This window comes from Amblyomma mixtum, chromosome 1 (genome assembly GCF_055824585.1).
Source record: "Amblyomma mixtum isolate Tamu chromosome 1, ASM5582458v1, whole genome shotgun sequence".
NCBI lineage: Eukaryota > Metazoa > Arthropoda > Arachnida > Ixodida > Ixodidae > Amblyomma > Amblyomma mixtum.
Window position 1 is genome coordinate 188,931,975 of NC_143012.1, and position 70,935 is coordinate 189,002,909.

General features: G+C 47.7%; 2 protein-coding genes and 3 pseudogenes across 4 annotated transcripts; 2 read left to right on the forward strand and 3 right to left on the reverse strand.

Annotated features, from left to right (window-relative positions):
* The first annotated feature begins 478 nt into the window (after positions 1–478).
* Positions 479–2,815, forward strand: LOC149370278 (uncharacterized; annotated as a pseudogene).
* Positions 2,816–22,214: 19,399 nt separating this feature from the next.
* LOC149370279 (ionotropic receptor 93a-like) lies at positions 22,215–34,338 on the forward strand. The gene is made up of 5 exons (XM_089577447.1): positions 22,215–22,367; positions 24,949–25,102; positions 26,100–26,317; positions 31,405–31,697; positions 34,125–34,338. Exons 1-5 carry the CDS (start codon positions 22,230–22,232, stop codon positions 34,336–34,338), a joined length of 1,017 nt encoding a protein of 338 aa, XP_089433573.1. The 5' UTR covers positions 22,215–22,229.
* An 8,092-nt stretch (positions 34,339–42,430) lies between these two features.
* Positions 42,431–43,840, reverse strand: LOC149370281 (uncharacterized). Its single transcript, XM_089561090.1, has 2 exons — positions 43,695–43,840; positions 42,431–43,032 (listed from the first exon to the last, which is right to left on the reverse strand). Exons 1-2 carry the CDS (start codon positions 43,838–43,840, stop codon positions 42,735–42,737), a joined length of 444 nt encoding a protein of 147 aa, XP_089417216.1. The 3' UTR covers positions 42,431–42,734.
* LOC149370280 (uncharacterized) lies at positions 42,431–48,503 on the reverse strand (annotated as a pseudogene). The gene is made up of 2 exons (XR_016285690.1): positions 47,827–48,503; positions 42,431–44,568 (listed from the first exon to the last, which is right to left on the reverse strand). The product of XR_016285690.1 is annotated as an uncharacterized LOC149370280 (transcript).
* Positions 48,504–61,994: 13,491 nt separating this feature from the next.
* Positions 61,995–65,332, reverse strand: LOC149370282 (uncharacterized; annotated as a pseudogene). Its single transcript, XR_016291121.1, has 2 exons — positions 63,912–65,332; positions 61,995–63,717 (listed from the first exon to the last, which is right to left on the reverse strand). The product of XR_016291121.1 is annotated as an uncharacterized LOC149370282 (transcript).
* Positions 65,333–70,935: the final 5,603 nt, after the last annotated feature.

Below are 70,935 nucleotides of genomic sequence, written 5' to 3' on the forward strand. Positions count from 1 at the left end.
GCGAGGGGCCTGTTGGAGCGTCGAACAAGGCGGCACTGCCTTCCTAGCGTTTCGAATCTACCAAAATTGCATACGGGATACGGACACCGCTCACCGTTACCTTATATGGGCCCCCTGCTCATCAGGGGTTGGCAGGAAACGAGATATCAGACGCAGCCGCCCGCGCGCTCTCTCACCGGGCTGTTTTGTCGTCCCCACCCGATCAGAAACCCGATCGTAATCCGATCTATACCTTCAAAGATGTTACAACCTACTATCAAGAGTCATCGCGTTTCTCCAAGCGTTTCTCTAAAACGTCATCCATAGTATCACGCGGACACTCCACTTTTTCTCGACTCAACGAGTCAACATGCTGCATCTGTGTACCCGGCCGATGCTTTATTGCTTAGTAAAATTCCTGGATGAGGTCATACTAGCGAGCCTTGCGAACTGAGCGGCAGTTGTGAGACGCAAACGACGCGAAGAGCAAAGACGAAATTCCGACCAGGGGAGTCTCAGCTGATGGCGACAACGAAAGTGGTGCGACTGCCGTTGATCTGCGTGATCCTCTTTCGGCAATGAGTGCCGACCAGTGTGATGGTATTTCTGTGCGCGAACTGTTGAATGTTCTCATGGAATAGGACCGTACCGTGACGACGCTACTGGAACGCTTCACTCAGACAGCGACGCCGCAGCCCGTGTCAGCAGGGACGCCGGGTGGCATTCCTGCGTTCCAGGTAATGCGCGACCTCAGTAACAACATAACGACCTTTGACGGCTGCGAGGACGCACCCTCAGCAAACGACTGGATTGAAAATCTTCGTACAACGGCGACGCTACACAGTTGGCCTGAGTCTTTCATGCTTGAGACCGCGAAGTCCCGTTTGACCGGACCTGCGAGAGATTGGCTGCGTTCGAGGAGATCCGAAATCGAAACTTGGAAGGATTTTGAAGAGCGTTTTCGGCGAACCTTCGTGAGCCAAGCACGTGCGGCTGAACGCTGGCGGAAAATGCAAGAGCGTGTGCAACAGCGCAGCGAAGGCTCAGTGGATTATTTTCACGCCAAGGTGCGATTGTGCAGAGAGGCGAACTTGGACTTCTGGGACACTCGTGAACAGGTGATCACAGGACTACGCTCGAAACAACTCAGCACGATGCTGCTCGGAAAAAGTCATGAAGAGGACGATGATATCCTGCACGACATACAAGAATTCGAGAGGATTGAGCGTGAGAGGCAAGAGTTTTTCGGTTCAGCGCGTGAGCGTAGACCCATGAGCGACGAAGCACGTGCTCAGAACGCTAGTGCGTTGCATGCAAGGAAATCAGTCGACGAGGGAAGTACCAAGGATCGGAGGCCCCTTCTGTCAAATGAAAAAGGAAAGCGAAAGTGCTATAACTGTAGCCAGTTCGGTCATATGGCGAGAGACTGTCCGCAACCAAAACGACCAATGAAGTGTTTTCGCTGCAACGGAACGGATCACACACAGCGTCACTGCAAGGAAGTATCGCAGCGAAATGAAGCAAATGCGGTGAGTGAGCCAGTATGGCAGGCCAAGAGCGCAAGCGTATTACTGAAAGAAGTTACACTAAATGGAAGGTTCACCCTCATTGGACTCATTGACAGAGGCAGCTCTAGCTGTCTCCTGCGTGCATCTCCAGCAGCACGATGTTGCTCAGAAATTGACCCTGAGGCAACGGCCCTGTACAGTTTCGGAAGTAGCTCTGTGCCCGCGACAAAGAGCATTGGAAAATGCAAGGCGGATTTAGTCATCGACGGCGTTTTGGCAAGGGACATACCCATACTTGTAGTCCCAGATGAAGCCCAGTCCGTGGATCTGTTAGTCGGAAGGACATTCACTGAATTGCCTTATGTCACATATGCAAGAATAGGAGGTTGTTTGAGATTTTGGCACCGCTATGACTGTCCGTTCACCCACCTGGAGCACGATGAAGTCCACCAAAGACTTCGGCTGAAGGCTAGGGAGGAGTCTGTTTTACAGAAAGACACTGTGAACTGGATTACGCTGACTGCTGAGCAAAGGCTCACAACCCCCGTGGTGTACAGGCATTGTGGACAAGATGTTCTACTTGACATGAAGCTGGGCGAGGTCACGGTTCCCATGCAGCCTATAGGTGATCGTGAAGCTGTCATACTGAAAGGTCAGCCACTTGGGAGAGCAACACCATTCGAGGTACTGGAAGTTTTTGCTGGAGGCCCGAGCGTGGATTACGCAGAGAAGCGAAATAGCATGAGCAAGGAAGTGTGCATGCTTCCTGAGCAACAGCCGATACGGCGCTGTGAGGTGTGCGTGGGACCCTCTGTGACGGAGTCACATCATTCAGATCTGGTGGATGTTTTGAACGAAGTCCGACTATGTTTCGCAATGAATGCGGCAGAATTGGGTTGCACGACGGCGTTGGACATGGACATTGTTGAGGTCCCGGGTAGCACCCCTGTTGCATTGCGACCACATCGAACAAACGCCGAAGGGCGAGACACATTAGAAAAATCTTTAAAGAGTGGAAGGACCTTGGTCTGGTGACCGAGACAAACTCTGATTATGCAAGCCCTGCGCTTGTTGTAGACAAGAAGAACGGTGAAAAGCACTTGGTTGTTGACTATCGCAGACTGAATGCTCAGACTGTGAAGGAGAAGTATCCCCTTCCAAATATTGATGATCAATTCGAAGGTCTTGCAGGAGCAACCTTCTACAGCGTCCTAGACCTGGCTCAGGGCTACCTGCAAGTACCCCTGACAGGAGACGCCAAGAAGAAAACAGCGTTAATCACTCCAGACAAGACTGGTCAATTTGAACGAATGATTTTCGGCCTTACAAATGCGGCTGCAGTGTTCCAACGGCTTATGAACCGAGTACTTGGACCACTAAGGGCCGGAATCGTCAAGTGTTATTTGGATGACACAAAACGCTGAATCGAGTTTACACGAGACGTGAAACGTATGACACTGTCCGGAACATTCTGCGAGAAATTTTACGGAGTCTCCTTTTATTTCAGACACGCGGTGCCGACTACTATACTACGCCGGCGGCTTTTCGACCGAACGAGCTGTATACGCTGCAGGTTATGGTTTATGGATGTTTACCGTCCCAAGGCAACTCAGGCTGTGAGGAACGCCGTAGTGAAGGGCTCCGGAAATTTCGACCAACTGGGGTTCTGTAACCTGCGCTGACATCGCACAGTACACGGCCTCTTCGCCTGCATCGAAATTCGACCACCGCGGCCGGAAACGCACGCGCGTCTTTCGGGCCAGCAGCTGAGCGCCGTAGGAAGAACGAACGGCGCAAGGCCGAGCCAGACGCTGATACGCCGGAGAAGAGAGAGGAGCGCCTGGCCAAGAGACGGAGTCGGGACGCGGAGCGGCTGGCCTGGCCTGTCTGGAACGCGATGTGGCGATGGAGGACGAATGAAGGCCCGCCGTCTTTAATGTAGCCACAATTAGACGTAACAGGAAGGGGTTGACGGAAGCTAAACAGTACACGTAACCGGAGGGACAAACCAAAGCTAAACGACAAGGTGTGACCAGGTTAAACCTGTACCTCTGGCTACATATAACCTGGCATAGCTGAGCTAATCCAATGCCAATTTTTTCTTTAGTTTTTCTTTAGAGCTGTCGGCCACTGAGCCGGAGTACTCCGCGTTCGAAGCCGACTGCGGCGGCCCAGTTTCGAAGGAGTCAAAACGCAAAAAATTTCTGGCGGTGGCGAAAAACATTTATTATCTAACAAATTATTACTTAGAGGTGATTGGCATAGGGCCCTATTGACCATTTCCTCTCACAGTACTAGGCTGTGCCCCTATTCCGGGGCCACATTGACAAGCAACGCCGCCCGGGTTCGTTGAACCAAGGCCTTTTGGGTCTTCAGGTCTTCACAGCCGAGCAGGGCCGCCTCCCTATCTTCTCTGGCCGCCCTATCTTCTCTGGTGGGGTTGGGGTTGGAGGGGGGTGGTGAAAACATTTATTAAAAAGTTGGAGGCTTATAAAGGTTAATCCCCAGTGGATGCGAAGCAGCCTTCGTTTTGCATTCTTATTATTAACGTCCTTAGCGTTTCGAGGCATCTTGACCGCATACACGCCCGGCGCAAAGACGCTGGCGCGGTTGCGGGCACAGAGACTGACGCGACGGCGGGCGCGCGCCGCCTCATCCCTGGCGTGACGTCACATATCACGTGGTGCAGCGATGGTGGCGCCGCCGCCGCGTCGCGCGCGACGGCGCGAACCGAAGCGTGGAGGCCCGGGCGACGTCCGACGGCGCGATATGAGGCCCCATTTGCAGCCGGTGTGACGTCATCACGTGACGTCACATCATGTGATCTCACTTCAAGGTCAATGGTGGCCACCGCCGGGCGCCGCGCGAAGGCCCGAAACCTACGTTAATATGCTTCGTATAAAAGGGACAGGAGGATGTTTGGATCAGCCCTTAAGGGACTGATCCTTACAAACACTAGGTGGCGGTCCCTAGTACGGGATCCCAGTGGCGGTGACCGCCGCCCTGGCGCGCCCGACTAAGGGTTGTTGGGCCTGCAAATCGTAGCAGCCGAGCAGGGTCGCCTCCCAGTCCTCCCAGGTTGGGTTGGGGATGGGGGGAATAGCGGGGTTTGAGGGGCAGGCCCACACCATATGATAGGTGTCAGAAGACACCGCACTACAGTGCGGGCAGCTGCCGCTAAAGGAGGGGTCAAAATATTTTAGTGCTGCGGGGCAAAGAAATGTATTGGTGACTACCTCTGCTGTGGGTTGAGCTGCTTTGAGTTACGCGCTGACAACTGATTTTTTTTTTGTTTTTTGAGGAAAGGAAATGGCGCAGTATCTGTCTGGCGCGCGCCATGAAAGGATGTTTTGAAATTACGGAGTGCTAGTAATTGCGAGGCGCTCGTCAGCGCGATCTAGACCCATACAAGGGGGCGAGTAGCGCCGGTGCTCCTTCTTGTAATAATCGAAGATATGTTTGAATGTAAGTGCCAGATTGCATCACTCGGAGTAGACTTTAAAGGACAGGGGGATAGCCCAGGAAGAGAGTGCGCGGGTGGCCTGATCGGCCTGTTGCCTGGAGTCCCTGGTGACCGGGGGCCGAAATCAGGTTACCTGCAGTTGGATTTTGCAGTTGCAATGTTCAAGAAACGCTTCGGAGAGAAGAAACGTGTGGTGGTAGTGGTTGAAACATTTATTAGGAAGGGACAGGAGGTATGTTTGAATCAGCCCGTAAGGGACCGATCTTTACAAGCACTAGGTGGAGGTCCCTAGTATGGGACCCCAGTGGCGGTGGCCGCCGCAAGGGCGCGCCCGACTAAGGCTTCCTGGGCCTGTAAGCCATGGCAGTCGAGCAGGGTTGCCTCCCAGTCCTCCCGGGTTGGGTTGGCGATGGGGGGAATGGCCGCGTTGGAGGGGCTGGCCCATACCATGTGATAGGTTTCCGAAGACACCTCACTACAGTGTGGGAAGGTGCCGCTAAAGGAGTGGTCGAAACGTTTTACTGCTGCCGGACACAGCAATATATTGGTGAGAAGGCGATGAAGGAGCCGCTCATCCGCCTTCTTCAGGGCTTTAAATGGGTGAGGGTAAAGGCGGTATAGAGGTCTTACATAGAGGGCGCATCTCCATAGCTCTGGAATGTGAAACCTGTCTTCCATGGGAGTGGTGGTTGGATTGGAATCGAGCAAGAAGGCGGCGACCCGACTCCGTTTGCGACAAGCCGTTTGGAACAGGAGTATTTCTTGAGGCTTCGCGTGATGCCACCCATTGGTTCACCGATTGAGACGACGGGACTCCGTAAGCTCGAAGACGAGACACATACCAACATCAGAGTGCTAGAGCTTATGGGTGTGCGAAAAACATTATTGTCTTCGAGCACGGCCTCCCACTGTGCGGAAGTTAGGAGCTGAGCTAGGTTTGTTGTAGGTGGATCCTCCGGACATTTCCACAGGATGTGGTCTGTGTGGCTCTGTCGCCGTACTTCTTACAATGAGGGGAGTATTTCCCAGTTTACATGAGCAAATGTACCGCTGGGTTGGGTTGGAAAGGGGCTTGCAAGTGACGCCTGGTGGTATCCTGGGTCTTTGTGAGTGATTATTGCGGTGGATGGAAGGTGCGTCTCTGGAGGCGAAAGTGCCCGTTCTGCGGAAAATTCCGCGTCCCTTCAGCGCATCCGGCGAGGTTTTGTCACGAAACTCCAGATTGGTAGAAAAGTCTTGGAGCCGCAAATGGTGTGGCGGAATGATAACTTCATCAAATCATTTCATAAATCGTGATTACAAGGTCGCGACGTGAGTACAACGTCAATACGACATGTATTCGAGTATATGAATTGCGCTGAAATTTATATTTCGATAAATATGGGTAATCAATCCCCGTGCTATTAGATTGCGTGTCTACAAACGAATCCACATGCCACACTGGTACGTTCGTACAGCCTTGGCTAAAGCTGGGTTTTATTTGCATACCGTGCGGTTTTTTAGCATAATGCGGTAATTTGCGACTGTATAGTGACTATGTATGTGATTAGGAAGGGACTAAGTTAGAGAAAAGTGATTAAGCTATTAGCAAAGTAGATGTCGTTGAGGGGTGCGTGTACGCGAACTACTGTATGCTTGTGTGACGTGGCATCGCTGTGTCATGTGACATGGTAGCATTAGTAAAGGACTTCATCAGGTAATACGAGGGGGTACCCAAAAGAAACCGGACTTATTTTTGTTTGAACTTATTTGTTCACATTTTAAGCACAGACCTTCAATCTCCTTCAAAGTATTCCCCACTTGCAATGATACGCTTGTCGAATCTTCCATTCCATTTTTCAAAACATTGTTTAAATTAATCTTTTGTGATGCTTGACAGTGCCTCCGTCGTTTTTTTCTTCCCCTCAGCAACATCAGCGAAACGCTTTCAAATCACCTATTTTTTCATTCTAGGAAACAAAGAAAGTAGCACGGTGCAAGGTCGGGAGAGTATGAGGGTTGAGGAATAGGGGTCATGCCATTTTTGGTCCAAAATTGTCGTAGAGAGAGCGCTGTGTGAGCAGGGGCATTGCCATGATGGAAAAACCAGTAACCCGACCGCCACAAATCTGGCCGCTTCCCCCGCACACTGTTGCCCAATCTTTTCAAAACATCCAAGTAGAAAGCCTGGCGAACTGTCCGATCCTGCGGAACAAATTCTCAATGAACGACTCCTCTCAGGACGAAAAAACAAATCAGCAATGTTTTGAGGTTTGGTTTCACCTGACGAGCTTTCTTGAGACCAGGTGAATTTGAAGTTCTGCATTGGCATGATTTTTGCCTTGATTCAGGATTCGATTCAGGAACCCTTGAGTTGTCCCCATAGCGTCGTCCTTGTACGTCTTTCTTAATTTTTCAAGACTTTCCATTCAACTTTTTCCGAGCAAAAATCAGAATTTCACCGGCGCACGCTGTTCAGGAAAATCAGCCATTGCAAAAACGACATTCACACAAAACAGTCGTCACTCTAAAACTCTGCCTAAACTAGTCAGACCACCTTCAGCGACGGCACTCGGCTTACTGACTCTGGAATGTTCTTTCTATGCGCTCCTGGTGGCAAAACGCGGTACCACAGAAACTTTGCCGACCAAAAAATTTAGTCCGGTTTCTTTTGGGTACCCGCTCGTATGTTAAGGAAATCGCGAGGAGTCGCTGACAGCACCCATGAACGCTGTCGCGTCTCCACCGTGCTAGGTGGGGCTCAAGTGTTCCCAAATTTTTTGGATAATGACCGCACAAAAAACGCGCAGTAACAACGTGATTTTTTTGAAGAGAGACTTGAGCGCTCTTGAGAAAAGACCCCTAAATCCACAAAACCTATTACGCCCGTGGTCGAAGTGTGCACTGGAAAAGCGAGCTCTTGTGGCGCTGACATCATTCCTTGAGGAGAGCGACGTCCCTTGGAAATACCATTTTAGCAGAACTGAATTACTCGGTGTTAGAGCTGTTACCTCTTCCAGAGTGAGTCTTCAGGCGCGGGTCCGATTCCGGCAGCGGCGTTCGAATTTGGATGGAGGCGAAATCCTAGAAGCCCGAGTACTGTGCAGTGCACTTTAAAGAACCTCAGGCGGGCGAAATTTCGAGAGCCCTTTATTGCCGTGTCCCTCATAGCCTGAGTCGCTTTAGGGCGTTAAACCCCATGAAACCATAAACCAGCTTCAAAATCTTTGTAATTTGCTTTTCCTGCGTGCGCTGCAAATATGCTTTTTTTTTGCTGTTCTCTTCGTGTTCATATCTCTGATGTATATTGTGTTGTGTACTATCTGTTAACAATCCCAGCGTTTTTGTTCGCTCATTGCTATTACTTCTCTTGACGCTCGCACTTTGTTTTGTACATTGTGTGCTGTTTGTTGCTGTGTTATGTTGGTCTGTATATCGTAAGACCAACTGATTTCTATGAACTGGTGAAAATGAGTAGTCGGAGGCGCTACGCGGCACGAACGTCTCCTTCCTTGTTTATGTAAAAAAATATAGTTAAACACGAGTTGAGCTCTCCGTGTGAAGTATTAACGCAGTTTATTGTAAACTCGTGCTTACTTCTACAGAAATAAAACAATATTTGAAGTCAGACAGCAGGTGCATACATTGGCAGGATCAGCATAAATATCTTATTTTTCTTGTTTGATCTTTAAAACTGATAAACGCGGGAGCAAAACCTTCTTTCCCCACGGCTTCTTGAGCAAGCAGTAGTTTTTTATTTCTTCTTCAAAATAAATGCTCCCATAATTACGTTTCTAGTTAAAGAAACGGGTTGCGACGGTCGATGCTTTACTCATCAGGTTCACAGCAGAAATACCGTTTCAGGATCCTTAATGGGGCCCAACTCTTCTTTACATACGTTTATCTATCCTGCCTATACGGTACCGAAGTGTTTGGTAAATGTTCTTTTGGAATCAAAGTTACTTTTTCTTTCGGTGAACGTGGAGAGATGGGTTGCTTGCTGGCTTGGTCCTGGCTTAGCCTCAACTTGTCGCATAAGCATTCCAACTTTAGACGTTCATTTTGCACGTTTCGAAGGCGCGTTGGGAAGCTCCTTTGTATAATTATGGCTGTCAGACAAAGAAGAATACACAGCTGTCGTGCTTTTAAGTAATGTTCGGCAGGAATCAGGAAGGGTGACTTTTCTATGTTTTCCGCCTTAGAATGAAAAAGTCGTGGCGAGCTGCACGGTAAATGATGGCTTGGCGTCATCAGCAAGTTCGAGCGTAGGGTACTTAGCAGTGCTTACTGGATTTTTACAAGCCCGTCTCCGCGGATCTGGTTCCCGCTAATGGCGAGCAGCACTGCCTACAGCGGGGAGCGAATGAAATAACTGATACAATATCTAAATCGAGGGAAGTTCGGCGAGTCGGTGACAGTATTACGCAGCTACAGCGCGAAAAACGGGATACAGTTGAAAGAACACAACATATCTTTTCTGCTGTGTTTCGTCAGTCGCACCGTAGTTAAGTAATTATTTGCCTCTTACTCTTCTTATCTTGCCAGTGGGCCAAAGTAAACATTCTTTCATACTTTCATCCTTTTTCATACCATAGTTATAGATTTTGTCGTTCCCCAGTGTATTAATGAGGACCATTCTCTTTCGCTGGTCATAAATAAACCTTCAATAAACTATCTGCACTCATCCAATCACAAGCTAGAGGCTCTGTGCTCAACAGCAATATTGACTGCATAATTATAATTGCGCCCGCTTTTCCCGCAAAGCAGGAATAACGGTTGTATCGCTTTATCGCCCATCATTAAGCGGTTCCGACGTGGTGCCGTAATTCTCGATTGATCAACGTTTTCGTTACTCCCAAATGATGACTCAATGCAGAGCCGAGGGTGAGGGCGCAAAGGGAAGGCTGAGTAGTGATTTTGTACGCAAGAGAATCTAATAGCCATTCTGCACACCAGCGCTCGTCTATGTCTGGCTGTGGAGTCCAACCTTCTTGAGAAATCGCTCCGAATGGTTATTACGTCGCTGTTTCAGACCAGCACTGAGCGACGAGAAGGAGCTTTGCGCTCGTAGATTTGCTCCTTTTTGAAGAATGGGATTTTTGCCATTGCCAACGGCTCAGTAATCGTAACTGAAAGCTTCTTCCTCTTGTCAAAATAACTTGAAATTTAGAGGGCCTGATCCCTGAGGGGCCTGTGACCAGGGAGTTGTAACGCTTGAGTGCCAGCCATCTGTGATCGCACTTTCCAGCTGGGTCTCGGAGTTTGTACACCCCATGGCTACGCAAGACGATATACAGGTGCAGTCACAAGTAAATGGAAGGCAATATAACAAAAAAATTTCATTTCCCGCCAAATTCATGCACCCTTGAATGCATATGTGCAGCCTAATTGTGATTATGCGAATTTCAGTGTGCACCAACAAACATGGACCATTATGCTTTAGATTTAAAGAAATCAAATTTTTTTGACAAAGTCAACTTCCATTTACTTTTGACGGCTAGAGTAATTTACAGCTTAAGATCTGACTTCTTCACTCCGGAAGGTGATTAAAACATCGAAGGCTGTTTTGTTTCTCACAGACATTCAAGTGCGTGGTGCCATTCTACTATGACAGGAATAGGCCTTATGTAGAAAGTTAACTTAATACACACAGGATTTATCGAGCGAGCCACACTCTCTAAACTTTTTCTTCAAAGCCCAGGCTATGTACATTTCGGGCTGAAATCTGAGGCAATTCTAGAACCGAAGTAACACTGAAACGTTTTACTGCCAGTGACAAGACGACGACGAAGTAAGCAGTGGTGCAGTACAGAGCTCTCACGCTTGGCACACCGGCCATTAAAAACGTATTTCATTTGTCAAGTTGGCCCGTTGTTTGGCCTGACACCGAGTAACATAATGTTTGAATGCGAAAGAATTTTTAGTGTAGGTTCGCGGGGTCGTGCCACCAAAAAGTGTCCGCAGAACGTGTCCGCAAAACGTGTCCGCACCAGTTGTGACGTTCTCACAAGAAGCATCAAACGAGTGGTTGTAATCGTAACAGGATGATGTGAGGACGTTGCACAAAAGTTTGTGTCAATACGACGATTAGTTAGTTAATTAGAGCCAGAAATGTCATAAAAACGTTGAACTAGCGTGGACGTCAATATAGTGAGTGGACGGGAAGAGCCATAGACGGCAAAATAGAGCAAAAAATGGCAAGTGATTGATAGTAAAGTTTGAATTGAAATGTATTTGAATGATAATCAATCGAAGAAAAAAGTTTCATTGAGATAGAAAAATTAGGTAATTAATTATCAGCAAACATCACTGGACGGTTGAATAGGTTAGATGGGGATATAATAAGTGGCAGTTTGTCAATATCCCTCAAGAGAAAAGTCTACAACAGCTGTATCTTACCGGTGCTCACCTATGCGGCAGAACCGCGGAGGCTAACAAAGAGGGTTCAGCTTAAGTTGAGGACAACGCAGCGAGCTATTAAAAGAAAAATGATAGGTGCAACGTTGAGAGATCGCAAGCGGGGGAGCGGGTGAGAGAACAAACGCAGGTTAATGACATCCTAGTTGAAAGGAAGAGGAAGAAACGGCCTTGGGCAGGACATGTAATGCGAAGGCAAGATAACCGGTGGTCCTTAAGGGTAACGGAGCGGATTCCAAGAGAAGGCAAACATAGCAGGAGGCGGAAGAAAGTTAGGTGGGCGGATGAGATTAAGAAGTTTGCGGGAATACGGTGGCTGCAACTGGCGAAGGACAGGATTAACTGGAGAGACAGGGGAGAGGCCTTTGCCCAGCAGTGGGCGTAGTCAGGCTGATGTTGATAATAAGTGGATGGTGAAGCGACCACGATACCAAATATAAAAAAAAACAGAATGGTTGATTGCGATAAAAGAAGGCACAATCGGAGTAAATAAAATGATATTTAACTAACACATAATTACGCTAATTATGTGTTAGTTAAATTAACAAAGAAAAAGAAAATGACAAAGCGAGGCAAAGAGAGGCGAGGAGTACCATGGAGGCGTCAATGCTTTCGTATTCTCCCAATGCGGGTCGTTGCAGTGATGTATAAATTTTCCTTAATGTACTGTGTAACATAATAACGATGTTTCTTTTGTTTTTTGTCAAAGTTTATGTTAATTTTTTGTTGAGGAGCTGCTGTGAAATTGTACAAAGAGACGTCCAGGCTAACATTTTCCAGTCATTACAACGCATCTGCGTTGCAAATAAAGAAGTCGTATTATGCAGCTTTCGATAAAGTGGTGAGGTTACCCAGGACTAATTGGAAAGGTAATTGTGCGAGCTCCAATATTTAGCCAGCACAGTGTAAGAGAGAATGCAGCGGCATGGGGTATGTACTAAAGTAGGCCCATTTAATTCATAGAACTCATTTGTTAACCTCGAAACCGGTACATGTAGCTCACACCGATATGCATAGGCATGAAGGAAATCCCTTAAGTGTAAGTGGTGATATGCACTAACTAAAGTTTTGTATTGAAATTTTGATGCCAAGTATGTCCTTGATGGGAGGAACAATGAAAAAAATTTGTGATCGATGGGGGACAGAATTGTCCAAGCAGGAGAAAAACTCATGGGCATGTTGTTAGGCTGACTGGCCTATATTTCGCTGCACATTTGAGAGGATAGCGGCTCAGAGACTGTGGCTTAAAATATAACCATTTTCTCTTGCTATTACCCTTGAGAACACATCTATTAGTCGAAACCGCGGAAGAAATATATTCCGCCCACGACGAACAACCGCTTTTCCTCTTCTCAGAGTGCGTTCTGTGTTGTACCCTGAATTAATTCTGATATTAGCCTTCTGCTTTGCCTTAGGGCATAATGATCTTCTAGATTGATTAGTTGGCGCACCTATTAGTGCAACTTAAGATTAGTAAACTGGTATACGCTGCTTGCAATGCACGAGCCAATGTTTGGGACAAAAATGACCAAAAAGTCAGCTGCTCGAGGAGGCTAACAATTTTTTCGGTAAACGCGTAAATACGCCAGTTTATTGGAATAGCGAGGGCACAGGCAACGTTTGATTGCTTTTATACAATTGCGGTACCGTTTCTATATCGCTAGAAGGAATTTTCAGAATGCCTTTCTGATCTGGAACAACAAAGAAAGTAGCTCTTACAATGAAATAAATAAATCAGATGAAGCGGCGTGTCGCGCTGCCGATGAGGGTTGTAAATAACACAGCTAAATTTTCCACGACCACTATCACATGCATGTGGTATATGAAGTTACAGCTGAAGCATTTTATTAACGGAGACAAAATAATGTAGGGCGCGGGAGTGGTGATCTGGGTGTGTACCAGAGATATGCACCGAAGATCGTCTGAATTTGCCGGCTCATATTAAAAAAGGCAAGTCCGGCTTTCGATTCAACACAGGCCTTTCGGTAGCCGCTCTCGTATCGTGGAGATTTTTGTCTCCGATAGGACATAGCCAGGACGAAATATCCCCTTGCAATATTCCTGTTCTAGAGGCATTTAGTCTGCCAGCATTGCTTTAAATCACCTGATTATGCGTTATTGCATTTTCAGCAAGAAGCGCGCCTGTATTTTTATTAGTCAGCTTGCGGAGGGCACTGTACACAGCATTATACTAGCACCTAGGAGTAAAGCATAGCAGTAAAGATTTCTGTCGTAGACCGGCGGCTACAAAATAGGCGCTTGCGTGACCGGCTCGCGTTATTCAGTAATAAATCGAATGCCATTTGCGTCACGTTTTCATGAGTGCACAACCTCGGCCATCCGCCCATACCATTTGAGCCAAAAGACGACTTCTATTATCATAATCAACCCGAACTCTCGCATCACGCTTCCATTATTTTTTTCCCGAACGATATTACCGCTAACGCATACAGAGTGGAAATGCGGGGATATAGCTTCATCAAAGACTCCTTTCTTTGAAGAGGCATGAAAATCGCTGCTGGAAGCCTTGAGATTCGACTCCAATTTCACTAAGTAGGTAATGCAAGAAATCGTCTTTATTCTGGCTCTTAATGCTAATAAGAGATACATCGGGCATAAATGAACCCACATTTCACATTTACCAAACGAGTGTGGCAGGCTTTCAGGTAAGGACTAGTGAACGGGGCACAATAACTGTGCCATAAGGAGGTCAAAAAGCTAATGCTATTCTATTAGTGCTGCTTGAGAACAGTGATGCAGGCAGCAGAAGTCGCATTAGAACCGTCGGACGTATTTGCGGCACCATGGGCCAAATCACACAAAATTAACCGAAAGCCGTTGCTTTCATCGTTTTGTGGAATGAAATTCGACGCAGTCAATGCCTGTTTCTTCATGCTGGGTTCACAAATGGAAGGAGGTCACGCTTCTGCACGGTGATCAAGAAATATCTTATGCAATAAATACAGGTGTTCTTAAACGCAAAGCAGTAACTGGACATAGCCAGTGCCGACAGGAATCAGCCAGTTTGTTAGAGGAGCTCCTGCGAAAAGTCAAACTAAGTGAGGCAGAGCATTGGGGTCCGGAACACTGAAGACTTTCAACAGCAACAGCAAAAGTTCGGCATGAATCATACAGGTCAGCTGACTTACGTTCAATCACTAGTGTAATTTACGGATGCAAATAAGCTTATTTACCTTTAGTCATAGGTCGCCTGGTGAATCTCAACAAATGGATGCAATAGTTAAATGTGCAAATTTATCCATTGTGGCGAACTAAACTGAGGCAGTTCTGATGGGATAAAATGCTGCAGTTTTCTTGAGTTCATGGACAGCGTTTTAGTCTTGTAGTTTCGAAAATAAAAATGCTGGCTTTGATTGCAAATATTTATGTCAATTAGTTCTTGAAAAGAAGCAGACGTGACTGATGACGTAGTGTATAAATGTTCGGATATGAGTCAGCGTAAACTGAGTAAATCAAATCCACTGATAAAGTCGTCAGGGAAAAGAAAAATAACAGAACCTTTATGCTCTTTTTGCCAAAACTATCAGCACGGAGCTCCACACGCGCGTGAAAAACGGTGGAGGCTTTCTTGAGGTCATTTTAACGTATAGTTGGAATTGCTAAATCAGGTAATACAGATTATTCTTTTCGATATTTAGTCTGCTAATTCTTTAACGGCGAGCTCTGTGCTTTTTTTGGTGAACGAGAAAGAGCGCTTATTCGAAACTTAAGCAACTGAAGGGAAGTCAATAAATGAAAGCAAGGTTGATGAACCGACACAATGGAAATGATTGAAAAAATACAGAATGAAATCATTTTAAAATATATGTGCCGCTCAGTGGATGGGAAACAGCCTCTAAGTTGCTATCGAGCGCAAACTGACGCAGAAATGCCTTGGGGGCTCTAAGACACCTCGCTGCTGTACTACAACTGGGTTATTTTAATCATTTCGCCGTTTTTCGTGTCCCTTTGCGGTTAGCCCAATTCTTCGCGCCTATGCGTCGCTTGCAGATATTAAACGCCATGTACTGGATACATACCACTTTGGGCTCAGGGTGGATTCTGTGCTACAGGACAGGTTATGTGAAAGAAGTGGGCGCTTCATTTCGAACAAGTTGTTTTCTTGCGCCACAGAGAAGAACAGTCCGCTCAGCTGCGTTCAGAGGCAAAAGGGATAAGACGCAGCATGGAGTTGTTTGCCTTCCTAAAGATTACGGGCCTGGCATGTTGGTGGGGTAGCGATGTAAAGAGTGGTGCTAATCTTGCAATAATATGTTCGGAAATTACTCTAGCCTTTAGTAAAACAATGTGCTGCTCTAGGACACTTTGCCTTCTATCGCTCTTGCAGCTCCACAGGGTGGACTACTTTGAAATGGCTTCAGTTGCAAATTCTGCGCTGGCTTTACGAATGGGCTTCAGCAGTACCGAAAAAAGATGGGAAGCTCTCTGTTGCAAGAAATTGAATTGCGACCCAGCGGTCCTGCAGAACCACTTAATACGTATTATTTTATGAAAATAGAACAGAAATACAACCGAAAATGTTGCAGGTTGTTCACATTTTTCGATACAGACATTTCATCAGCTTGGGCTGTATAGGCTAACAATGTTCCTTTTTTAAAGGGAAACCGTTCTACGGAACACACATCCGGGTTTCCGCAATTGACGTAAGTGTGAATGTTTCATTATTTATTAGCATATTTTTGGCTATCCTATCGTTATTATTATGTCACATGATATAAAGTTGAACACAATTATTTCCTCTTCAAAGAGATAGCAATTTAGAGGGAGCGACAAATGAATGACACCTTCTATAAGTCGGGGCATTGGAATGGAAATGAAAACATCTAGCTTCATATAGATGGAATGCAGGAGAACATAATAAGCGTTGAAAGGAACTGTACTGTATTCTGGCACAGACATCGCAAGAAACTCGGTGAAATGATGTTTTGAGGAAAGCCTTCGACGCCAGCGATGCGCCTATCAAGATAATTCAAGTATTATAGTGGGCAACTGAGCTTTTGTTAAATTTACAGTGTTTGCTTCTGCTGTGTACTGTTATTGTGTATTTTGACCGGGTTAAAAAACGTTTGCTACATTTTTTTAGTAGTTTCCAAACTTTTAACAGCCTGTTTTCGACAACCTAAAGCTTGACTGAAAAAGAAAGGTAGTCTTGACTCCGTGGAGCGAAGTCAGAGAGCAGCGGGGTCCTCATATTGGGCGATGCGCAAAAATTGCATTTTGAGCATTGATAACTAGAAAGCAGGTCAGATTCTTCTGCGATGGCATACAAGGAGTGGTACACCGGTGAATAAAGTGGGCCGCCGCCGGCCTGAAATTAACCCACTTCAATACCTTTGGACATCAAAAAAGATTAAGTCCTCGAAGGCAAGTCGCATTAAAAAACCGTCATATCAGCGTATGCTATGAGTGCAGGACAAAATTAAGAGGATTGCCAGAATAAATTTATGGGTCGATATCAGTATTCGTATATTTGCATGTTTTTTATGCGGACTCAAAAGAAACGCTTTAGGTGAAGTCGAAATTTATGCGGGCGGTGCGTGGTGTCACACACACATCATATGGAAATCCAGGACGATGCGGATTCATGCTGGAAACTTATGGAAAGCGTGCGGACATACGTATACATCGTAGGCGCACTGTATCACCAAAATTTGTTGAACGTATGGGCACAAACATTGATGTCAGGGTACGTTAAAGAACCCCAGGTGGTCGAAATTTCCGGAGACCTTCACTGCGGCGTCTCTCATAGCCTGAGTCGCTTTGGGACGTTAAACCTCATAAACCAAACCAAACATATCGTCATGTACATTGTGGATGTCCAGAAGTACACGCATTTGCGATAACACCGCACAATGCAGTAAAATAGAAGCGTCATGCAAAGAAGGATGATCATTCACATTGAACTAAGGGGACATGACGAGCAACGGGGACTGAAGATATCTATTATCTTGTACGGCTGTATTCATTCTGAAACCTCTGCGAGGCAAAAGGGATGCTACTGTTATTTTTGAACACCAGTTTTTCGCGCTTTGGCAGTGGGCGCCGTGGGCCATCCTGGACTTCTCTGGCGGAAAGGGACGTCTTAGCATGTCAGGCATAATGGCGAAGCTCATCGACGTGCTCTCCGATGAAGCTGGATTCACGTGAGTGTTTGAGAACCCTGAAAAGATGTTGCAGAAGTGACATCACCAGAATAATTCTAGAAGGTAGAGTGGTTTAGTCAGAGTCATGGACCGCTGGTGGAATTTCCTGTCACCGGCGAAGGGGCGAACCGACTTCCTAGGGGGAGGTGGTTTAAAATTTGTGAGGTTACAGGCAGTAAGGTGGAACGTGCGCTAATTCCACATGAAAGGGGTCGGTTACAGCTTTGGTGAGGAAACTTGCAGCCCGGCTTTGTTGCCTATAGTGTGCTCTTTAATAAGTAACATTTGTTTTGGAAGCATCAAATGAAATCCTTTCAGCAGTTCGCCTCTGCAACAGTGGCAAGAAATGTTCGAAATGGACGTGCTTTTGTAGAGAAAGCGAAATTTGATGTTGGTAGACTCCATGTAAGGCAGCGCCCAATGGTTAGATCTTTCATGCATGCCACTGTTGTCCCACATATGATAACGTACAGCTGTTCCTCAAGGGAGCTCGAACGGTGTTACATGACCCTCAGTTGCAATCACTACAACACCACAAGTTCTCAGTTCATTTTGCCCTTAGGGTCCAGGTTCACCCGTGAGTGTGCCGCCGCTGACACGCTGACTCTTGCTGTGAGAGATAAGAAGGAGTAGCAGTAACTTGGCATAAATATTGCGCACAAGCAGCAGCTGCGAAGGGAGACTTAAGTGCGGGAAAAAAATGCATACAACTGAATTACATTTTTATTTTTGCATATTTCTGCCATTTTCTTCAAAATGACTCGCAATGCAGCGCTGAAATTAGCAATGCGGCTAGCTGCGCTTACCCTACTGAGTGGGATGTAGAGTTACTAGAAAACAGAAAAGCAGCCTTTCAAAGAGCATTTTTTTGTTCTTAATTACTGAATGAACTAGTCAAGATTACGCTTCACCCAAGCTAGTTACGTGGTTCTTGGAGTGATGTTCCTCCCGCCGGCGTGCGCGTGGTGTGCGCATCGCTCGCTCGTCATTGCTAGGCCTAACTTTGTTGGCATCGAAGCTGCAGCTGACGGTACTCTGGGACTATCCATTTCTTAAGAAGACCGTAATTAGAAAAATCTCTCTAAAAGGACGCTAGGCGAAGGCCTCAGCTACGCGTCAGATAGTTAAGCTGGCTTCCCCGCAATACATCTAGGTTGCATAAAAAATGAAATAGACGGAAGGCCGTCCTGAAGCTCACCCCACGTTCACTTGGTCGTGTGGTTGAACAGCGCAATCGCTGCTAGCAAGTACGCAACGCAGCGCAGCCGATTTGTCTCTGCGCGCAAAAAGACATCCAAAGCACCGTTAGGAGGAGCTCCATTTGGAGTGGCGTAGCAAATTCTTCGTTATATATCGAACGAGCGGAGAAACTGGTGTTGAAATTACTACGAGCCTTTGCTATATTTTTCCACAGGATTTTCAAAGGAAAAATTTGTGTGCTTGATAGCTACAGCAATTTGAAATATCGAGGTTCGATTTATCCGGGCCCGACTGTTCCATTTCCACGCGAGACAAACGTGGCTTTCCCAACTGCTAATTTCAGAGTTATGTTACGAGCCATTTTGAGAAAGAAATAAACACCTGTAAGAGTAAAATAGAAATTTTGCTTTTTTCCAGGTTTGTATCTACTGGCAATGTATATTCTTTGTGCCAAGTTTAATGTACGTAACTTTTAACCGCCGCGGTGGCTCAGTGGGTGTGGCTCTCGGCTGCTGACCCGAAAGATTTGGGTTCGATCCCGGCCTCGGTGGTCGAATTGCGATGGAGGCGAAATGTTAGAGGCCCGTGTTAAAGAATGTTAAAGCGCACGTTAATGAAGTCCAGGTGGTCGAAATTTTCGTAGCCCTTCACTACGGCATCCCTCATAGCCTGAGTTGCTTTGGGATGTTAAACCACAATAAACAAATTTACATCAGTTTGATTATATGAATGTTAACGAATATTTTTTTACTGGTTTGAAAGCCTCACCAGACCGTTAGAAGAATGACTTCGAGTGACACACGACGGTGGCGGTAACACCAACGTTGTTTATCCTTTGAGCTGATGATCTCTGTAAAAATGTGGCAGAAATATTCCTTCCACGTTGTGAAATTAAAAATGTAACATATAGCTCGGATTCCAGTCAACCTCTTTAGAGCTTTCTCTCTAGGCACCCCCTGCACCTTTTTCGGTGAGAATAACAGCATATTTGCTCCAGGCTGTCAGAAGTCGCGGAGGGTTGTGCATAATTCGTCAGGTTTCGAATTTTTACTGTTTTACATTTTGTATAGCATTTTGTCAAGGTGAGTGCTACTCGTCCATAGGTGTGTTGAGCTACTTTCCTACTGAGACATAGGCTCAATTTCTTGAGGAAAGAGGATGGGGCCGGTGTTGTACAGACGAGAGCACGCAGAGGCGCAATATCTCGATGATCCAGAAACAGTTTCTAAGCATGCAAAAAGGGTAATTAAAGCCAGCGTTTTAAGTATGAGGGCCAAGTATCATGACAATGATTTCAGTTTGAAGATTAGTACATATCGTAGCATGCATAAAGCGTGAGGACATGACGAAGGATGTTCTACACCGAATGCTGAACAAGTGGAGTTGGACAGATGCATTTAGTATACCTCTCCGAGAGGCGAACTCCCGCGTAAGACATGATTTCAGAGCGTTGATATGGACGGCTCGCTATCATTCAGTCTTTTCGTCGCTTCAGTGTTTTACTAAAAGGAAACATTTCTTTTTCTTTCATCGGCACTAACTTCGCCTGTAATGCCTCAGCTACGATGTGTCTGCGCCAGACGACGGTGGTACGGGCGTGCTACTCGCGAACGGGAGCTGGACTGGCATGATTGGAGAAGTGCACAGAAACGTGAGTTGCTTGCTCATTGGCAGCCATTGTCATCGTGAGACACTTATCATTTATAAGAAACCACATGAAGGAAATCTTTGAGATTGGAACTCCTTCTCTGAGGTTTGTCGTGTGTACTTTCTCGTTAGTAGGAAACACGCATGGACGTTCTCGTTCCTTTATCATTCGATTTCTTTGGGGCTAAATAGATGCGCCGTTTGAGTAAAAAGAAAACAGCAGCGCAGCAGCAAGATGGGGGCAAAAAGAAGGTATTGGTTTTATTTTCTATGCTCCCGTGCTGTTGAGTTTTTTTTTATTAACATGCCGTTATGAATTACCAACAATCGCTATCAGTCACTTATGAAAGTCTATGTTTCCTCGTCAACTTATTCAGGGCCGGTGTGTTTCATAGTAGTACCCTACAGATGTGCCAGTAGGGAAACACAGCTGGCGAGCGGAGCAAATTTGCCTGCGGGGCACTCTACCAGTGTGGGCGGAGCACACAGTGAAGGTAGACGGCAGCTATCTGGCTGAGAAGCGGTACACTTTAATGGTCTCTTCATCAGCGATCTGAGAGAAGGAGCGCTATTTTGTCACAACTCACGTGCTCCGTCTCACTTCTGGCGCATCTGCAGGTCAGCCTTTTATACAAATAGCCCTATATTGCTGCATTCTTCAAAGAGGTGATAAATACTGTACATCGAATCATCCTATGGCAGCTGTCTTCTGTCTGTTCTGTAAATTTAAGGCTACAGAGCATCGGAAGATATTGGAGAAAATTGAGTAGGTTTCATAGCCATTATGGAACGGTGCTGGGAGTATTAGTGTTTCCTGAAGAAATTCTGGCTGGCTGGTAAGAGACCCGCCCGAGAATAGAAAAACCACTCCAGGTAATCACAGTCTTGAGGGAGCGAATATAGTGAACCGGCCATTTTGCAGCTGTGGTTTTTACCTAGAAATATATGTAGTGGTATATTGAAGTGGGGTTTTAAGCCTGTCACAGAAGGGAGGAAGAACCACCACTCCACGGTGGATGCAGATTTGTTGTGGAGCAGCTGAAAAAAGCATATGGAATATACCGCCTCACTGCACAGGCAGCACGCTCTCTTCTTGTGTTCTGCGTGGCATCAACGTGCCGTGGGAGCTCTCTAACATCGGCGTATGCACAATCGCATGGCAATTGGCTACCAATGAAAGAACACTGTGTTTCTTTCTAACAAATTTAAATAAGGATTGCATGAACCTGAACGGATGTACTGCATTCATCGTGATTCCTCTGCCCGCGAGTAACCAGCGTACAGAACACTTCGTGGAAAGCGCAAGTGATGTCAATTGATGCCTAAAAAAAGGCACCATGGCGAAGATGGACGCAAACTGGATATGGAGGTTAACTAACGCGCACAATATACTGATGCGAGTATCGGAAAGCAGACCCGCTCGCTAAGCGAATGTGAAATTGGGGTTTTTGTGGCTAAACCTTCGGGAAAACAAGGTGAAACCAGCACCATGATTGAGTTCTCGGATGCCTTTTTGCTACTTAATGTCGCATGTTCTTTATTTTTATTGTGTATTATGCAGCGTTTCATACATCATCAGCGCTCAGTACTAGCTGCTAGATCCAGTTAACAATCTACACTCGCAGTTTGCAGCTCAGGATATCTGCCGTTGCGAGCTAAACAAGAAAATCAAATAAACTTCATCGGCCCCGTTGCGACTTAACTTGATAGCCATGGCTGCTAATGGTGTTTTATTATGCAAGTTACAGGTATCAGATGCTGGTTTAGAAAACTAATGAATAATGCCTGTAGAGATAAGAGTGCACCTGATCGCACTGATTTTTATACATTTTTGAATTTTGTTTGAAGAGAGCAGACCTTGCTCTGGGCCCCATGGGAGTGACGTATGACCGTGCCAGGGCTACCACCTTCACTACAACAGTCTTCACAGAGTACATGACCATCTTGGCTGGCTTTCCTGACCTCATCGAAGTCAGCGCTTTCGGAACACTCATGGCCTTCGAGTGGACGGTGAGCGGGAATCTTGCTGCTGAGCGCGCCTCCTCCAAACGCCGAACTCGGAACCCCCAAGTGGCTTCCGACACAAGACAGAACAAGTCTTATTTTCGTCACTGAAGACGTTTACTATAGAGCTGTCAATTAATTATTACAACAAATTAGCTTAAGAACGTCAACAGCCTCTCGTAATGCAGACTGTGAGACCTTGCACATATGGCAGAAACGGAGTGCTTGTGTTAAGCACATAACCCTAGCTGCAGAGGGGTGGGTACTTGTGGTTTACTTCAGCATACATAAGTGTTGAAAAGAATGCCTTACGTGAATGAGTTGTAATGAGAGGGCTTTGCTGGCTGAATATAAGGAAATATTTTGGTGGTTTTTGTTAAAAGTTACTTGGCATAACGCTTCAAATGCGTGAATGGCATTATGTTTTTAGATGACGGAAGCGAACAATCACAGAAACCCAGGAGCATAGGGGATGTCTTGTTTTTTCAGTTATTATCAGTGGGAGATTAATAACAGCAAAATAAAAAACTACCACCTGCCGCAGATGGGATCCAACCCTACGACCTATGAATTTCGCGTCCATTTGGAGGTAGTGGGTTCCGATCTCCCCGTGGCATGTCTTCTTTTCTTCTGCTTTTATTAATCTTCCATTGATAATAACTGCAACAAAAGACATCCCCTATGCTCCTTGGGTTCAGTGACACCTGGCTTTCGTCATGTATGTCATAAAAGAGCACCACTTTTTATTCAATTGTCTGCTGAACTCTCTTCCTATGATATTCACACCGCCCTGCAAAGTATTTATGTGCCACATTCCTAGCACAAGGCCAGCTCTTTCGACAAGCTGCAACTAGCTGTCGGCAGCGTTTGACCACTGCAAGCAAGGGAGAGCGGGAGAGCGCCAATAATGCTGTCTTCTTCTTCCTTGCTTTCGAATATTCATAAAACAGCACAACTCTTTGAATTAAGGTTCCTTAAAGAAAAAAAGACAGAAGATAAGAATTGCAAGCGAGAACTACCTCGAGTACGCTGCCTCTTTAGTGACATATTGCACTCAGGGGCATTTAGCGCAGAACAATGAAATTGCAGCACTTATGAAATTTCACTTATCGACACAAACCTCCTTCTGAGGGGCAGATAAAAGTCCCATTACGTGCGCCAGCTATAATAGTGCAGGATCGCGCTTTGATATTGGCATGATTAACACTGGAACTTAAGTGTAAGTAGGAGTTCAATACTCCAGCATGGAAAATTGTGCTTGGAGGCAAATAGGCTAAAGATTTACATAAATCATGAGACTAACTCGCGGTGCGGTGGTATTGCGTGTGGCTCCGTATAATCGCCATCTCAGAGTACAAACGCTTTCTCTGCAGTTGCACACGGGTGGGCAGCTCACCTTGCTTCAAGAAGGCTGGGCAGTCAGTAATTGTAGCGGCTATGATCAAGGGAATTTGAGCACGTCATCTAACTATGCCAAGCGCTATGTGACAGCTCATGGAGTCTGTTAGGTTGAGATATTAGATAGATGATGGTTGTTCTGTCGATTAGCGCAAAGCGTTCGTCAAAGGAAGGACCCTAGTGGGCTTCCTTCTGGATTATGCTGTTTGTCTTATTAAGCATCGACAGCATGGCAATGCCCCTGGATGGTGAGAGGAACTTTTGCCCTAACCTTCCGAAGCTTGGAACTTGCACGGGAGCTGCAGGGGCCCTATTACTTGGCGCAGAAGCAAACCCTTGGGGCCCTTTAATTTTGACAAAGGCTGTACGTTGACGATCGTGTTTTTTCGCTCAAAGCTCTTAAAATTTTATACAATGTTCTTATTTTATTGACGTTTCTTCCGTGCTGCTCTCTTTTCCTTAATCTTGTCATGTTTCTGTCTCTCTTCATCTTGTCTGTGTTCTTGGTGTGGTTTTCGTGGGATTGCACTCTCGGAAGTTATGTTTCCAAGAATGTTTGCATCTTCCGATCACTGAAGTCAAATGCAAACTTACCCAGGTTTGCTTTGTAACCGCCACGCAGGAGGACATGCAGGAGTTCTAACAGCGGGGTATTCTTAATCTAATTCTAATCAGCTGAACAAGGGAAAGAAGGTTTTGAATATTGCTCTAGTCAGAAGAAATAAATAAATAACACAAACAGAAAAAGGTAATTAACATCCCTGCGCAAAAGGATTAAAATAAAATCTTCTGGATAATTTCTTAACATGCGAATACGAACCTTTTTGACTACGCATCGGTTAGACGGGCAAAAACAGCAGTCGTGGAATCTAATTCCGAAGTGACTGAGGGGAGTAATCATAAGCATTTCTCTAGGAGTACTCGGAAAGATTTCGCCAGAAATTTAAAAGCAGAACTACTCATAAATATACGTCCCTCAGCCGATTGTTGTTTCAGTAACGGTCTGTCGGCAAGGCGTCAGAACCGTCGCTATTATCGTCTCAAGACTTTTAATGTGTTGAGTGTGTGACTCAAGAAGAAACTTGATAATAGAACCAATGGTGCTTTCCGCTATCTATACTTACAGGGTGGCGCCATGCCAGTGCTCGGAGCTTGATGCGTTGAAGCAAACATGTCTTCCATTGCGCAGGTTTGGATTGGGCTCCTGCTTTCCCTCGTAGTCTGTGTGATGTCCAATGTTTTGGTGGACGTCGTTCTCGGTGCCGCCAAGTGGTCAAAAGCTGGCCTGCGACGCACCCTCGAAGACAACTGGTGGATTTACTTCTCCGCGATGTTCTTGGAGTGTGAGTAGCAGCGTGTGGCTATGACCCACAGTGTAGCTTACATGTTGCAGGCAAGAAGAATTACTAAATAAGTTTTATCGTTGATAAATTGACGTCAACATTTTTCTGGCACTTCTTCAAATGAATGTGTACTGTAACATACTAGTACCGCGTGGACTGCCCCACGACAGCGCCCCGTGAAAGCGTTAGCACTAGGGAACAAAAGTCCCCAGGGCATGTCAGTGGCAACAGATGATGTCTCTCATGCTAGACAATTACTCGAGACCACACTTGTGGAGGTGCCTGGAGTGACAGTGAGATGAATCGGTGGCATATATGGCACTAATGCGCCTAGATCGCTTTTTGTGTTTCCTGGGAAATTTTATGGCGAATAAGACTCCTGCGTTACTAATGTTTGCTTTGCATAAAACTGAAATAATTGAATTTCTTCTACATGAGCCATTCGCTTTCACTGATAAGAAATTGAAGATCACTGTTAATGAAAAATGAATCTAATAAAGGAGTATTTACTGTAATAAATGTCTTGTGGCAAATTATAAGTGCTCAGAAGTATCCGCCTCTCATATTATTTTGCTTGTAAAGACCTTTTCCCGCGGATATTATAAATTGCTTGCATCAGTCCCTTAGTTTTCCTAATGACTCGCCTATTTTTGCTTTTACTAGACTAATTTAGAAACTGCATAAATTGAAGGAATAAAGCTTTTTGTATATTCAGATTTAATTTAGCACGCTTAAGCAAAATGTTTGATTTAATTTTATGCTTTGTTTGCAGCGGCAACAAATAATTTGTGGAAATTTCTGTTCCGTACTTATCTGGCTAAATTTATGTCAAACATCCGGGTAGCGAAACAACACTCGCCGTTAAATTCTTACAGGCTGATCAGCTCCACATTCTGAGGCCCCATTGGGAGCATATCTTGCGCTTTATGTTTCGCTAAAGATGCTTTTTTTCTGGGCACGGAACGTAACATGACGTTGGTTGTTTTTTTTTTCGCAGCGTCTACGCGAACGCCCCACACAACACCTGGAAGACTGGTGCTCGCTGCCTGGTGGCTAACGGTGGTGGTGCTGATGAACGCCTTCACGGGACACATGAAAGCCACCATGATGCTCATACCAGAGCCCGAGCGAATCGACAGCGTAAAGGACGTGTCACGCCGTCCGGACGTGAGGCCATTCGTTTGGAAAGGGGGCGCCTACGAGGACCTTCTCAAAGTGAGCACCGATGAGAGATGTCATACACTGGAGAGTGTGCAAGAATGCGCAAAGTTTATATTACAGGCTGCAGGAGGAAAGCTGCATATTATTTGGTTTGAGATGCTTTTTGTTAACTTAAGCGGCCAGAAAGTTTGGTTCAAATTAACGAATGAGACTCAAGAATTTAGTGTGAGTGACCAATATTTTCTCTTTAGGAGCAGGGAATCAAAAATAATGTGGCAAAATTTATATCGGTTTCATTCATGAAGAAACCATTCAATTTTCCTTCCCTCCCTGTGCGTTATATCTCTGCGAAAATGCGAAGGCTTACACAGGATATAGACGAGAATGATTGTGAGCACTAAGCGCATGCTTTTTGATGCTCACCCACACATCTACTTTTTACACAATCACTGAATCACTCACTCCTGTGTGTGATATATCTCTCTCTCTCTCTTACAAACGCACGCACGCACACACACAAACACACACACACACACACACATACACGCGCGCGCGTGCGCGCGCACACAAACACACACACACACACACGCACACACACACACACACGCGTACGCACGCACGCACGCGCACGCAAGCACCCACTCGCGCACACACACACACACACAAATGGGGTTGAAAGAAGAGGGATCATAAACAGTTTTCCACAGAATTTTCGCAAGGGGCGGGAAAGTTAGCGGAATGTATCCATCTGAAGGTATTCTTGGCTAAGTATAAAAATAACGGCCAAGGTAAGCCGCAGATCCAGCTGCATGCGGAGATACAGGTTACAAGAGAGCAACTTCGATCCCGGCCGCGGCGGCTAGAAGTTCTTTGGAGGAGAAATTCTAGAGGCCCGTGTACTGTGCGATGTCAGTGCACGTTAAAGAACCCCAGGTGGTCGAAATCTCCGGAGCCCTCTACTACGGCGTCTCTCATAGCCTCAGTCGCTTTGGGACATTAAAACCCCATAAACCAAACTAAACCAAAGAGAGCAACTGATGGCAAAGCTGGAAAGCTTTGCTAAGGACGCCTTCCTCCATGGTAATATTACGACTATTGGTACCAGTACTACAGCGCAGATTTCCAATGCGCCCCCGCTGATTTCTGAAAACCGCTACAACAAAGATTCCAAGATAAGCCTGATAGGATAATCAGCACTGCTTTCGAATTACTGCGTTTCGAATTACTGTGCACACTACTCAATCGTGTACACAATGGTGACGCAGACTGTACGAAATCGACGACGTCGAAGACGTTTGAGCTGTTTCCTGAACAATGATAAAACGAAAAAAAGTGGGTAAGTCTGGCGTTTTCTCTAGCGGTCCCCTATATATTGCGCAAATATAGCGACGCCTCCGGTAACGCCCTTCTGATGGCGTCATTACATAGCGATATGCGATACACTTCTCAACAGTATGCTGAGCTCATGCTTTTGTTGGGCGACTTTTACGTCACTCAAATCCAAATTTACTCTATTTTATACTTCCCGGCATATACACACGTGTATTAATTGAGCAGTTTTGTAGTTGCAGCTGTAGTCATGCCGAGCAGTCACTAGCCTAAGTTCTAGAAGTCCCGTATGGGGTACGAGTCTGTGCTTATCATTTACATGTTTCCTTCGCTTCGCCTTTGAAGTGATTTCAGCATCTCGTGGTGACAGCGGCCAACACCGCTTGTACGTTAACCTTACCCCACGAAACGAGCCTATTTTTGTGGATGGCAGGCACAAGGGCACTGTGGAAGGACTATCGCTTCAGTCGGCAGAAAAAAGGAAAGCTGCCTGTCTGCAAGGGCCCAGGATAACAAATTTTTTGCATGGATATAAAGCAGACATTCCAAATATTAACACTACGGCAACACAGACCCGCAGCAATGATCGAGATAAGAGTGCTTGAGCGCTAATTCTGTGATCTCTTTTTCTCATCACTGATAACTTTTGGCAGTGTGGATCACGAGTGACCTACGAAAAACCACTAGTTACATGAAATAGAAAAATACAATATAAAAGTAGTAGGCTTACTGTATCATTCAAGTAAACATTTTCCAAGTTGTTTTGGTTTAGTTTGGTTTATTGGGGTTTAACGTCCCAAAGCGACTGAGGCTATGAGAGACGCCGTAATGAAGGGCTCCGGAAATTTCGACCACCTGGGGTTCTTTAACATGCACTGACATCGCAATTTTCCAAGTTATGTTTAAACACTCGAAGTGTTACGAATACAGGAGATGACGTTGGCACTTGCCTGAACTTCCTTGTGCATAAATTTGTTCCAGCATTTACTGAATCGTGGTGCACTGGTTCATTTGATGTCCAGCTTGAAAAATACTTTTTGTTTAGAGATAACAAAAAAGTTGAAGTATCCCTTTGTATTTTGATGATAGGATCTCATATTCTTTCCTTGAGGCAATTTCTATTGTTTATAGTTATTACGCGGTATGTGTTGCTGACTCTTGCGGTGTTATATTTTTGTTTACCAGCCTCCATTCGGTAATGTCCAAAATTTTTCTTACATCGACAGTGTGCTTATCTCATTCACAGGACATTGCAATTGCATTTTCATGCAAGGGAATTTCAATACATGTATTTATATTATGTGCCAATAGTGTGTCCAAAAACTTACTTTAATCACCAGCTGTATCTGTGCGAATTGCTATAACTGGACTGGTTAATAACTGGACACACAGGAACTGCGATTGATTTGTGTTTCACTGACTTTCATCTATTGATTATGGGTCGGGCGGGATGGCTTATGACGCTAGCGACCATCTTCCGTACTTCACATTTGCCACATTTGAAAAAAAAAAGTGTTCAGGTATTGCATGCCACACGTTTTCGAGAAAATAATAAAGAAGCAATAAACCGCTTCGGATGCATTACTTCAAAATTGTACTGGTCAGATGTCTCTAGTGAAGAGAAATCCAAGCGCTGTTAAGATATTTTCGAAGAAAAATTGCAAAACGCTTATCTGTTCCTTTCGTTTTGTTTCTTCTATTTGCTTCAAAAAGGCTAAAAACTGTGGACTACTAAGGACATGTACAAAGGCATAAGGAACAAACACAAGCTGTTTGCTGAACTTTTGAAGTATGTATTGAACTTACTTAGAGTTATAAGGAATTCTCAACTCTGATTTTAAATTAACCAAACGACAATATAACGCAGATTTTGCTAATAACCATGCTCCAAACCAAATTCGGAAGTCAAGAATTTTAGCCTCAAACGATCTCAAACAACTCCAAAAGATATTGTGACCGATGGCTTTGCCTACGAAAGTTGACACTTATCAGATAAGTTGAATGAATACTTTTGACACTAAGAGAAAACCAGGCCTGGCAAGCAAATAATATTTTTCCTATTTCACACACTGAAGGAAATCCAAAAGCTACAAAATTTATTTCCAACACCAAAGGCCGAAATCGCATGGTAGGTAATGGTTCTGAAAAATAATTAATCTGTTGGAGCTGACAGTATCAATGCCGACTTAGTAAAATTGGTTTTTGAGGCAAGGAAATGGTGGAGTATCTGTCTCACATATCTCAGTGGACACCTAAACCGAGCCGTAAGGAAAAGAAGGGAGGTGGGAGAGAGTGAAGAGAGAAAGAGGGGCCGTAGTGGAGGTCTCCGGAATAATTTCGACCACCTGGGGATCTACAACGTGCACTGACATCGCACAGCACATGGGCACCCTTTGCGTTTCGCCTCCGACGAAACGCGGCCGCCGCGGTCGGGTTCAAACCCAGACTACCCGGGCTCAAAACCAACCGCGGCGCAGTGTTTCGATAGATGGTCGTGGTGGGAAACATTTTTGTGCATATACACTTTAGTAGGTTCTGCATGATCTGCCCCAGAGGGGGCCAGCCCTCACAAGTACCAGGTGGAGGTCCCTAGTTCGGGACGCCAGTGGCGTAGGCCGCCGCCCTGGCTCGCGCGACGAAGGCCCGTCGAGCCTGCAGGTCAGAGCAGCCGGGCAGGGTCGCTTCCCAGTCCTCCCGGGTTGGATTGGGGTGAGGGGAGACAGCAGGGTTGGAGGGGAAGGCCCACACTATGTGGTAGATGTCCGAAGACTTCTGCGCACAGTGCGGACAGCTTCCCGAGAAAGAAGGTTCGAAATGTGTCAGAGCTGCCGGGCACAGCAAAGTATTAGTATACAGGCGAATCAGAAGCCGCTCCTCCGCCTTTTGAGAGTCCTTTACATGGGCGGCGATAAAGGCCGTGGCCAGATTGATAAAGTAAGACAATACCTTTGAAGGAGTAAGCTGGAGTGAATTCGAGTTCCTGATTGTCGGGGTTCAGGGGAATGTTCGGTGAGAGAGCGCGCGGGCGGCGGCGTCAGCTGCCTCATTTCCCTCAAGGCCCATGTGAGCAGGAGCCCAAACGATACGCCAGTGAGCGGGGTCCCCGGTGTAGACGCTGTTTTGGAGAATGCGGGAGGCTAGATATGGTACACAGCGCTGCTCGGCGTTCCGACAGGCCTCTCGTGCGTCGGAAATAATTATTTTTCAAGTGGGATCAGATGCCGAGCTCAAAAGGCGCCCGTGTGCTGTGTGATGTCAGGGCACGTTAAAGATCGTCAGGTGGTAGAAGTTATTCCGGAGACCTCCACTACGGCGCCGACTTAATGAAACCTGCATCTGATGTTATTGCGCCTCTTTTGCCGCATCTATAGAATCAAATTTGAAACCATGCAAGTATCGAAAGAAATTGGAAATTGCAACACAGTGCGTGTTGAATAAGGCCTGAAGATGTAACGATTCTTATAAGAATTTCCCTATTTCTCTCTCACACAGCTCATATAGTTAGGTAAAGTTAAGTTAGCATCCTCAGCAAGAAACTCGACCCGCCTTACATTGCATTCCATTTTGCTCTTCGAGTGGTGAATTAGAACAGTTCGCTCAAGAGTTCTTATGAGTGCCTAAACTGCGGTTTTGGTGATTGTTAGCTTCTGCGATGTAAAATGAATCAAGAACACCTTGCAGTCCAACATCGGGAGTAAATTTTGGAAGCTTTGAGAATTTTGAAAAACACTGTGCATTTGCCTTGTTCGTTGCTCTTTGTGTTGTCTTGCTGCTGGTTGGAGCTTATGGCGAATGGTCCAATGCATGCGCAGAACGCACACGGCGTGGAAGTGTACCGCATCGTGTGGGCCATGACCGTGGCGCGCGACGGTCTCCGTGACATGGGCCAGCTGTACGACGAGGAGAACCTGCGCCAGGTGCTCGAAGGGAAGGCGGTGCTCATGAGCGACCACACCTCGCAGCAGTACCACATGTCGCGCACTTGCCGCTTGCGGCTGTCGCCCGGTAGCTACTACTTCGGCGAGGAGAGCTCGTACCCCACCAAGTTGGCCATGGCCATGCGAAAAGGAGTCGATCCTGGCCTCCTGCGCCTCATAGACCAAAGGTTTGGTTCCCCGAACTGCGGCGGCGTTGTGTTGGTTTCATAGATTTCGAGTAATAGCTCTCTTTCAATCTTTCTCTGCATAACATGCTGCACATGTATGTCCGAGCTGAAAGCTATACCGCTAACCCTGACATCAGTATCTATGCCATTCATACGGTCTTGGGCGACAACTATCAGCATAAAAGAGGCTACCTTAGGGTACAAGGACATTGCGGGTGAACTCTTCCTGCTCTGCAGAATGTGCCTTATTGTCCACATTTCCTCATTCCATCTCACTGCCGCCTCTCAGGAGTAGGGTGCCTGCACGATCCCTGTCAAGCGGCATAACTGGGCAACACAACACGTTACATGCCAGAGCAATGCAGGAGTCAGGTGTACTATGCGCTGAACAGAAATTTTCGCTTGCAATACTTCGCGTAGTTGTCAGATTGCATTCAGATGCATTCTTCCCTCTCTTCCTGAGCAGGTGACAGGAATCGGTACTTTTTTCTGGTTAGCCTCCTAGCCTTACCTGCTCCCGTTTCTTTCTCTCTCTGCCTGCATGGACTGCTGAATTTTGTTTTCAGTTTTATTTTCATGTTGACTCCGTTAACGATTCAAAGGTTTGCCTGTGCCCGCTGTCAGCGCATGTATGAATGCTGGTCGCGGCACGAATATTGGCGCAAGATGTTATTTCTTTTAGCCATACACAGGCTGCACACTTTGCTTCAGTTGTGATAAACTGCTAATACCAAAACCTAAATTCTGTTAGCACGGATCAATATTCCTTTGTGGTGGCAACAACAAAAGTTCGGATTGTGAGAGGAAGATTATGAAAACGACAGTTATGCTGTAGGACAGCAAATTACGAGAAGACCATGCATTTGAGGCGACAATTCTGCGAAAGCAGCTCGATTTGCCCTCGCTAATTGTTTTGATGCCCTTACTTGGAAGAAAGCTTTTACTCTAAGCCGAGGTTTCTAGCATGTGAGAGACTTTTTTCTGGAGAGTCAAGGCGGCCAGAATTCAGTCGAGGTTATAGGGGCATGGGGGTAGTCGCATAGCTAGGGGATGGGCTGAGGTATAGAGTTGGCTGGTGGGTGGCGCTTCGGGGGGCTGCCAGCTTCCCACTGAGTCTTTTGATTCGATTTTGCCATCACCTTTTCGTTCTGCTGCTGCGTGCGCTTGTTGTGGGTCGAGGTCTTGTGGAGGTGGAACGTAGGAGAATTATTGGTGGGTGAAGGTTTTTAAGGGAAGAGTAGGGAGGGGTGGTGGTTAGCGTTTGCGGATGGTGGGGGAGAGGTGGCTGGCCGGCTGTGCTAATGGATGGTACAGACGGAGGGCGAAAGCTGAATGCTTGAGGCTGGAGGCTTCGCTTCAACTGCAACCAGGTTTTCGTGGCGGTTAGAGTGGCACTGCTTTTGCAGCTATATTGATGTTCTCTTTCAATGCCGATGTCATGTAATAAGCGTGAAGTGCGTTGGAGAAAAAGCGTGCCATATTCATTCAAATTCACGAACGGGTACATTCAAAAGCGAACATCGTGCATATATTTTCCTTCCTTCACTTCCTTCATACTTCACACATTTCATTCAAACTTTGAGCGCTGGAGTAAACAGTCAAATAATATGCCATCAGCAGCGTGTAAGCTAGAAGTGTGTTATGGAGGTGTAGCTGGGCACAGGCCACCCACGAGTAATTATAGCTTAATACGTTTTAAGAAAGGAAGACGAGAAACAGCAGTGCACTAAGTTAAAGAACCCCTGTCGTTGTAGATTATTTCTTGACTCTCCTCAGCGAAGCTCCTCGTAGCTGAGGACGTTGCCTTCTAGGATAAAAAGAAACCCAGCCCAATATTTCCGTACTAACTATCCTGATGGCTCAATCTCGATGACGGTCTCCCACTGCGCACAAGGTCGCAGGTTTGATTTTGTTAGTGAAGGCGCCACTTTTTTTGGGCCTTCGTGAGCTGAGATTCATGAGCTGAGATTCATGAGCTGAGATTTTAGCGCAAGTTAAGTGAACCCCCGCTGGTCGAAATCAGTCCGGAATTCGCCTGTAAGGAGCAGACCACAGGTGTTCTTTCAGTTTTAAAAGCTATATTTCTGTTAATTGCCTATTGTACAGACTTTCAGAACTGTAACCTTTCTCGTTGGAAATTGTAGCATTTCTTTTGCTTGGGCGCAAAACGAAGTGCGAACGAATGACATGATGATAGCACGGCAGCAAAAACTTTTAAACGAGCAAGTTATTAACATATAAATACCAGCGCAAACCAGCAAGACACACGACGAAGAACGAGGACACACGAGGTCCTCGTTTACACGAGGTTTTACGTTATGGATCACCAGCTAGCCCGCACTCTTACCCTACTGAAGTTATTAAGACACTGCAGCAACCTGGTTGATTTCCTGCATAGAATTGATGAACATCTCCGTATGCTCGCAGGGTGAGCTGGCTCGGGGAGAGTGGTATCATCCAAGCTTGGATCGAGGCGGAGCTTGGTGATTGGCAGTCGTGTCTGTCAGGAAGCCAAGAGGAGACCTACAGTGCTCTCTCCCTTTTCGAGGTCCAGTCCGTCTTCCTGATGTATCTCATCACCGCAGCCCTGTCACTGCTCGTGTTCTGCGGAGAAATGCTGATCGGAGGTAAGCAACAATGAATGCTTTTAGGGGGAACGTTTTCAGCAGCACTCCCTCGCTGGGCTATCTGAGTCTGCAGAAAGCTTGAATGAGTCAGCTTTCGTAAGCACTTGAAAGAACATCACAAGCAAATGCGCTGCAGCCTAATTTAGAACAGGCAAAACAGTAACGTTTATAACCACAACGAATGCGAAATTAGCAGAGCGAAATCAAGGTGTCTTGACATTTGTGTGCTACCTGTTCTTCCCGTGATGAAAAAAAGGGCTTGAAGTATGATTAAATTACGCGCGATATCCCTGCTGCGAAGGGAGACAGATACTTGTGGACAGATACTTGTGGTTGAAATAATCGTTTTAATTCCAGCTTAAGAAAATACCTCGAGAGCTGACCTGTGAGTGCTTCAGAATCAAAATCGGGTTATGTTTTCCAGTTATCAATCACTGGAAGGATTGCTGGGCTAAAAGCCAGATATGTGGCTTGAAAAAGGCCCAGGAACCATTTACATGGCAGTAGACGGAACTGGTTCCAGCCAAAAGAAAGAAGAAACAAGAACGTAGCCCAAACATTTCAAAGTGAAAACAATACACAGAGCACATATGTGCATACAAAAACATATGCAAAACATATTGTCAATAAAAAGTACAAAGCAAACATCTGATAATCCTTATGCAGCAGTTTGAAATGAATTTTTGTGTACCACAGCAAGGTTACTGTAATTTTACAAAATAGTTGCGCAGTTGTTTTGAAATATATCCGAAAGCATTTTTATACTTATTGAAAGCGGCGGGGGCGTTGTGGGCTAAAGACTGTAGCTTGTAGTTTGTGCGAAAGCGGGGTACTGCCCATATATCAGTGTTTCGTGTCTGCAAATTGTTACTGCGCTGTTCCAGTGATGCAAGAGATCTTAAAAGTCTATAAATTTCAGGGGATGGCAAATACAATGCGTGCAACAGACGAAACTCCTACAGATAACCTCCTCTAGTGAAGCCATACGACACAAATGCACCCTTTGTTGTCGACATGCGTTCGAGATTGGCGGTAACGGACCCTATTCTTCTGTAATACAAGAAGACTGTTTATATTACTCTTGGTGGTAGTAGCCCAGACTAAGTTACAATACGTTAACTGAGAAATGAAAGAGCGAAAAATATTTCCGTTTTTGCTTTCAAGGATAGGAAGGAGTGGCATTGAGAGAAAACGCAGGTTAGTGATAAAAGTTTTTTACATAGATAACGAACATGAGCGTCCCAGTTTAATTGAGAAGAGAAGTACACCCCAGGCACCTTATATTCATTGACAATTTGTATCTGTTCGCATCCCCAGCTCAGATTACGAGTCATTTGCACGACTTTATTTCTGACTCGGAATGCGATCGCTTTTGCCTTGGCAGAATTTTGATGCGGTTTATGTATGACGAAGATGAACATCCGCAGTACTTCAATGCATTTCATTTACACCTGGTCTATATTTTAACCAACACGAGCAGTGTGCTGCAATCTGCAAATATAACAAAATGAATTGAAAGATCAATCTTTACATTGTAATTAATACATGTATTAAAGAGCGGACCTAATACATTACCTGAGGTATTCTACATTTTATTGAAGTGAAATTTGATGTTTCGATATGTGCACACGTGCACTGCTACGTAGAATTTCAGCAATGCAAATGGTATTCCACGAATGCCATAGGATGGCAGCTTACGTATGAGGATGTTAGGATCAAGACAGTCAAATGCTTTGCTAAAACGTAGGAAAATTCCCCAGTGTACAGACTGTTTTCAATGCTTTGTAAGATTTCTTCTTAAAGTTCTAATAGAGCGCTATCAGTCGACCTATTTTTCCAGAAACCAATTTGGTGATCTGTTATAACATTTTGCTTTTGAAACAAATTTGTTACGCTACATGTATTTATTTTCTCAAGTCCTTTAGAAAACAGCGGAAGTATCGATATAGGCCTATAGTTTATCTGCAGGTTTATGTCACCGCTTTAATAAATTACACTAAACTCTTGCATATTTCATGCGGTCGGGAAAAATCCTCTTTGTAAATATAGCTTAAAATTATTGGTTGGTGTTGACAAGATGACAGGTAAGACATATTTGACTGGCTGTATTTGCACATTATGGATGTCTAACGACTTATTGTTTGTTAGGGACACAAATGTGTCATAACTTTTCGATCGTCTGCTGGCCTCGAAGATATACAGGAATAGCGTTTGCTTGCGGGGCTTCTGTCACTGTAGCTTTATTATCAGCAGTAGCTACGGTAGCAAAGTGATGATTAAAGCGATTGGCCAGCTCTTCACTTGAGACCTCACATGCTATATCGACCAAGAATGTTATTGAGAGCTTTCCAGGCGGTATCAAACGCTGTTTTGAAAGTTTTCGAAAAGCTGGTCATGGTAAGAAACCTTGGCTCTTCTTAACTCTGTGTTTAAGCAATTTCTCGCCTTTTTAACTAACGTAGTGATTCCGCGCAGAGCGTGCGCAGGAAAACGCGGTAAAGACGATTTTTTGGTAAAAGAGCGCGAAACACGCGACAAAAGAAGGAGGCAACACAAGCGCTTCTGTTGTCTACTTCTTTTATCCCATCTTTCGAGCTGTTTTAGGTATGAACCTTAATCAAGAAGCCCAGTTCGCGACACTTGTATGATTTATAGCTTTTATCATTCTGTTATGGTCATAGTTCTCTCAAGGATTTCTGGATTTCTCAGTTTTTCGTACGTGCGGTTGTTTTAAATGGAAAGGGCTTTAAGTAAATGGAATCATACTGCTTAATGAATGCATTGTATGCATCAATTTCAGTATTTATTTCAAGTATTGAAAACTAAATTTGTGCCGTTATTTCTCTTGAAGTGATTTCAATTTGTTTTCCGTAATTTCCTGAAAATAATAGGTTCCTGACGTGATTGGTTTGGCGGTGAAGCATTTAAGTATGTCCAAATAGTGCCAGCGCTGTAAACGATGCTTGACCATTTATAACAATTAGGTCAAGTACCTCAAGTGGTGAAGGTAAAGTGGTCAAAATCAGTTTTATCCAAAACTTCCTTCCTGAGATGTGAATGGTGGCAATATGGTTAGTAATGCGTCAGGAAATTGAGAATGGTTATGTGCCATCAGGGTAGTTTATTCTTTTTGTTGACAAGGAATTTTTAAGCATGGGCACAATGTCCAAAGCAAGCTTATGTCAGCCTGAGCTCATAACCAGCTCCAACAGATCAACGTTTCTTTAGTGTGATACTTTTTGTCGTTTCGCTGTTGCTGCAATGGGGAGAATGGGGACAGAAGCTAGAAACATCTCTCAAGCGTTTCTCTCAAAATGTTAAGCCAACTATTCTCTTTTTTTTTTACTAAGTACCTTAAGTTGTAGCCAGCGGTCGACCCTTGGTACGTCGCACTTTTATCTGAGCAGGTACAATTGTAAGTTAGTTAGTTCATGGGGTTTAATGTCCCAAAGCGATTCATGCTATGAGAGGCGCCGTAGTGAAGGGCTCCGGAAATTTCGACCACCTGGGGTTCTTTAACGTGTACTGACATCGCACAGTACACGGGCTCTAGAAGTTCGCCTCCATCGATATTCGACCGCCGCGGCCGGGATCGAACCCATTCTCCGAAGACAAGTTGGTCGATTTCTAATGTTCAGCATAATTGTCAGACAGGGCCATGACTACGCTTGAAAAAGTCACGAAGAAGGATTCTGGATAACAAGAACACAGTATCTGCTTAACTACATACCAGAGAAGGACACAGTCATGTGATACACATGATGTATAACGGCAGCCCATGTCTGCTATCAGAACCAAGAGCGCAATTACGGGACAGACAAAAAAAAAACACTGACGACTCAGACACGAAATGTACTATCGCGCTCAATATGAGTTGCAACGCGCGGTCATCGACCGGGGCTCGTTCCATGGTGTGCCTCCTCCAAACAGTCGCTCGGAATTCTCGGAGAAACTATTTCCTGAGCGGGGGTGCTGTTGTTTCCTGGAACAGCAGTTTCTCCCAGAATTCCGAGCGACTGTTTGGAGGAGGCACACCACGGAACGAGCCCCGGTCGATGACCGCGCGTTGCAACTCATATTGAGCGCGATAGTACGTTCCACGATGTCAAATCAAGGTCAGATATACTTTCAGAGCATGCATCTAAATATTAAAATTGGTATTGTGAGTTGCAAGCTGTACATACCAGAAGTGTTATTGCTGACAACAACACATTTCTTAAATTGTCTACAGAGGTCTAAATGTTAGCCGAGAGAACTGATATTCGTCAGGAAAAGTTGTGGCAATGAAAAGAAGGAAGTCGTTAACTCCAGGAATAATCTTATCGCAGGGTGTGAAGCGAAGATTTTGTGTAGTAGACTACGAATGCATGAAGGAAACTCGTTTGTTTTCACTTAATTGATCACTTTTAAAAGAACCACACCGTGTTCGCTGTACTTTCTTTGTGGTCCGAATGCGATGAACTGGTAGTGTTTTTCGGCACGAGAACGCCCTCTGGCTCTTGATCACAAATTTTCCCTGGTGAAAAGATCCCATTCACGGAAGAATTTAGTATGATCAGTAAGCTGACCGTCATTCTGACGACCTAGCTCAGAAGCTTGAGCCGTTTATGAAAAAGCAATACGCCGGATATCGTGTTTTTTGCTTTCTTGCCACACCTACAGGTTACGGAGCAAAAGTTCCAGGAGTGATAAGTTAAAGTCGGAGCGTGATATTACCTGAAGAGGTTGCAAAATTTTCTTTGGAAGTATTTATCCTGCACCGCGATGCGGTGCCTGTACGCTTTCTATTCTAAAAAAAAAACCCGTGTGAGTGCTGCAATGACGTATGTGACATAATTCACTTTTATAAATTACCCAGCATGCTCTACAAACCCCACGCTCTTCTTGTGCTCTTGAAGTAACTTATTTGCCAGTTCACTCTGCGATTGTTAAAAGTTATGTATAACGGTAGGTCCGCCAATCCCTAGCCTTGCTCTATCTTCGACGCTCAGATACGTTCGCTACGTGAATGGTATAGGAGCATAGGCACATGTGGGATTTCCATGACGGCATGTGAAAGAAGGGTTTTCGTCACGGCCTCTTCATTTTTTTTCGATATTAAGGTCTTCAATAACAAAGCGAAGGTAATCTGCGTGAAAAGTGGAAATCTCATACTCAGAATATGCGATCATTACAAATACTTCGTTAAGCAAGGAGAAAAGCTGCATTTTATGAAATAAAATATAAGACACCCATGCGATCGCCCTGCTATTTGACATGCAACCTGTTTCGGGCTAACGGAGTATTTTTAAACTTTCTTTTTCCTGTAATTATATTGAGGAAACCTTATTTGTAGCCTTTAACCTTAGACGTTTACATTGGTTGCAAGATGCGTATAAGTGGGAAATAGAAATAGCCCTTACTTTGGCTCCTGGAACATGGAAAAATGTGATGACAGAATTTTGCCCATACCCCTAAAAATTATCTCAAAAGGAGTTATTTGTTGCCTGTAACCCACGTTTCGGCACTCACTTACCTTCCCTGCCTATTTTTTTTTCCTGCAAGAAGGTTGTTCACGTATTTTCGCTCGTATAACAGGTGTTCCATTCATGCAAATAAAAGCTCAGATATTCAAACATTTTTCAGTGCGATTAATGGCATCAAACAAAGTGAGAAGTGAGCAGTCCAACTGATTACGGGCCATTATTTCCTACAGTTTGGTTTGGACAGATTCATATTCAGAGAAATTCGTTTACTAGGTAGTACCCATTGAAAATGTCAGGAAATAAACTCAAGGCAAGAGAAGGATACCACGCCTACAATTCCTTCCGAAACATACACACTCTGCGTGGCTTCTTTTTAGTATGCGAGAGCAAATGCATTTACCCAAAGGCTCATAGTCCTACACCTGATGGTTGTAGGTAGTTAAAGAACAGTTCCATAGCGCCTGCTGGCGCATATTTGTTTTTTTAGGGTAGGGCATTATGGCACAATTACTTAATGCGCGTGTGTTGTACCACTCCGTTTTCACTTGCTCCTATTTCATGCTTCCCAAGGTGGATAGGTGGAGTTGAATTGCCTTTATGCCTTCCGCTTACTCTACGATCTTTTCTTAACCTGATTGTGCCGCGGTGGCTCAGTGGTTATGGTGGTCGGCTGCTGACCCGAAAGACGCGGGTTTGATACCGACCGCGCAAGACGCATTTTGATTGATGCGAAATGCTAGATGCCCAGTGTACTGTCCGATATCAGTGCATGTTAAAGAACCACAGGTGGCCGAATTCTCCGGAAGCCTTCACTAAATCATCGCTCATAGCCGTAGTCGCTTTGCGACGTTAAGCCCTATCAACCACTTCTTAATCTGAAGACACTGCTATCCTGGGTGGCGCTGAAAATCAATTTTAGTGCAAGAAATTTTTACAGAGATGTGATTGGGGTAAGCCCTATTGGCCCTTTTCCCTAAAAATACTAGGTGGAGCCCCTATTCTGGGGCCCCATTGGCAAGCAATGCCGCCCGCGTCCGGTGAACCAAGGCCTTTTGGGTCTTTAGGTCCTGACAACCGAGCAGGGCCGCCTCCCAGTCCTCTCTGGTAGGGTTGGGGGGGATAGAGGGGTTTGATTGACACGCCCAAACCATGTGGAAGGTGTCAGCCACCTCCCCACAGAACTGGCACTCGCCATCAAAGGATGTATTGAAATGTTTAAGTACCGCCGGGCACAGTACAGTCTTACTAAGAATTTTGATGAGGAGACGCTCGTCAGCGTGATCCAGTCCCTTACAAGGGGCCGGGTAGCGCTGGTGCTCCTCCTTGTAGCAATCGGTGATGTGTTTGAATCTAAGGGCCAGATTGTCTGATTGGGAGCACCTTTCCAAGGACAGGGAGATAGCCCGGGGAGAGAGTGCGCGGGCGGCCACATCGGCCTGATCGTTTCCTTGGAGTCCCTGGTGACCGGGGGCCCAAATCAGGTTACGGGGAGTTGGTTCTTCGCATCAGCAGCTATATTCTAGTATGCGCCAGGCAACCGGCGGAGCCCAGCCCAACTCATAGTTCCGACAGGCCCCTCGCGAGTCGGTGATGATGTGTTTCGACTTGGTTGTAGTGAGAGCCAGAGCTATGGCAATCTCCTCCGTGTGTGTTGCGCTGTAGGCTTTAAAGTGAGCCCATTAACTGTGTTTGTGTTGTGTACGACTGAGGCCGTGTACCACCCCCCGTGGTGTGGGCCGGCAACGTCCACGTAATACACGTGTTCTTGGTTACCATAGTATCGCGCCAACGCTTCCGCGCGCGCCTGGCGACGACCGCTATGGTCTTCTCTGGACATGTTGCGGGGAAGGGGTCGGACCCGGAGGGCGCGTCTCCAGGGTTCTGGCACTCTCTCCCTTTCCTCAATATGGTAGTTATGTTTTATGTGTAGCCGGTCCAACAGGCGGCGACCGGACGTGGTCTGTGCAAGACGCGTGTATTGGTTGACTAAGTGGGCTTCTCGAAGCTCCCGGAATGTGTTTACCACGCCCAAGGCCAGAAGTCGCTGGTTGGACGTGGTGACCGGGAGGTCGAGAGCCCGCTTGATGACATTCCGGTGGATGATCTCCAGTTGGTCATCATCATGTTTGCGCAGGTGCAAGTAGGGGGTTGAGTAGAGGATTCTACTCGTCACGAAAGCATGGGCAAGCCGCAGTGCATCCTTGCTTCGTAATCCGCCCCGCTTGTTGGAGACCCGGCGGACCACCTGGTCTCCCACTGTGCGAAGTTTGGCTAGGGTAGTGTCGACCCTGCGTTCATGGTGTATGAGGTGACCAAGGATGCGGATCTCCTTGTACTCCCGGATCGGTCCCGAGGGGAGACTGATGCAAAGCGGAGTTGTGTCCCGAAGAGAGGGGCATTTGTGCACAAATTCTGATTTAGATGGGGCGCACTGGAGTCCGCAGTAGGCCGCATAGTCGGCGACCACGGACGCCGCTGCTTGCAGGCAGGATTCCATGTGGCCCAGGCTACCTTGCGTGGCCCAGATTGTAATGTCATCCGCATAAAGAGCGTGATGTATCCCGGGCAAAGAAGACAATTTGGAGGGAAGATGAAGCATTGCTGTAGTGTTCGCAGGTCCCGGCAAGTAAGAAGCGATAAGAACACTGCGTAGTACTTTATTGGGCAACAGCTGAGATGCGTTCTCCCCGGCGCTCATGCAGGCGCTCGCTTTTGTAGAGCCGCTGCTTGACGTCACTTGGCGCGTCATCACGCGTCTCACTCGGTCCACACGAAACGCCGGCACGCGTCTCACGCGGCTCGCACAGAACGCCGGCCCGCGTCTCGCTCGCCTCGCACAGAACGCCGGCCCGCGTCTCTCTCGGCTCGCACAGAACGCTGGCACGCGTCACTTCCTCCACCGCAATTTGGAGAGTCACGATGGCTGGTATCGGTCAGGCGGCTTCCTAACTCGCTGAGGCCTGGTACCGCCTCGTAGGGCTGTTTCCGCTGACCACGGGTGCAGGGCTAGCTGCGGAGACAGCGGTTGATGAGGGTGGCGGACAATCTGGAAGTTCTGGATGACAGATGTCGGCCCCCTCCCCCACCACAAATGGTGACGGCGTGTTCGCAGCTGAGGCTCGTAGCAAATGGTCCTTGTGTCGCCTCCACGTACAGGATCCGTTGGGTGTCTGCACCTTGACCTCGTACGACACTGGCCCGGTACGCTGCACGATAGTTGCTTTGAGCCACCTTGGTCCACTCCTGAAATTGCGCACCAAAACCTGTTCATTCACTTGAAACACAGTATGATCAGCACTTCGCAGCATCGTTTGCTGAAACTGGCTTCCTCCGACTGTACGCGACAGGGCGGGCTTTAAAGCGTCCAGACGACTGCGCAGCTCACGACCAAGGAAAAGATAAGATGGTGTCTGAAGTGTCGTCGCATGCGGTGTGTTCCGATATGCCATCAGGAACTTAGAAAATGTTTCTTCAAGGCTTTCTGTGGCTGGGCCTTTGCGTAAGGCGTTTTTTACCGTCTGCACAAACCTTTCAGCCAGCCCATTGCTGCTCGGGTGATAGGCAGAAGTGAAAACTTGCCGAACGGCGTGCTCTTTCATGAACGCTCGGAGCTCGGATGAGGTGAACTGTGTGCCGTTATCACTTACAACAGTCTCCGGCGCGCCGTATCGAGCGAACAAATCACGTAATCTTGCTATGGTGGCTTGCGCGGACGCACATGTCATGACGTACTCCTCCGGCCATTTTGAATGCGCGTCTACAGCCACTAGCAGCATATGATTACGGAATGGGCCCGCAAAGTCAATATGGACACGTGGCCATGGACGCGTAGGCCACGACCACGGGTGCAATGGCACCTTTTGTGGCATGCTGCGCTGCTGCAGGCATGGCATGCAGTGTCTCACTTGATTTTCGAGGTCTTTGTCCACGGATGGCCACCATACGTAGCTTCGGGCGAGTTACTTGCTTCGCACGATACCGGGATGTCCCTGGTGTAGCTCCTCCAAAACTGGAAGTTGTAGCTTTGGAGGCACGACCACAGGCATTCCATGCATCAGGCACCCTTCGTGGATGGTCAGTTCACTGTGTCTGTCAAAGTATGGTTTCAGCAATTTATCAACATGCGAAGGCCACCCTCTCTTGGTGAAGTTCAAGACTAGGTTGAGAACAGGATCACGAGCTGTGTGGCGCGCGATGTCTTTGCTTGTCACCGGAAGAGATGCCAAGCGAAGCGCATAAAATGCTTCACTCGTGTTGTCCTCACCGTCCGTTATTCCCAACGGAAGTCGCGAAAAACAATCCGCGTCCATATTGTCGGCAGACTTTCGGTAGACAAGGTTATATTTGTAAGCTGAAAGCGTTACAGCCCACCGTTGTAGTCTTGCGGCCGCTATCGCTGGAATGCCGCTCTTCGGGCCGAGAATTGTTTCAAGCGGCTTATGGTCAGTGATTAACGTGAATTGCCGACCATAAATATAGAAATGAAATTTCTTGATGCCGAAAATTAGGGCAAGCGCCTCCTTTTCGATCTGGCTATAGTTCTGTTCAGCCTTTGATAGAGTCCTGGAAGCGTAAGCAATTGGTCTTACCGTGTTGTCTTTCATAACGTGCGATAACACGGCGCCGAGCCCGTATGCAGACGCATCGCACGACCGCTGCAGCGGTAGTTCCGGGTCGTAGTGCGCAAGTACTTCGGCTGATGACAACACTGCTTTGATGGCTTGAAATGAGTCCTCGCATTTTCGGTCCCAGGACCAGGAGGCGTCCTTCTGTAACAATCTGTAGAAGGGTTTTGCAAGCGTTGCCAGTTGTGGCGTAAACTTGCCATAGTAGTTAATGAGACCAAGTAGGGAACGCAGCTGTGCCACGTTAGTAGGCGCCGGGGCTTTGAGGAGAGCTTCAACTTTTTCGTTTGTTGGCTTAATGCCAGTCTTACTGATAATATATATTATCAGTATGTCGAAGATACTGAAGACTTTCCTTGAAAAACTCGTATTTTTGGCTCTTGACTCTGACCCCTTTTCGCGCTAGTGTTTGAAACACAGCTTCAAGGTTTCTCAGGTGCTCTTCGGCAGTAGCTCCTGTCACAAGAATGTCGTCCAGATAACATATTACTCCTGACAGTCCCTTGAGTATGTTATCCATAATACGCTGAAACAACGCAGGTGCTGAGGCGACTCCGAAGGATAGCCTGTTTACAGAAAACAGTCCTTTATGCGTATTCAACGTGAGAAGCTTTTTAGAGTCCTCCGACATTTCTACTTGTAGGTAGGCTCTGTTCAGATCCAGCTTCGAAACGTACCGCCCTCCGGCAAGTGCAGCTAGTATCTCATCAAGCCTGGGGAGAGGATACTGCTCTGTGTCTAGAACAGTGTTCAAAGTTGTCTTGTAATCTCCGCACACCCGTATTGTCCCGTCCTTTTTAACAACCGGCACGATAGGTGTGGCAAACTCGCTAGTAGAAACTTGCGTAATGACGCCCATTTCCTCTAGCTTCCGCAGCTCTTCTTCCACTGCCGAACGTAGTGCGAAAGGCACGTTTCTAGCTTTGAGAAACTTTGGACGTTTTTCCTTAAAGGGGTGGAGACACCAAATTTGTGGTTCGCGCGTTCTTAGTTTCAAACGTTTCTTATGGCTCCAGGAAGCATGATACACACTCAAAGATTCATATATTCACAGTGAATAATTTATTATAGCATTTTTAGGTGAATGATTTTCGGTTTCGGTTTTGGAACGCCGAGTTGTACAGTGACATCACAGAGGGGGAAGATCAACTGCTTCGCTTGGTCACGTGGGCCCACAAAAAGTTGTGACGCACCTACTGCTGCATCGTCTGCTTTCTCACACACGTGCTGACCAGCGCATGAAAACAAACAACTGCATATCTAGTCCCAGCAGCTCGGATTCTGACAGATCTGATTCCAATGAGTGAGGACATCGACTTTTTTTTGTTCGCACGCTAATATCGCCTTCGCGGGTTCGCGTGAGGATGCGAAACACTTTGCAAAATGCCAGTAAGCATCGCTGCGCCGCTCTACCCAAGCTGCGCCCACAACCGGTGTCACACTTCGCTACCGTGCAGCAGTACCTGAGCGCTGCTTGGGATGGTGTACAAATACCACAAGAAAAGACAAGGTCGCCTTGTTATCAGAACTGCCAGCTATACTCGAGCAGCGACAAAGCATGTCTGCTTATGTTGGGAGCTTTCGACAACGGCACCGCTCGCGGGCGCTCCGGGCGACGAGCTCTGCTGCTGCCTGGCTGCCGTGGTCGTCGCTAGGCCTATAGCCTGTTTTGCAAGCGGCCGGCGCTTCGGAAGTCGCCTGCGCTATAATGAAAGGCCTACTTTTCACAAATAGCTGTAGTGTTAACAGAATCATCTCACAATAAAATAATAGTATGGTCAATCTCATCGACGCCTTCGGCAGCGGAGCTAGCGGGCGCCAGGCGAGCCGGACCCCAACGTCGCGCCAGCGGCAGCTGCTAGGCGCGGTTGTTGCAAGAAATTTGCTCATATCACAGTTGTTACCTCTACCAGCAGCTCAGTATTGGTCAGCGATCCTCAAAAATGACACTTTTTTCACATTTCTTGTCCCATGGTTTATTATTTACGTCAAGAACACTCTTTAGCTCGCTTTTATGAAGTCGGCAGACGGTATCCAGGCTGACCGACCGGCCGGCAGACTCGGCGTACTTCACGTCCTCACAAGAAAATACAAAACAGCCATGCTACCAGAAAGGATGCTTTCTAGCTTCGAGATACGACAGCATGATTGTGCTAAAAGGGGATCTTTCGGCAACGACACTGCCTGAGGCAACGCCGGCCGACGACCTGCGCGCTGGTCCCAGACTGCCCTAGTCGTCGCTAGGCCTAGCTGCTTTCGCATAGACTCCGCAGCTGAGGGCGCTTCGGGACTGGCCAGCGCTCAGAAACGTGCTCCGCTCGGCACCCCTTTACTGTGAACTCGTCCCATAATAAAATATATGTTCGATTTCTACGACGTCTTCAGCAACAGAGCTAGCAGACGGCAGGCGAACCGCACCAGGTAGCAGCAGCACAAAACCGGCTATGGGATGAAATTTGCATGCATATCGCAGTCATCACTTCTACCAGGAACTCGGTATTTGCCAACGATCGTCAGAAACGATGCATTTTTGATATTCATATATCCCAGGGTTTGCTATGAACGTGAACAAACAATACTATCGCGTTCTTCAGATGCCGGCGTTCGGCACGAAGACTGGCGCAGGCCGCCCGGCTCCAAGGAGTGCGCCCTATGTCATCATGACGCTGCCGCTCTCCGCGCTCGCATTGGCTGCCGCTTCTCGTCGTTGTTGTTGCCGCGAGCGGCCCGCCGTTGACATCTAGCAGGCCGGACGCAGGCAACGAGCTGCAATCGGGCGTTGCGACGCTGTTCGCAACGGCGCGCCACAAACCGAGCGAGCGGCGGTTAGCAGCAAACGCGGCTCGCTGGCGCGGCGACTGCGCTCACGCGGCTGTGCCCCGCTCATCCTACGTCACTGTATTTTGGTATGACGTCACTAAAACTTTCGGTTTGGTTGGTTTATGGGGTTTAACGTCCCAAAGCAACTAAGGCTATGAGAGACGCCGTAGTGGAGGGCTCCGGAAATTTCGACCACCTGGGGTTCTTTAACGTGCACTGACATCGCACAGTACACGGGCCTCTAGAATTTCTCCTCCAAAGAAATTCCAGCCGCCGCGGCCGGGATCGAACCCGCGTCTTTTGGGTCAGCAGCCGAGCACCATAACCACTGAGCCACCGCGGCGGCCACTAAAACTTTCATTTTTCTGCACCCCCTGTGACGTCATGGTTGATGGCGCTAGCGATGGGTCTAGATCGTGAGAATGAGCATTTAGGTAATCTTTGGAACCGAATTAAAATATCTTTTAAACGTTTGTTGCGTCGAACACCTGGCTGTGAGTGCCCTTGCATACATAGGAATCCCATAGTAGGCTTTTTATAGCTTCAAAATTTGGTGTCTCCACCCCTTTAAGAAATAAGGTAGCTTGCTCACCTTCTATTTTGCCAAGGGTGTCGTCGAAAATGGTGCTATATTTGTCCAGGAGTACTTTCAGACGCTTGAGGTAGTTTTCTTGGTTTGCATCAAGGTGCGAATCGTTACATAGGTTGTGCAAACTGCAGATTTCGTTCCAGTCCAAGCGCTATGTTCCCAGCCACTCGCGTCCTAGAAGAGCTGGTCCGCCGTAGTCTACGACGTACAACGGAAGGTCACCGACTTGATCCTTGTACCTTACGGCTGCTTTGAAGACGCCGATGGGCTGGACAACTTCTCCTGTGTATGTTTTCAGTCGCAGTTCCGTCGGTTCGAGTCTCAAAGGCGGTCTAAGCCTCTTGAACTGTTGTCTTGATATTACAGACACCGTCGCGCCTGTGTCTAACTCCATTCGCAAAGGTACACCTTGAATTTCGACATCGACGCTGATGGGACGCCGGGCTTTCTGAGACAGCGTCTGAAGGCTTCCCGTGTCGTCACTTTCAAGAGTGCGTATCCACTTCCTCGAACTCGTTGGCTTCTGCTTGGGACCACAGCAGGCACGCTGAATGTGACCTTTCTGGCCGCAGTTCATGCACATCTGCTATGTGTGGACAGGCGCGGGAAAAATGCTTGTCGGAGCCGCAGCGATAACACTCGAAAGAATGCTTTCTTTTGGCTGCGTCTTCAGCGCTCATTTTGTGGAAGTCATCGACAGCTTCTCTAGCGTGCGCTTCTTGAACATTTTTCTTAGCTTCTTCCAAAGCGAGTGCACGTTCAACGGCTTTTTGGAACGTGAGCGTTTTGTCTTCTGCAAATAAGTATCGCTGAATGTCGGTGCGGAATAAACCACACACAAACCTGTCACGAAGTGATTCGTCCAAAAAGGTTCCGAATTCACAGGTCTGAGCTAGTTTTCTGAGCTCGGCTACGTACTGTGCGATGCTTTCATGTTGCAGCTGACATCATCTGTGAAATTTTGCTCGCTCTCCGATCACAGACACTCTCGGGGTGAAGTGATTGCGAAGCAACTCAGTTAGCTCCTTGAACGTCTTTTCTGACGGCTTATCTGGTGCGGTCAGAGATTTCAAAAGGCTGTATGACTTCGGCCCAAAGACGCTTAGCAAAGCATGCACCTTGAGGTCTTCTGGAACTTTGTTCACCGCGAAAAAGGAAATTAGGCGTTCTTCGTAAGATAGCCAGTCACTCACAGTTTCGTCGAAGGCTTCTACTTGACCAATCTGACTGGAGGCTTCCATCTCAGACGTCTTGTCGCCTTTCGTCGTAGGTGCGGTTTAATCGAGCGTTGCTCTTCAGACTATTGCCTCTGTACTTCGTTGTCCAGCTTCAGCGCTTCTTTTCTGCTTCTTGCCTTGCTTCCACCATCCTAGTCGCCAGTTGTAGTGTTCGCAGGTCCGGGCACGTAAGAAGCGATAAGAACACTGCGTAGTACTTTATTGGGCAACAGCTGAGATGCGTTCTCCCCGGCGCTCATGCAGGCGCTCGCTTTTGTAGAGCCGCTGCTTGACGTCACTTGGCGCGTCATCACGCGTCTCACTCGGTCCACACGAAACGCCGGCACGCGTCTCACGCGGCTCGCACAGAACGCCGGCCCGCGTCTCGCTCGCCTCGCACAGAGCGCCGGCCCGCGTCTCTCTCGGCTCGCACAGAACGCCGGCACGCGTCAATTGCCAAATTGAAGAGGAGGGGAGACAGGACCGCGCTTTGAGGTGTTCCCCCAGAGCCGATGTTGTATGGCCCATGTTCCGCATCTTTATGCGTTGTAGGCTTGACGGTCTGGAAGAAATTGTCGTATGTAGTGGAATGTTTTGTTTCCACAGTTTGTGTTACTGAGGTCGTCCAGGTTTACTTCGTGTTTGACTTTGTCGAATGCGCCTTTAAGATCCAAGGCCAGGGCCCCCTTTTCATTGTGGGGAAATTCGACAGGATCTAAGATGTCGTGGTGAAGCTGCAGAAGTATATCCTGGGCTGACTTGTGAGGGCGAAAACCGAACATGGTGTCGGCGAAAGTGTGCTGTGTTTTGAGAAAATCGGAGAGTCTGTCGCGCACCATCGGCTCCATCAGCTTTCCAACACAAGACGTGAGGGAGATGCGGCGAAGGTTCTCCACATCAACAGGTTTGCCGGCCTTCGGAATGAAGGTCACGAGAGCCGATTTCCAATCGAGAGGGAGAGGAGTCTCTCCGTCCCAAATGCTATTGATGTATTTGAGGAGCGCGGCGTAGGCTGCGTCGGGAAGGTTGGCCAAGAGCTTGACCGTAACCTTGTCGCGCCCGGGTGCAGTGCACCGCTTCATTTTGCTTAAGGCTGCCCGGAGGCCGTGGAGTTTGAAAGGCTTGTCCAGCTCCGTGTTCTCTTCGCCTGCATACGAGTACGCCGCCTGCCGGAGGTCCTTAGTGGTGCACAGGTATCGATCCCTTATCGGTGCGCTAGCTGTTTTGTCCTTCCTGTAAAGTTGTGCAAGGCCCTATGTAATTGGCGTTCGGTTTTCGTGCGTGTCTGTATTGGATGCTATCCTGGGCGCGCGTTTTCATTTTACATTTTTATAAAACCATTGTTTCTCTTTTCTTCATACTTGACCTGAGAGTAGGAGCTTCGATTCGACGACTGAAACAATCCTTAAAGGGAAACTGCACAAGTTTTAAAAACCAACGAGCTTAAGAGGGTTGAATGTGTAAAACTTGCAGGTAAAGCATGCGAAGTCTTTTTGGACTAGCACTTGAAATAGTGAAGTAAACGCCGATTAAAAATCGGCGCCCTTCAAACTTTTCCGCAGGGCACAGCGCCGAGTGGAGGGCGCATGATGACGTCATCGAAGGTATTGGTACATTTCCAAGGCATAAACGCCTACACTGAAGGAAAAAAAAAACAACGCCAACGAAGGCAAACCCTGCCGAGAGTTGTTCGGCAGCGTCTAACGAGTCAGGGCAGGGCGTGGCTGCCGACAGCTGTAATTTGAAATGATATCTTGCATGACGTCACGCTGAATATCCCTGCAGTCCTCCGGTGCATTTAGGAGAAGCGCAAAATTCAATCGTGAACGCGTCAACATTTTAAATGCTCTGTAAATTTCGCCCACCTGGGTTTTTTTAACGTGCACTGATATCGCACAGTACATGGGCCTCTAGTATTTCGCCTTCATCGAAATTCAGCCGCCGCGGCTGGGTTCGAACCGTTGTCTTTCGGATGAGCAGCCGAGCGCCATAACCACTGAGCCCATAATATATTTGTCTGTGCAACAACGGCGTGAGGTTAGCTGTGAAACTAGCGCTGCACTAAAAAAAGAAAGAGAACAGTGTTTGTTGAGAGCACTACTGTGAGGCTATGAATGCGCCTAGTAACATTTGTACCTCATAAGACTGTACACGGCCAGGAGGCCTCTCTATGCAGTGCACCGAAACCCCTATTATTTTCAGTGTTCATGGGCGTGCAAAGGTGTTCTTTCTTCCGTGTTCTTTCTTGTTATTTCCAGGGTTATCAGCAAGAACACAAAGAAGGCCCCGGATGCGTCGAATGAAGATCTTCGTCACTGGCTCGCCTGCGACTGAAGCTAAGAGTACATACAGAACATTGAAAGCATGGGGCAGAAAAACAGAGGTGGTAACGTGGTCGCAAGCCGCCAGTTCTCACTAACATACCAGGGAGAAAACAATGAGCACAGCAGGTCGTTTAAGCGGAACGCTAATAATTATTAGGCCTTAAAGCTGTTAGTACACAAAGTGCACACTGTAAGCTCACAACACAGGTAGCTGGCATAAAGGCTAGGTCGCAAATCACCCAGGGAATTTTGTACCCCAGAACATGCTCTCTTTTCGTTACCTTCAAGGCAGCAGACGTTTCAAAGCTGCAGTGTTTGCTATGCTTTAGACAGATGTTGTTGATAGTGCCATTGTGGTGATAATTAGATTGCATTGCAGGGCGTCTTAGAAGACTAACGCCAGCAAATGCTCTGCTTATACCTTGTATTCTACAGTTGTATTCTTCGACGTTATGCAGCGAGCCAAACAGAGCATAGATGCGCATTAAACAGTCGGTGAGTACCACCATAGCAAGCACCGCCTCAGACCTGATAGTGCTTTTCGCTCAGCGTTACGCATCCTCTTCTATATCCTGTGGGGTTCTTTTTAGTGCTACGTTTAACCACTGTCTTGCGCAACAGTTCCTTAATGCAAAAGCTTTTTTTGCCTCATGAGTGGCGTGGACACGATGTCTCACCACGGGCTGTGGGCAGAGCGTGTCCGCATGAACTAGCGATCATCCAGTAGCGATGTAATTACGATTTGCAATTATCATTAATGAATGTAATTATTATTAATTACTCCATTCCTACAGAATTGAACGAATAATAAAAGCTATAGTGAAATTGATTCATACACATTGAAAACGTGAATTATCAGTTTAATTATTTACCAAATGAACTAAGATAAAATATTCAAGTTAATCAATAATAAAATTTAATACTTGTTTATTCATAATAAGGTAATCGATAAATAAATATAAAGTATAACTGATTATATCTTGGCTACCTAAATAATTACCATCAACGATAATTAAGCTCACTAAGTAGCAGAGGAGGCCACGGATCTCGAAATGGCTTCGCATTTCCGTACGTAAGGAGACTGAAGTACGCCTTTCGTTTTTTTTGCATCTCCGCCTTCACCGTTCGGTAATGACGTTTCCCCGAGAAAACATGTCATGAGTATCGGTGCTCAATTTCGGAAACGGCCGCGCTCAGGCAGTCTTAGCTTTGGATCTCCCTAAGCTTTAGATCGAGTGGAACATAAGGCGAAGGTGACTGCCCTGTCTCCACTGAACGTGGGTGCGCGCATATGCGCCTGTATTCAAGTATTCCTCACTGAGCACACAGCTGAGATACTCTGAGATACACTTCAGCACTCGCTGCCCCCCTCCTCCTCCTACACGCTTCAGAGGATCGGCACCCCTCAAGGGTCCGTCCTTTCCCCCTTCCTCTTTAACATCACCCTCATCCCCTCGCCCGAAAATTCGCAACTATTCCCCACCTGAAGCACACTTTTTATGACGATGATTTCACCCTGGAGACCAACCACCGCAGTGACGGCGACATAGAGAACACCTTACAGGAAGCAGCCACGTACAGCCAAAGTTACGCCGCAGCATCGGACTGTTTTCCTCCCCATAGAACCAAGTACTCCTTAGCCAGCCTAAGAACCACTTCTTCCCTATTGCCATTGAACTGAATGAGAACCTGGTACCAGATGTTGATACCCTTTGTGGGAAGGCTTGGACTTGAGCTGAAAAATAAAAGTTATCTCTCTCTCTCTCTCTCTGTCAATCAATCAATCAATCAATCAATCAATCAATCAATCAATCAATCAACCAACCAATCAATCGATCAATCAATCTATTTATTTAGCATTTCTTTCAATACAGAAATAAATGCAAGGATAAGAACCAAAAGCTGCTTCTCGAGCAGCTTGACAACGGTTCTTACCACTTTTTTTTCTCTTGACAACGGATAAAAGCAGAAATAAAACAAAGCTGCGATTAAAATTGTACGAAGATAAGAGCATGCAGTATACAGAGTAAATGTAAAAACAAAATATATAGTAAACACAAAATACATATAGTATACATAGTAATTGCGCCAGCACATACAGAACGATACATAAAGACCACCAGCCTCATGAAACTCGAGAAGGTTACAGGCGGGATATCGCACCTCATCCGAAGAGTTTCAGGCCATCATAAAGGCTTGAAGGAGCGCGACCTCTTGCCTGATCTATGCTTTGTCCTCAGCCGTGCGCTCTACACTACCCGATGCCTAGAACTATCTAAACACGGCATGAACAGTTTGGAAGGCTTGATCCCCAAGGCACTGAAGGTCGTATTCATCTTCCCCTCAACAAACCCAAGGACACATTACTAAGCCTGGGCCTCTACCACATGATCGGGGAACTCATGGAGACCCACCGACAGGTGAACTACATCAGACTCGCACAAACCTCCACAGGCCGGCATATCTTGGACTCCCTCGGAGACAGAGTACCGGACAACGATCCAACCCTCCTCGCCACCCCTCGAGCTGTTCACCACAAGGTGCTCATCAGGCCGCTCCCGAGGAATTTGCACGCCTTCTACCGTAAGCACCGCCGCAGAGCCTGTGCGAAGGCACTCCATCGAGTGTACGGCGCCGAGCCGGACACCTTATGGGTGCACGCTGCCTGCACGGGTGATGAAACGACAGCAGCTGTGGTGGACTCCTCTTCATCCGCCCTTCTCACGCTACATCTTCCCCAAGACACCTCCCCAGAGGCTGCAAAGGCAGCCGCCATTGCATTTGCTATCACCCGCATGGAAGCCCAGTTTATTTTTACTAAATTCAAAACAGCGATTCTAAATTTTGCGCGAGGATGTGCGATGTCAGCGAACGTTAAAGATGACCAGGTGGTCGATATTTATCCCGGAGACCCCCACTAGGTCACCTCTTTCTCTCTTTCTTCTTTCGCTTCACCTTCCGCCCTTCCCTTACAGCGCGGTTAAGGTGTCCACCGAGATATGTGAGACAGATACTGCACCATTTCCTTTCCTAACAAAAAAGAAAAAAAAAGATTACCGGGTCTGTCTCAAAAACTTTATTGTTGTTACATAATAGTGCGGAAGTTTGAGGTCTGGAGAGGGACACCTCTCACAACCACTAGGCGCGCTCCTGAGTACAGGAGCCCATTGGCGACCGCTGCGGCTCGGGCGCGCTCGAGCAGGGCCTTCTGGCTCACCAGGTCGGAGCAGCCCAGCATAGCTGCCTGCCAGTCCTCCCGAGTGAGGTTGTGTTTTGGGGCGACGGTCCAGGCTGTCTGACATGTCCATACCATGTGGAAGATGTCCGAAGACTTCTCTGCACAGTATGAACACATTCCTGTACATTCTGGGTGAAAGTGCTTCAAAACTGCCTGGCACAGCAGTGTTTTCGTGTAAGGACGGAGGAGTGTGCGTTCCTCCGTCTTTGTAAGGCCCTTACAGGGCTTAGGATTATCTGTGTGGTCGGATATGTATAATTCAGTAATTTGTCGAAAAGTGAGGGCCTGATTGGGTGCACGATCCGTTTCGCAAGGGTCTGTAGGCGTTGCCCGGAGAGAGAGCGCGGGCGGCGGCATGTGCAATTTCATTGCCTTTGAGGCCCATGTGAGCAGGAGCCCATACGATAGTTCGAGACGCGGGGGCCCCGAGGTAGTGGCTATTTTGAAGGATGCGATAAGCAAAGAAAGGAATGTATCCCTGTTGAATATTTCTGCAGACCCCTATCGATGATGACTCGCGAGTCCTGGTCTGCGGTGGCTAGCGCAATGGCGACCTCTTCCGCATGTGTTATGTCTTGAGCTCGGAACGTTAGGCCGTTCCCCACGACGTTTAGGCGGATGACTGCGGCCGTGTACCACCCCCTATGGTGAGGGCCGGAGACGTCCACGTGGAAGATTCTGCGTTTGTTCCCATAGTGGCGGGTCAGTGCCTCCGTCCGCGCCAGGCGCCTGCCACTGTGGTCGTCACGTGTCATGTTGGCCGGAAGGGGACGCACGTGGAGGGCGTATCTCCAGACTTCGGGGATGCGTACGCGCTCTTCCGTCATTGTTGGGTGGCAGATGTGTAGTCGTTCTAATAGGCGGCGTCCCGACTGCGTCTTTGAAAGTCTTGTGTATGGATTCGTTAAGTGTGCCTCCTGGAGCTCCGCGAAAGTGTTTACCATCACCAAGCCCATGAGGCGCTGGTTGGACGTGTTCACTGGGACATCGAGGGCCCTCTTGTACATCTTTCTGAGGAACACCTCGAGGGCGCTCTTGTCCAACTTGCGCCGGTGAAGGTAAGGAGTCGAGTAGAGTACTCGACTGGTCGCGAAAGCATGCGCCAGCCGCAAGGCGTCTTTGCTCCGTAACCCCCCGCGCTTGTTGGAAACCCGGCGGGCCATCCGGCCAACCTGGTCCCTCATTTTTGCGCAGTCCGCGCCTTTACGCAGTCGTTGTATCAACCCGTTGATATTTGTGGATCAAGAGACCAAGTACTCTAATCTCATCGTGCTCGGGTGTCGGGCCACTGGCCAGAGATAGTTCAGTTTTGGTAGTGCATTTAGGCAACGGGCGAATGTGCGCAAATTCGGATTTGGACGGGGAGCATTGAAGGCCACAGCGACAGGCGTAGGCATCCACGATCTACGGCCGCTTTTTGTAGGTTTGCTTCAATGACTCGAACCGATCAATGTTTGGCACAGATGGTTATGTCGTCAGCATACAGTGCATGCTGGACGCCTTCGACCTGCGCCAGCTGAGCCGGGAAGTTCATCATGGCCAGATTGAAAAGTCATGGCGAGAGGACCGTCATTTTCGTTCTGAATTCGGATCAGAGATTGTCGATCCGAGAGAAATTGCTTGATATACTGAAATGTGTTATGTCCACAGTTGGTCTGGGAGAGATGTTGCACGATAATTTCGTGTGTGACGTTGCTGAAAGCCCTCTGCAAGTCTAGGGCGAGTACTGCCTTATTGGTGAAGCGTTATTCTACAGGGTTCAGTATTTCTCGGTCGTGTTGAAGCAGAACATCCTGCGGAGACCTGTGTGGGCGGAAACCGAACATGGCGTTTGCGAATGCATTTTGGCTTTCCAGAAACCCAGAGAGCCTGTACCGCACCATGGTCTCCATTAGCTTTTCCGCACAAGACGTGAGGGAGATGAGGCGGAGGTTTTCTTTGTTTATGGCTTTGCCGGCTTTCGGAATGAAAGTTACCAGGACGGTCTTTCATTCTATTGGGAGGGGTGCCTCACGAAGCCAGATTAAGTTGATGAAAGCGAGGAGGGTTTCGTAGGCGGAGTCAGGAAGATTGGCAAGCAGTTTAACATTTATCTTGTAACTGCCCGGTGCCGTTCCTGGTTTCATTTTAGCCAAGGCCGCCTTCAGGTCGTGCAGCTGGAAAGGCTGATCCAGCTCCGCGTTATCTGAACCTACGTACAAGTACAAGGGCCCTCGGGGTTACTGTTGAGTGCAAAGATACTGGTCGCGAAGTTTGCACGCTAATTTTAAGGTATTTCCATCGACGCTGTGAATAGCTAGCTCGTTGGTGATGTTTTTGTGTCTCGGTGTGAGTTTGGGTCAGGTTAATTAGGGCGGAGAAGAGGCGCCACGTGCCCGGGCTAGAGATTTCTCTGGCCATCGTGTTAAAGTGGTTCACCCAGTTCGAGTGGGTGAGTTGGGCCGCGTACTCTGCCGCTCGCTGGGTGAGCACGGCGATACCAATTTTAAGCTTTTTGTTATGTTCTTGGCGGCGCCATCTGCGGACGAGGCTGTGCCGCGCCGCCCAGAGGTGCAGAAGGTGGTTGTTCACCTCCGGCGCTTTCTTCGAGAGTTGAACTTGAGTTTCCGTTGAACGAAGGTGTGTATCCAATCCTTGTGTCCAAGCGTGGTATCCTTGTTCGTGGATAGAGGCCGAACTGATGTAGCTTTGCCGGAATTTAGTCCATTCAGGGAGCCGAGCTTGTGCATGAGATCTCGCGAATTGTTTAATCCTTACGGTGGTATTGATAAGGCAGTGGTCATTACCGAGGGTTTCCTGTGTGTTGGCCCACTCTGCGTGTGTAATGTTTTCGGCAAAGGTAAAGTCCAGACACGTATATCGGGTCACGCAGTTACCCACCCGCGTAGGATATGCAGGGTCAGTGTGGAGAGTCAAGCCCGAGTCCAGGTTCCTGCTTTTGGCATATTGGTCTCGCCCGATGCATCCCCACCCCACGAAGTGGAGCTGATATGAGTGCCTGCCCACTCCGGGAATCCCGCAAACTAGGCCACCAACCCTCTGACCAGAGATTGTTTATATCTGGCTCAGGTGGCCTCGGATCGGGGATTAAGGAAGGAGCGCATGCCCTCATTAAGCTACCTGATGCAGGCCTATAAAGCCTCGCACTAGCTCTTGTGCCCGCCCGCTTCCTGCCTTGAAAAACAGGCAACACTCTGGCGCCAACTGTTAACGGATTCTCCCCTCACCCCTTACCCTAGCCCATTATCGACCCCCTTCCCCACTACTGCGTACACCCTATGCCGGGAACCCTTCGCCTTTTGTCTCCACAACCTCTCCCTCTATCCGGCCAGCTCTTTCCCACGGGGCCTAGAGAACCTCTACATCTCGGACGACTGGAAAACCCCACTGCACTCGGAGGACACAGCCGTGGAGACTATCGTTACTGACCGGGCTGCCAGTGTTACGGACCCTAGGAACCTAAACACGTGAGTGCAGTGGGGCCTTGCGGGGACCTAGTACCGTGCCCCGAATTCCGGATAATAAAGTATTTCTCTCTTTGTTCGTACCAAACTTGTGAGCAACGGTTTGTCGTAAAGTCTTTCGAGATGGCGTCCAACGATTTCCCAGTGAATCTAGCTTACAAGTGCAAGTCGAGTTGGAGGCTAGTTTGCGAGAGGCATCTGAATCGATGACACTGCACGTTCGATTTTATCCATTCTCCGACTACCTCTTGTATTAAAGCGCCGTTCACGTGTCCGCAGAGGTTTGAGACAGCTACTGTGCCATTTCATTCTTAAAAAAACGAATTTTTGTATGCGAATTGTGACATAACTGTGCGTTGTGCAGGCTTCCGGGTGGTGTCATGCGAGTTCTTGTTGCACATATATATCTGCTGGCCTAGATTTGCGGTTCCTCACGGCAGGTATTTTAACCGAGTATCCAAATGTTTCTGTGGAACCTTTCTAGATTGAGGATTTCTGCAATCATCTTTGTAACCAGGTCACGCGCTCCTGATGGCGCACTAATTATTTCGCCTTCACGGCATGCACGAAGTCTTAAGTGCTCTCCGAATTTTTTTATGCGCTTTTCTCTCTCCCTCTCTTTATAGTCGCTTACCTGCACGCATGTGGACAGTAATGAGCAATTACTCCCTAATTGTGTGAAGGCGTGTTACCACCACCGTGGTTCCAAAGTAAGAGATAAGGCGCTGGCCCTTCTTTTGAGCTCGAACCTTGAGCGGTTTGCTTCATCGGTGAAGAAGGCAAAGGGCCTCGAGTTAGAGCCTTTTTTCACTGCCAAGACCCATAAGCAGGGCTCGCCGTTTCGTTGCATTGTGACGGAGAAGGACACCTGGCAGTATGCTGTTGCAGGATATCTGCAGTCGCACTTGTCGTCTCTAAAAGTGCCTGATCCCTTTCTGGTACCGAACTCTGCAGCATTGGCTGAAGTGTCGATGCACGACAATCTGGGAACGTGCGGCATGTTTAGCATTGATATTGAGGACCATTTTTACTCGTTTCCACATAATGAACTGATGAAAAGCGTTCAAGCGTGCATCACCGACGACAATGATGCAGTCAGCTTTATAAGCAAGTGCGGCGTGCCCATTGACAAGTTTTGCGAAATCTTGTCTTTTTACCTTAAATCGACGGTCATCGGCTGGAACGGTTCGTTTTTTTGTACAGAAGGCAGGCGTGTGCATTGGGTCGAGGGTTGCACCTGTGCTTAGCAACATTTTTCTGAGCGACATGAATAGGAAGGCAGCTGCGGCCTCGGCGGGATTGTTCTTGAGGACTTTCAGATACGTGGATGATTTTTTAGTCATCGTGGAAGGGTCTGACCCTGCAGCGAAAATGGTTGACGTTCTGAGGGTGTTCAGTCAGTTCGGCCGTGGTCTAAGTTTTACTATGGAGGTTTCTGTTGGCAACGAGCTACGCTTTCTTGACATGTCTTTGAGAGCTACTCCGGGACACCTTTGCTGGATGTTTCGCTCGCGCACCGTCAAGCCACTACCCGGTTATGAGTCAGGGCACTCAAAACTGATCAAGGACGGTATCGCTGTTTCGTGCCTTCAGGCCGCCACATCTAGGTCGTGCCACCACCGTGTTGCGGAAAGTGTGTCAGAGGAAGTGGTACGATTGAAAAGTATTGGTTTTCCCGACCACGTCATCTACAGGGCAGGAGAAAAAGTTCTGAGGTGGGTTAAGTCAGGGGCCAACGGAAGAGGCCATGTTGACAGTGAGCGCCGTAGGCCGGCAGTCATTCCGTACGCTCACAGGCTTTCCCATGGGTTAAAGAGCGTGGCAAAAAGGTACGATGTTAGGGTGGTGTTCTCGGCACCTAAGAAGGTCGCTGCGATTTGCCCATAAGTGGACAAAAAACTGGCGGCTGGTATCAACAAGTATCGCAAGGCTTGTACAACAAAACATGCGTCGCCTTTCATTCCGTGCAAAAAGGGTGTTGTATATTGTTTGCCACTGTCTTGCGGTAAAGAGTATATCGGGCAAACGGGGCGCTGTGTAAACGTAAGGCTGTTTGAGCACCGCAACTTACTCGGCAGTGACTTGTGAGACAACGTTCCCGCACACTGCCGGGTTTGCAAATGCACACCCCTTTTCCCGAAAACCAATGTGCTTTTTCGCCACCAAGATAAGGTGACCCGGGAGCTGATGGAAGCGTTCTTTATTCGAAAAAACGGCAAACGGTTTGTCAGTGAACCTTCAGTGGACTTGCACACGCGCGCTGCTCCTGTTTCGATCATCTTTCACGCCGTGCATGTAATCTGTTTTTTCCCCGGTGTTATGACGTACGCAGTCGTTGGTGGTTACTTTATATATTCTGTTCTGTTTTTTCTAAGAAACCTTAGTTGCGAGTCAGCGTTTGTAGTGTCTCCCCTCTTGTTCTGTGTTTTCTGTCTTAGTTTGCGCTGTTTTTTTCCACCATGAATTCACACCAACTAGCCCAAATGTCTGCTTCGCTACAACAACCACCTAGACTAACTCAAGGCCTCCGCGCGCCGCCGTGACGTCACGCTCGCGGGATGGGCCTGGAAGTCGGCTTCACCTCGCGTGGTACTCCCCGACGGATCTTCAGCGCGCTCCTTACCCCGAGGCCGTCGGTACTACCTTTTCGTTCATGTAAGGACCAGTAGTAATAGGAAATACTATTACAAGATACTTTCCCGACAGAAACACAATCACTTTTAATGTTGTGGTCTTATTTAGCGTATGCACGAATTACTGTGCTTTGCGCTGATTGATAGGATCTTTCTTCCGTAAGTAAATTTCGCCGCGGTGTCCGCATGAAAAAGTTCTGGCCAGGTCATTTACCACGAAATATAAATACAGTCGCCAAAGAATCAATACACGGCATTTAAAGCAATGTAAATACACAGCCCGTTGACGACACAGAAGAAAGGAAGCCAGGAATGAATGGCTAGAGTGTTTCAAGAAACGAGCGATTTATTACGGTAAACAACACGAAATTGAGGAAAATATATACAATGCAGCATAATCACAGCAAGATGAAACAGTACACCTCTTATGCATTTTTAATATTTTAACAATTCCAGTAGTTTTGCGTGCATTCACTTCATTTCTGTACAGTTTGCAGCTTTCGCTTTGGTTTTGGCATAGCCAGTTTGTTGTTGGCTGCTTTGCATAGATTGTTGAGGAGTGTATTGGCTGCCGCACTGAGGATGTGATGCACGACCTCCTGCGGAGAATGCCCCGAATCGCAGTAGTCATACACCTCAAAACTATCAAGAGCATGAGATACGAGTGCTACCAGTGCCTCCTTTTGATTAGCCAGAGCAAGAAACTGCGAAGAATACTGCTGGCTTCTAAGCTTGTAAAGGACAATCTCACTGAAGAGCACTGCATTGACGACCACTGCTTGGGGGAATTTCAAACCGCCTCTTCTCATGCCTGCAATGAGTATGTTTTCATCTTTGTCTAAATCTGTATTTTCTAAAACAAGCATTTCTTTACACAATGTACACATGAGCTTCTTCAACGCAGCATGTGCACAATATCCAGCAACGTATGTCACAGCTGGCATCCGTGAAGTTTTTTTCTCAATGTCTCCGTTGTAAACTTTTATTGCAAACTGCTCGTGAAATGAGCTGGCAGTTGTCTTCGACACTGGCCGTCCTATGACATCTAAGTCGGGAAGATATAGGTCTTTATAAAGCCGCAGTTTGCCCTCGGACTCATAAATCTGCCAAACCGAGACATGATATAGAGAACCGCTCAGCTGGCCATATTTTCCGAACCTCTCTTCTAGAGAGTCTGTTTGAAACTTTCCAAGTATGACATACTTAAACACAAGCTCCTCTAAACAGTAAAGTGAAATTTCATGCAGAGCGTGGCTTGTGTGTCCGAGAGCCATGTGTGTTTCTCGTGTGAAGCGCCCTGCATCATGCTTTAGGCTAGCCTAGTAGTCAAGCCACTCTGTTATCTTCTTCAAAAATTCCAACTGAGGGCATGACGTGGAACTCACAGGATACTGCATCTCATCCGGCAGGCGCTCACCTTTACTTGGCGTCTTTACGTTGACTATCCACCACTAAGTCAGAATTGTATCAATAAAATTAGCAGTTTGTTTTGCATGCTGTATGCTGGTAGATTTCAGTGCAGCCACAGTGGAGTCATTGAAAATTCGAAGTGCAAGGTTCAAGTTTTGCCGCTCCGTATTCAATAGGTCTAATGCCTTTAACGATAGAGTTGGTGCTATTTTTAACACCTCATTTTTCTCTGCATCGTGGAGCTACCGCAAAGTTTTAAATGATGCTGTCAAAATCAGTGGCTTTGGTTCAGCGCTGTTCAGGTCTGGAAAATACATGCATTTGCCAATGTTACGCTGGTTCAACCATTTATTTCGCACCGACTTTAACACATGAACTGGATGTAAAATGAAAAACAGTGGCCGAGAACAATCAGCTGGATGTCGATAGACAATGCTGGCCTTTGGCGGATTTCCGAAAAATTTCATAGCCTTTTGATTTATTGAGTTATTATCTGAGACAACTGCTATAATTTTCAGTCGAAGTGATTCAAAATTACCAATTAGTTTGTGTAGGAATTTGTGAAGAGTTTCTGCATCAATCTGAGCTACGGGCAGAATGTGAACAACATCTTTGTGGTTTCAAAGAAGGCTTTGTATCATAAAAAGAGGAGCTGTTTTGGCTGGGCTTGAGCTGTTTACTGCAGCGCATGTGATAAAGCCACCTTTATAATCTAAGTAGCTTTGGAGATGAATCTCTTCCATCATCAGAGTAATAGTCCGCGCATGCACTTTCATCACCAGATATAAAGAGCAGAGGCGCCTTATGGTTACAGGGTGGGGCAACTTCACTTTCATAGAACTTCGGATAAACCTATACGCATGCGGTGGTATTGTGTACAGCAGTCAAGCAAAAACAAGCATGTCTGAAGAGTAACGTAAAGCATTTTTGAAAACAAGCTCTACTTGACTGCTTACAAATTTGAGAACTTCCAAGTGTAATCCCTGATTTTCTTGTTGCTGGTACTCCTCGCACACATCTTGAAGCACACATCCGCAGAGCATCAACTTTGTAGCTGTTCAACAGACTGCAATACCTCATTTAGCTGCCTGAGGTCTTGCAAGTGTGATGTGAAGGCACATTCACAGTGCAAAGGTTCTTGATGCACGATTCTCCAATAAACACCTCAACGGACAGTTCTGCTGACACTGTCACCGAACTACGCATAGCCGGAGCACGATAAAATGACAGATCGAAGAATAGGACCTTTGACTCTTTGACAATCACAGTCCAGAAGTCTTAAATCGAGGATTTTGAAATTGCACCGCAAAACTCCCTGAAACTGCCTACTTTGTTCTTCCGGTTTTCTTCTGCTTGTGCGGCAACAGAAAGCTCAATAGCTCTTCGCAGCGACGCAGCTTCTAATCGAGCTTTCTTTTCTTCTTGTGCCTCCCGGCCGGACGCTGTCGGGCGAGATAGATACTTCGGGCAGTCGGCGAACACACTGGGCACTGCTGTTTGCTTTAGGCGAACGCGTTCCAGCGGCACTTCAATCACCTTGCCGGTCTGCGCATCTGTGTACATTGCAGTTCTAACGAAGTCTGCTGCGGCGAAATGTTTCTCGCACAGCTAAAAAAAAAAAGAGTAATCTATAGTTCTATGCACGCTTACGTGAAACGGATCGAAGCGAGCATGAACACAGACTTAACAAATACCTACAGGCGAGAGAGCTAATGTGCCGCAATAACCACAACAAACATAAGGAAAAGCGCTTGTTTTATATTACATATACATAAAGCATAACCAAAAAAAACGATGCTTACCACAGTAAGCTTTGTTGGCGTGAAATTGTCACGAGAAATCGCCTTTTTCCACTCCCCTCTCTGCTGCGGGTCGCTCGGAAACCTGTAGACGCGGACACTTGAGACTTTCGGATCGTAGTTAGACTTGCAATTTGGGGCACAGCATGAGCCAGGCATTCTGATCTGGGCATGCGCACGGCTCCTATTTCCCACAGCACCTTTTCGTCACCATTGACAACCAACACGAGAGAATTCGATGACAATTTTGCACCAACACAGCCACCGAAGGAATGCCGTCGCCTCGCCACTCGGCCGACCCGGTAGAAGTTCTGTGTGGTGACAGCCAAACCGGCTCAAACGGTAGTAACTCAACGGCTCAACTCGACGGCGTGAGCACCTTCATCCCCTGACTATTTCCGGCTCAATCCCACGGTCGTGACGTAGGAGGCTGTGAGAGGAGGTGGCGCGCCGGCCTTGCAAGTTCTCGGTGGGGGTGGGGAGACCCGTGTATTAATCGATGTGCGACCGGTAACTTTTTTGGCGAGGGCAATATCTCGATTGGTGTCTCATTGGACACTGGCTCCTGGTGGTGCAAGTGTAGTCATTAAGCACAGAAACGATTTCTTCCTCGTTACGAGGGACAACGGCGACGGCGACGCCGCGAAACGCAGAAACGCGCGCCAAAGCTGCGCTCTAATTGGCAGCGGCACAGCTCAGCTATGCCGTTATATATGTAGCGAGAGCTAGAGTTCACCCCTGGTTACGGATGTTGTATCACCTCAGCTTTGGTACCCTTTTACAGAGCCGCGGCCGGTTTCAAGAGGGCGGTCGAGGCCGACCTACCCGACGTAGACTTGATAGAGACATCACCGTCGAGGCTCAGTGAGCTCATCGCGTGCGCGCGGCTGGGTCCCGACGACCAACGCCGCACAGCGGTGGGCAAGTGGCGAACGTGGGCCACAAGTCGACTGCCCGCGCAGGTCCGCGACTTTGAGTGGCGCAGGCGCTGGGGCGTCTTGCCCACCCGATCGCGACTCGGTTCCTGGGGGGTCGTACCGGATAGTCGGTGTCCTAACTGTGGCGCCCCTGAAACGGCGCGACATACCTTTTTTCAGTGCTCGGTCGCCAAAGTTATGTGGCGGCTGGTACAGCGCATGTTTTCTGTGCGGGTCGGCCCAGGTGTCCGACAACCGCGGAGCCACTTTGGCAAACTTGTTTTTGTTTGCGCATTGTTTGTGTTGTGGCGACGCCGCTGCCTTGCTGAAGCCCGCAGGCAGCCGGCGAGAGCGATGTATCCAGCGCTGCGGAACCTCCGCCTCCTCTTGTGGCAATACTTGTCTGACCGACTGGCACTAGACGGAGAGGAGCGGTTTCTGCAGCGCTGGCATACAAGGTTTTATGTTGCGCGAGATGGCAGGCTTGGCCTGCCAGCTCTGCTCTATTAGTGCATTTTGTGTTTGTTGTACTTTTCTTGTATGCGACAGTGGCGAGAGTCTCGCACCGAGTCCCCCCCCCCCACTCTCCTCCTGGAGTGAGAAGTGTGATGTGTAATTAGTGTACAGGCTAAAGGGCCGAGACCCCCCCCCCCCTCCCCCTATCTTTGTTGTCGGATTTTCTTTGTGACAGGGGATACCCGGTCAGTGTTTTGCTATGTGCTTTCGTGAAGTGTTTGTCGCGAAGTGTCTCGGCGTTGCCTATGTTTTATGCGCTTATGTGAGTGCAGTGTTTGTGTTTACTGCTTTGTCGCGAAGTTTTGCCACGTTACCCTTATGTCCACTCTGAACTGTTTGCCTCATTTGTTACTGTCACGTCTGGCCGTTACAATAAACTTTCCTTTATGTGGTACACATAGCCGCGCGTGCGCAGTTTGTCCACATGACCATACACACGGCCGCGGTTGTGGCCGGGCTCTGACGGCATGCGCGGCGCACCTCCTACCCTTCTCCGGTTTCCGCGCATGCGCACTACGGACCTCTTAGGCGAAATTGTCGAATGGGTAGCGTAGTGTAGCTATCGCTGCCAAACTATTATATTAAATGATTTCGAGGCACATCCCTCAGTGCCTACACGAACGCACTGCACTCAAGTGTTGATGTTGGTTGCTTTTTGGAGGAAAGGGTATGCCGCAGTATCTGCCTCACATACCTCAGTGGACACCTGAACGGTGCGGAGAGAGGAAGGTGGAGTGAAGGAAAGAAGCAAGAAAGAGGTGCCGTGCACTGACATCCAGCAGCACACAGGGGCCTTTTGCGTTCCGCCTCCATTGGAAAGAGGCCGCCGCGGTCGGGCTCGAACCAGGGTACTCCGTCTCGGTAGGAAGGAAGGGAAAACTTTATTTACACTAATGGTTTTTCCTGCGGTTTGGGGGCATCTTCAGAGACGTCTTGGTTCTGCCCCCAGGAGCCTTCTCTGTCGAAGTCGTCCGCCTTTAATCAGTGGTCGGTTGCCCTCAGTCCAGGGCTCCGCTGGCCACTGCCGCCCGTTGAGTTCGCTGCACCAGACGTTGTTGGTCTTCACAGCGGTCGCTGGACAGCAGAGTCTCCCACTGCTCCGCACTCGGGTTTTGTATTTTGGGGACCACGTGTATGTTTTGGCAGGCCCATGTCATGTGGTATAGAGTAGGTTTTTGGTCGCACCAGGGACATTTGTCCGTGTATATCGTAGGGTGCATTTTGTTTAGTATATGTAGGTTTGGGAAAGAGCCTGTTTGTAATTGTCTCCAAGTGACAGCTTCCTCTCTGCTGAGAGATTTGTGCGGTGGGGGATATCGCATTCTTCTGCCTCTATAGTTTTGTAGTATGGCCGAATATTCCCTGGGTGCTGGCGCGAGTTCGGCGGTCTCGTCGGATGCTCGGAAAGTAATGTATCCTCGAGCTATCCTGTCGGCCTCTTCGTTCCCTGCCACCCCCGTGTGCCCCGGTACCCACACAATTTTGTGTGGGATCTTGTCGTTTTGTTCTTCCTGGTTTTTAATTCTGTCGCTCGCTGCGAGGAGTATATGGAGCGCGTGACGTCCTATCCTGCCATTCATGTAATTTCGGCAGGCTGTTTGAGAGTCCGTGAGTATTGTTAGTGACCGCCCGGTTCTATAGCCCTCCGCCACCGCTAGAGCAACGGCTACTTCCTCGGACTCTGCGGCTGTGCAGCCTCGGAGAGACGCGCTTGTCATTTCGCGTAAAGACGAATCGACCTCCGCCGCTACAGCGATTTTGGTATCTCCTCCTCTCCAAGACGCGTCTGTATACACGGTCGTGGCTTGAGGAGCGTATGTTTTCTCAATGAATTCGGCCCTCGCTTCTCTTCTGCCTCGATGGAGGTTGAGATCCATGTTTTTTGGTATTGGAGCTACCTTGAGGGTCTTGCGAAGCTCGTCGGGGATCGTTGCCGTCCTCGACATTTCTCGCATCTGCTCGCGGTATCCGAGCCTCTGCAGGAGCGCTCTTCCTGTCATTGTTTGCAACAGCCTGAGTTTTTGCGACTCAAGCTGCGCCTCTCGTAGCTCCTCAAAGGTGTTGTGTAATCCCAGGGCCATGAGTTTTTCTGTAGACGTGTTGCGTGGTAGTCGGAGCGCTGTCTTATACGCTTTGCGTAGCAGGGCATCCGCTTGTTGTATTTCATTTTTGTTGAGGCACTGGTAGGGTAGGCTGTATGTGATTCGACTAACGACTAGGCTTCTGACTAGTTTTAGTGTGTCTTCTTCACGCATGCCATGTCGCCTGTTGGTGATGCGGGTGATCATGCGTGCGACTTGTAGCGTTGTTGTTTTCAGCAGGGTAAAAGTGTGAGTACTGCGCTGGTTGGATTGAACTCACATGCCCAAAATTCTTATTGTTGTCTTTTCGGGTATGGGCGTCCCTTCTAGGTAGACGTTGAGTTTTAGGTCCTCGTTGGTTGGGACGGTCCGATTTTGCTTGCCTCTCCAGACTCTCAGCAGTTCCGATTTCTCGGTCGAGCATGCGAGTCCTCTTTCTGCGAGGTATTGCTCTACACAAGAGGCCGCTTGCTGTAGCCTTTCTTCCTTCTCTCCGAGACAGCCCGTGTTTGTCCAGATTGTTATATCGTCAGCATACATTGCATGCCTGATGCCTTCGATGTTCTCTAGTTTTCGAGCTAGGCCTATCATAGCTATGTTGAAGAGTAGGGGTGAGATAACTGACCCTTGGGGTGTTCCCTTGTTTGGAGTGCGAATTTTGTCCGATCGAAGGTCTCCTATGCCGATGGTGGCAGTTCTATCGGACAGGAAGGCTTTGACGAAGCCGTGGATTCTGCGTCCGCAATCCAGGTTGTCTAGGCCCGTAAGGATCGCTTCGTGGCTGACGTTATCGAATGCCCCCTTGATGTCCAGGGCCATTATGCCATTTTCTCCCGTCCGAGGTACGTTTCGCAGGACATCTTCTTGTATTTGGAGGAGAACGTCCTGCGTCGAGAGCTTCGCTCTGAAGCCGAACATGGTATGTGGTACACAGTCGTTATCTTCCATGTAATTTTGAAGTCTTAAAGTTACAACCCGTTCGTAAAGCTTGCCAAGGCACGACGTGAGTGATATGGGCCTGAGGTTTTCAATTTGTAGCTTTTTACCAGGTTTAGGTATCATTATTGCTTTCGCGTGTTTCCAATCTTCGGGAACCGTCTCCGCCTCCCAATGTTTGTTAAGAAAGCTGACGAGCTCTTGTATGAGGTCGTCGCTCAGGTTGCTGATTAGGGCGTTGTCGATTCTGTCCGCTCCGGCTGCCGTGTTTCTGGTGGTGTTTCTTAAGGCCGCGTAAACCTCTTCCACAGTTATGGGGCGGTCGAGTTTCTCGTTTTCGGCTCCTCGATACGTTCCTTGGTATCGCGGGGGATTGTGATCGCCAAAACATTTTTCTCGTGCCTTCTCCAGTAGGGCGATGTCTGATCCCTCGAAGGAGTGGATGAATCTGTGGATGGCTTTATTGTTTGATGATTTTATTTTGGTCGGATCGATTAGTGCTCTTAAGAGATTCCAGGTTCTGGCTGTGCCTAGAGTTCCCCTAAGCAAGTCGCTGAGTTGTTCCCAATTTTGTTTCGCGAGTTGCATCGCGTATTCTTCCGCCTTTGCCGTAATTTCTGCTATCTTTAGTTTTAGTTTCCTGTTGTGTTTTTGCTTCCGCCATCTTTTGGTAAGACTGCGTCTCGCTTCCCATAGCCTGAGGAGGTGGGCGTCTACTTCGGGCGTTGCTGTCGTTCTCCTTAGACTTTTTGTGCATCGTTGTCGCGTTTCTCTCAGCATGCAGCTCCATTCCTCCAGTGATTGGATACCGCCTTCAGATTTGTTGCAAGCCCCGCGAAACGCGTTCCAGTCAGTGATTTTCGCCTGTCCAATCTGGCGTCTTATGGTGTCGGATGCTATTCGTGTCCGGAGGATAAAGTGACCGCTGCCTAGATTTTCCATCATGTTTTCCCACTGTGACTCCCTGCTCTTCCTTACGAAGGTGAGGTCCGGGCATGTGTCCGTGCTCACGCTATTACCGATTCTCGTGGGGGTCGCAGGATCTGTGATTAGACTGCAGCCAAAGTATTCCGCTACTTCCACTAATGTTCTTCCCTTGATGTCTTGTTTCTGGTATCCCCAACTCCTGTCCATGGCTTCGAAATCTCCTACGATGATGAGCGCATTTTCTTTGGCCAGCTTGTGCGCTCCATAAAACAGTTCGAAGAGTTTGGCTTTTCTTTGTCTCGGCGGGCTGTACACATTCAGTAAGAACGTGCTGCGTCCCTTTCGCTTCTTCGGAATGAGTTCAACAAGCGCGTGTTCAATGTCGGTGTCGGCGATGGTATCGTGCCTGATGGCGGTAATGGTTTTGCTGACTAGGACGGCCGCTTTACCTTCGTTTTGACTCTCGTAAACCTCGTACCCTTGTAAGGTCGGCTTGATTCCAGTCTCTTGGAGCGCAATTACATCAGGAGGTGTGAGTTGTGTGTTTATATATTGTTTTAAGAGGCTCGGTAGACGAGCGCCTTAACCACTCAGCCACCGCGGCGGGTTGCTTATTTTCCTAAGGAGCCCGGCCGGTGGCGATGGTCTGCACGGCCGGGTCCTCCGAGCGCAGCAGGGTCTCCCAGGTCTTGAGGTTCTCTAGACGCCGTGGGGAAGGGGTCTCCCGGGCAGAGGGAAAGGTTATCGAGGGAGAAGGCTAAGGGTTCTTGGCATAGGGCGCTAACAGGAGTGGGGAAGGTGGTGGTGGTGTGACACTTTTATTAAAACAGCATTTTGTTAGGCGTTCAATAGGTCCTGGGCCAAGATGACGAGGGCGCGTTGCAGTTTCAGATCCAGGGAGGCGAGCCAGATGGGCCACGGTAGGGAGGGTGGGGGGATTATAGGCTGGGGACTGGAAGGCTGCGTGGCACTGTGTAAGGCAGTGCTCTATGTCCGCATATGGGTGTGGACAGTTTGGGCAGTGCGGTGTGGACCTGTACCGGTACAGATAAAGTTTGGCTGGTGTATGTAGGAGATTAAACTGTATTCGGTGACAAATGCAAGCTTCACGGATTGATAAGGATGGGTGGGGCGGTGGTAAATTAGCTGAGTCCAAATTTCGTTGCGTGTAGTATTCGTCGACAGTGTGTTTGCAAGCCCTGACCGCCTGCTCCGTCGGTGGGCTCGTCCATGGATTCCCGGCGCCTGGTGTATAATATCGCAGGCAAGCTGGTCAGCCAGCTCATTGCCGGGAATGTCCACGTGACCAGGGATTCACCGAAGGGTCACCGGTCGTGGACTCAGTGCTATGAAAGTGGGATCTGAGGCCGATCGGGTAGGGAAGGGCAGGGCTTTTTCGTGGAAGGCGCGAGCAGCTGCCTGCGAATCTGTATAGACAACGTATGCGGGTGCTGAGGGTAGAGTGGCAAAGTGTGTGATGGCATCGGCGATCCCGTGTATTTCTAGGTCGAGCGTGGAGGATGGGGAGGTGTAGGGACCGGTTGTGTGAGTGCTGGTTGTAGAGAGGCAAGGGCAGTGGAAGGAGTGGGGAAAGAGCGATGATAGCGGGCCGGAGCCTATAAACCAAAAATAACTGCGGCGACCCGCATT

What these genes read in the sequence shown, in the direction of transcription:
- LOC149370279 (XM_089577447.1), top strand. Translation starts at nt 22,230, where the DNA reads ATGGGAGTGACGTATGACCGTGCCAGGGCTACCACCTTCACTACAACA. An exon ending in CTCCGCGATGTTCTTGGAGT is followed by an intron (nt 25,103 to 26,099) that starts GTGAGTAGCAGC and finishes TTTTTTTCGCAG; the next exon opens with CGTCTACGCGAACGCCCCAC. An exon ending in CCTACGAGGACCTTCTCAAA is followed by an intron (nt 26,318 to 31,404) that starts GTGAGCACCGAT and finishes ATGCATGCGCAG; the next exon opens with AACGCACACGGCGTGGAAGT.
- LOC149370281 (XM_089561090.1), bottom strand. Translation starts at nt 43,840, where the DNA reads ATGGAATGCCTGTGGTCGTGCCTCCAAAGCTACAACTTCCAGTTTTGG. An exon ending in ACAAAGACCTCGAAAATCAA is followed by an intron (nt 43,033 to 43,694) that starts GTGAGACACTGC and finishes GCGCAATTTCAG; the next exon opens with GAGTGGACCAAGGTGGCTCA.